The sequence below is a fragment of the Pyrus communis genome, chromosome 16 (assembly GCF_963583255.1).
Source record: "Pyrus communis chromosome 16, drPyrComm1.1, whole genome shotgun sequence".
Lineage (NCBI taxonomy): Eukaryota > Viridiplantae > Streptophyta > Magnoliopsida > Rosales > Rosaceae > Pyrus > Pyrus communis.
This window is the reverse complement of record NC_084818.1, coordinates 4,099,878-4,150,755: the sequence shown is the minus strand read 5'-3', so window position 1 is coordinate 4,150,755 and position 50,878 is coordinate 4,099,878. Positions and strand designations below refer to the sequence as shown.

The 50,878-nt window shown below is 37.0% G+C and overlaps 7 protein-coding genes, 5 non-coding genes and 1 pseudogene across 13 annotated transcripts; 8 read left to right on the top strand and 5 right to left on the bottom strand.

The window, feature by feature from the left end:
- Positions 1 to 1,906: 1,906 nt before the first annotated feature.
- LOC137720466 (protein ORANGE, chloroplastic-like) lies at positions 1,907 to 4,910 on the bottom strand. The gene is made up of 8 exons (XM_068459534.1): positions 4,460 to 4,910; positions 4,037 to 4,151; positions 3,786 to 3,896; positions 3,553 to 3,639; positions 3,248 to 3,324; positions 2,826 to 2,953; positions 2,439 to 2,575; positions 1,907 to 2,169 (listed from the first exon to the last, which is right to left on the bottom strand). Exons 1-8 carry the CDS (start codon positions 4,684 to 4,686, stop codon positions 2,092 to 2,094), a joined length of 960 nt encoding a protein of 319 aa, XP_068315635.1. The 5' UTR covers positions 4,687 to 4,910; the 3' UTR covers positions 1,907 to 2,091.
- A 2,880-nt stretch (positions 4,911 to 7,790) lies between these two features.
- On the top strand, positions 7,791 to 7,886 carry LOC137721616 (small nucleolar RNA SNORD34). The gene has a single exon (XR_011066686.1). It is a non-coding gene; the product is annotated as a small nucleolar RNA SNORD34 (small nucleolar RNA).
- A 3,175-nt stretch (positions 7,887 to 11,061) lies between these two features.
- On the top strand, positions 11,062 to 12,811 carry LOC137719542 (cytochrome P450 77A1-like). Of its 2 annotated transcripts, XM_068458581.1 has the most exons (2): positions 11,070 to 12,133; positions 12,170 to 12,811. In XM_068458581.1, the coding sequence occupies exons 1-2, from the start codon at positions 11,074 to 11,076 to the stop codon at positions 12,676 to 12,678; spliced, it is 1,569 nt and encodes a 522-aa protein (XP_068314682.1). In that variant the 5' UTR covers positions 11,070 to 11,073; the 3' UTR covers positions 12,679 to 12,811. The 2 variants fall into 2 exon arrangements, with proteins under 2 accessions (XP_068314681.1, XP_068314682.1); XM_068458580.1 differs by having other exon boundaries at positions 11,062 to 12,811.
- A 1,529-nt stretch (positions 12,812 to 14,340) lies between these two features.
- Positions 14,341 to 14,448, top strand: LOC137721621 (small nucleolar RNA Z107/R87). The gene has a single exon (XR_011066691.1). It is a non-coding gene; the product is annotated as a small nucleolar RNA Z107/R87 (small nucleolar RNA).
- A 134-nt stretch (positions 14,449 to 14,582) lies between these two features.
- On the top strand, positions 14,583 to 14,681 carry LOC137721593 (small nucleolar RNA R30/Z108). Its single transcript, XR_011066665.1, has one exon. It is a non-coding gene; the product is annotated as a small nucleolar RNA R30/Z108 (small nucleolar RNA).
- A 106-nt stretch (positions 14,682 to 14,787) lies between these two features.
- LOC137721622 (small nucleolar RNA snoR31) lies at positions 14,788 to 14,876 on the top strand. The gene has a single exon (XR_011066692.1). It is a non-coding gene; the product is annotated as a small nucleolar RNA snoR31 (small nucleolar RNA).
- A 62-nt stretch (positions 14,877 to 14,938) lies between these two features.
- On the top strand, positions 14,939 to 15,035 carry LOC137721620 (small nucleolar RNA snoR31/Z110/Z27). Its single transcript, XR_011066690.1, has one exon. It is a non-coding gene; the product is annotated as a small nucleolar RNA snoR31/Z110/Z27 (small nucleolar RNA).
- A 4,684-nt stretch (positions 15,036 to 19,719) lies between these two features.
- On the bottom strand, positions 19,720 to 21,851 carry LOC137721575 (cyclin-U4-1-like). The gene is made up of 2 exons (XM_068460668.1): positions 21,469 to 21,851; positions 19,720 to 20,273 (listed from the first exon to the last, which is right to left on the bottom strand). Exons 1-2 carry the CDS (start codon positions 21,819 to 21,821, stop codon positions 20,003 to 20,005), a joined length of 624 nt encoding a protein of 207 aa, XP_068316769.1. The 5' UTR covers positions 21,822 to 21,851; the 3' UTR covers positions 19,720 to 20,002.
- A 2,961-nt stretch (positions 21,852 to 24,812) lies between these two features.
- On the bottom strand, positions 24,813 to 27,828 carry LOC137720904 (peptide methionine sulfoxide reductase A1-like). Its single transcript, XM_068460025.1, has 2 exons — positions 27,248 to 27,828; positions 24,813 to 25,367 (listed from the first exon to the last, which is right to left on the bottom strand). Exons 1-2 carry the CDS (start codon positions 27,782 to 27,784, stop codon positions 25,116 to 25,118), a joined length of 789 nt encoding a protein of 262 aa, XP_068316126.1. The 5' UTR covers positions 27,785 to 27,828; the 3' UTR covers positions 24,813 to 25,115.
- A 1,571-nt stretch (positions 27,829 to 29,399) lies between these two features.
- On the bottom strand, positions 29,400 to 30,371 carry LOC137720903 (mavicyanin-like). The gene is made up of 2 exons (XM_068460024.1): positions 30,206 to 30,371; positions 29,400 to 29,891 (listed from the first exon to the last, which is right to left on the bottom strand). Exons 1-2 carry the CDS (start codon positions 30,369 to 30,371, stop codon positions 29,503 to 29,505), a joined length of 555 nt encoding a protein of 184 aa, XP_068316125.1. The 3' UTR covers positions 29,400 to 29,502.
- A 7,899-nt stretch (positions 30,372 to 38,270) lies between these two features.
- LOC137721172 (flavanone 3-dioxygenase 3-like) lies at positions 38,271 to 41,244 on the top strand (annotated as a pseudogene).
- Positions 41,245 to 44,060: 2,816 nt separating this feature from the next.
- On the top strand, positions 44,061 to 47,312 carry LOC137720594 (GTP-binding protein YPTM2-like). The gene is made up of 8 exons (XM_068459684.1): positions 44,061 to 44,251; positions 44,865 to 44,937; positions 45,540 to 45,587; positions 45,666 to 45,713; positions 46,227 to 46,298; positions 46,406 to 46,561; positions 46,650 to 46,753; positions 46,913 to 47,312. Exons 1-8 carry the CDS (start codon positions 44,238 to 44,240, stop codon positions 47,004 to 47,006), a joined length of 609 nt encoding a protein of 202 aa, XP_068315785.1. The 5' UTR covers positions 44,061 to 44,237; the 3' UTR covers positions 47,007 to 47,312.
- Positions 47,313 to 48,196: 884 nt separating this feature from the next.
- On the bottom strand, positions 48,197 to 50,433 carry LOC137719567 (probable transcription factor At5g61620). Its single transcript, XM_068458605.1, has 4 exons — positions 50,142 to 50,433; positions 49,568 to 49,782; positions 49,058 to 49,297; positions 48,197 to 48,641 (listed from the first exon to the last, which is right to left on the bottom strand). Exons 1-4 carry the CDS (start codon positions 50,431 to 50,433, stop codon positions 48,339 to 48,341), a joined length of 1,050 nt encoding a protein of 349 aa, XP_068314706.1. The 3' UTR covers positions 48,197 to 48,338.
- Positions 50,434 to 50,878: the final 445 nt, after the last annotated feature.

Sequence of the window (50,878 nt, the reverse complement as noted above, 5' to 3'; positions counted from 1 at the left end):
CTGAGGTGAATGAGGCAGTATGTGACAGTTAGGAGGGGCAGATGGAACCCCATTGGAATGTGACCAACCAGGAGAGCCAATGTAGTTAGGTCCTTTATCATTGTAGAAACAAAACCAGGTCACATGATTCATTTTGCCACAGATTTGACAGCCAAGCCTTTCGGAAGTCTTTGCACCACAAAATGGAGCAGTGTAACCATCAATGTTACATAACTAACAGGTAGGAAACATAGAGGTAGATGAGGACCCCACTGAAGATATTAGAGAGTGACCAAGAATTCCTGATGCAGAGGTAGGTGCCTGAGTTGAGCACACTGGTCTGGGATCGAAGAATCTGTGTCCCTGATACTTTCCTTTACCCTTATGTTTATTCTCTTTGTAAGCTTTGTAACCACCAGAGGTAAATTGGGATTGACCATGAATATTGCCAAATGACTGCGAGGATGATACATTTTTAGGCTGAGAATTAGCAACCATTGCAGTCATAAAAGAAGCATTCGAATGATTCTCAACAATGATTTCTTCAACAAGTAACTATGCCCTAAAGTCTTTTAGGGTAATGACACTTTCACGACCTCGGATCACACAACGAAAAGTATTGTATTCAGAAGGCAAGCCATTAAGAGCAAGTATTACAATATCCTCATCTTGAAAGAACACCCTAGCAGCTGACAAATAATCCCTAGCTTCTTTAATGCGTTGCAGATAAACTGAAATGGAATCAGACCCCTTTTTGATTGTCTGCAAGTTCGACTTCATCTGAAAGATACTGGTTTTGGATACAGTGGAGAATTGCTCCTTTAAACGAGTCCAAAGATCTCTCGAACTTTGACTCCCAATAGCACAGGACATAGCCACAGGTGATAAAGTCGTAGTAATCAATTGCATTATAGCCCTATCATGCATTCTCCAAATCAAAACATCATCATTCTCAATAGACATAGAAGAATTAATACCAGATTCACCAGTTTGTGAGGGACAGGAGGTCGATCCGTCCACAAATCCCATAAGCCCATTGCTTTCCAGTAAGAGTTGCATCTGAAAATGCCAATTAAGATAATTGGAGTCATCAAGCTTGACGTTAACAGAGATCGAAATCGACGAAATAAGGTTCGTAACCAGAGATTGAAGTAACTGTAGCTGAGACGCAGTCACCATGTTTCACACAAGATTGCAGATTCTTGAAACACAATCCCAATTTCAGTCAGAAATTTTCACAAACACGTAATGTGCAAAGATCACAGACAACAAATCGAACCAAAAACTGATCCAGAAACTAAACCAGTAATCAATCTCAATGAATAATCACCAACAAAACCCTAAAGCAAAACAGAGAAGATGAGTCCGATCAGAAAAAGAAACCGAGAACACCAAAGAGGAAGAGGCGGAAGCAGAAGCAAGAAGGATCGAAGATCACGCGTCAGCAACAATGGCGAGTGATACCATGTTAATCTTCATGAATTGAAGTATATATCTGTCTATAATCTTTCTATAATATGCAAGAACTAGAGAGAGAGAGAGAGAGAGAGGGAAGAAGAGGAGATATTATTTCTGTAAAGTATTTCTTACGTACTAAGTAATCCAACAATCTTGCCTTATATAGGCAGTTACAAAACTAGTTACTAATGAACCAAAACACCAAGATTGTGACAAGTGTCACAATCATGGACCATTGACTATATATTCTAACAGCCATCACTACTTCGAACTTTGCGGAATGGCTCCCGGCCTGCGCTCCGGTGAATTTGAGAAACCCCTGGAGCTGGCAGGCCATCCAAATCTCCATCGTCTGTGTAGCGCAAGTATTTGCTGTTTAGGTAGGCTTGATTTCACCACCACAAATCCTGGCGAAATTGGCATTTTCACTCTCTTCGAGCAACAAAAGGAAAAAGGGGAAGATGTTGCGCAAAGGAAGAAACCTTTCAATTTATTAAGATGTCTAGCCTTTTTCCTGAACAATTGATGTATATACAAGTTCTTGGTTACATAACGACTCAGAAGACGATGTATGTATTGCATTGCATCAAAAGAGAGGAGAAAAATAAAAAGTTTCTAAGTGGTAGGGCAACAACAAATTATGGCGTTGCAGTTCTAATCGAAGGGATCAATCCGAGGGTCGTGTTCACTTGCCATCGCCATTCCAGTGCAAAGGCATGTAGGACACATTACCTGCCAAATTACAGACACAATGTAAGAAATAGTCGACATTTGGAAATCACCCCTCAAAAATTTGCTACCAAATTATCCTAAACTTCATTTCCGGTGCGCTTTTTTTCTTCCAAAATGTTTTTCGCGTGCCCAACAAACACAAGTATCATTCACCAAACATGCGAGTCAGCAATTCCAAGTTATACGATGAGCCAAGTACAACTAAGTGGCAGGCAAGAAGAGAAATTTAGTATGCAATAAACATTCAATGACATTTTTATATGTCTAACCTTTCCCGCTCCTGAGCAGTTCGAACATCTTTCGGTTTTAGGCAGTGAGAGGGGCTGACTTCTGCCATCAACTGTTGATACTGGTTCAGTAAGAACAAGGGTTCCAGTGCTTGAGCAGCGAGCACAAGCAAGATATCCTGCATAAGTATCGAATACACTGATCAAGAATATAGAGAAGGTAGACCAGACAATAACAGGTAGCGAATTCAAAGCAATTAACCGTAATGGACATATTCTGGCTCAAGAGGCAACCCTAGATTTAGTAGATTCATTTGGTCCAACCCAAGTAGTTGACATACGAAGCCAATACAAACATCTCCATCTTATATATTTAAAGGTATTGCAAAACATATAACTAAAAGTGAGAAATATAGGACAATATCATACCAGTTCCAACACAATATTTACATCTTTTTTGCTCCTGCTGTTTCACATTGTTTATTTCAACTACCATCAATGCTGAGATCACTCCGACTGCTCCTCCTGAGAACGACGCCACAATGGGATCAACTTGGCTGCAGTTTGAAAGCATAGCAGGTCAATAAGCGAAACTGGTAACAGCATAGTATCAACATCATTTAGCTGCTTCATGTCAAGATAGATGACATCCTACATTTTTCCAATGTGTAAAACTTGAGGATTCTCATAAAATTTGACTATATCGGTTCCCAAAAGTAAAATTTACTACTTTTGGTTCCTACATAGGAACTATTGAATTAAAAGATTCATATCAAGATAGATTATACAAAATTTCAAAACAATAATTACTAGAGAACGGGAGGGTTAAAAGCCTGAAACACAAGCCATACCTCAACTGCAACGGCAGATGCATATTTACTATAAAATCTTTGTATGATGTGCCTCCTATCCCCAGCTTCAACTCCAGCTGGAAGATGTAAAGATAATTGTAGGCAAAGAGTTAGAAACATAACCAAATCCAAACTATACTTATTTGATATGTTTCCTTATTTTTTGACTTGCAAATTCAGAAACATATTGTCAAACCAGTAAAAGAAAATCAGAAAACGTTGGCCAACATACTCTTCGAGACAAAATGTAATGTTTATGAATAACTGTTAAAACTAATTACAAAGTTAAAGCGTAAAGAACTTACAGAGGGTGATATGAGGCCACCGAAAAGTATAAACCCCGCAATAATTGAATAACAGATAGCATAGTACTGCTTAAGGTTGTCTGAACTCTGCAAGCAATACATTCACAATTTTCATACGAATCAACAAAAGGCTATATAAAAATGTCGGGGAAATGAAATAGCCAAGGTTACTGAAACGGTGAAACCTTTATTAACCATGAACATAAATGTCTTCATAGGAGCAAGCAGCTTACCAGGGGAGGCAAAAATGGAATGAAAGACGGAAAACTAGGAAGTTCGTTTTCTTGGTCTAACGTTCCAAGCTCTGCGCTTTTAATCCTTTGTTGTATCCGCAGCCTGCGAACCTACACAGATTGAAGCTTATAAGGCAACCAACATACTTACAATTTGACAAAGCACATTTCTGGCAAGAAAAATTATAACGAGTCTGTCTGAAATGGCAATCATATGCAACAACATGCTAAGACGAAGAAAGTGGGCTCACCTCTTCCATATGCAAGAAAATCTTGTTTCGTCGGCTTCGAATATTCTCTTTGATCTCCTGCAACTCCATTTTGGCAAAGTCCTGCACCATTTCAGGCCCCTCTATGATACAAAATCTGCATAATTAAGCATGTAAAATAAGATTGAATAATTACAAGCTTTTGACCAAAAAAAATACTAAAAAATAAATAAAAATTACAGGCTACAAAGCAATCCGTATCATTGTTGGGGTTAATTAACATCAACAGCAAATCAATCACATGGGTTTTTCACAGAAAGTTACAAACTTTTGAGGACCAGTAAACTGTCTGCAATCAGATAAATTTCAAAGTGCAAGTAACAAACCAAATCTTGGAACTTTGAATTTCCACTTTCTGTTAATTTCCTAGAGAGAGAGAGAGAGAGAGGGAGGGAATCAGAGTACCCGGCTGGGTTGGTATCGGCGGCGGGATTAGGATCAGAGTCGACAGAGGGACCGAAAGAGGAGGAGTCGGGGTCGGACGCCATCGCCATGGATCTCCATTTGGAGCTGCTTGTTGATTTGGGGCTTCTTGCGTAGCTGAATCCGGAGCAGCTAGAGCTATGCAATTTGTACGGGCAGTACCGATTTAGCGGGAAGGAAACGGCCAAAAGTCGGCCGGAACAGAGCATCTCTCTCTGTCTCTGTAAAACACCAGATAGCAGAGCTCTCTGTTTATCTGAAAAATTGCGATCGTACAAATGGAGACGATCACGAAAGCAAATCTTGAAACACTGTTAATGTGCAGAACACTTGTCAATTACCTAAGACTATGGGAGAGAGATGGCGCGATCGGCAAAAGAATAAATAATGGAGGGAAGTGGGTGATTCTTGTTTCTCTCAGCTTTTTTAATTTATTACTATTTTTTATAGAAAACATAATTTTTAGTGGATCTGGTGTCGTTAGATTCGAGTTAGTGTTCATGCGTGTAGTACGCATCGGTGCATATTAAAACATTATATGTTATTGATCAATCCGATAATCCCACTAATAACGTTATTTGAGACATTGTTCAAAGTCTTGTGCCGTTTAGATTCCGCTTAAGTGCTAAGTTGCTGGTCACTACTCGAATTATTTCTTAAGTGTTTGAAGATTAAAAAATGATGCTTAGACTTACTTAAACATCTGCCTAGACCGGTCTAGACATTTGCTTCGATCGCCTAGACACCCACCTAGGTCGTCTAGACTCACGACTCTCACTTACATTCTTTTTTTTTTTTGCATTTTATTTTTGTTCAATAAATTGTAGGAGGTTTATTAAATACTTGGATAAACACTCATTATATGTTTGTTCCCCATATTTTCAAAATATTCATTTTATTTTACAATTTTATGTATCCACAAACAATTATGTATTTTTAAGTATAAATAGACACTTATTAATACGATATATAATAAATTTAATTAAATCAGTCTAGTCCGCCTAGAAACCTGCCTAGCCATCTAGGTACTAGATTCCAGCTCACCGCCTAATTACCGTCTAACGTTTTTTAAATACTTGATTTGAGAGTTTTACTTGTCTCATGCAAACAATTGTACGTTCTACGTAAATTATAAATCGTGAATCGAAATGATACGTGGTCATTCATGTATGGTGTGACTCAATTTTAATGGGTGACTCAATTAATTTTTTACATTTTTTATCATGCGTCCAAAATTATACAAATTCTTTGCATTTTTTCTCTGTTCTCCTGAGTGAACATAACATGCTATAAATTTCGTTAAATTCCAAGAGATTTCCCAACGGGGCAATTTCCTATTTATTTTTAGAGAAATACTTAGAAGACTCTTTTAAAAGTGAAACTCTTTGTATATTCTCTGTCATTTCATATTTTTTGCACAATATTTTATAACGCTGTATAGAATCTTATTTTAAGAGAGTCCCTCGAACCTTTCTCTTATTCTAAACAAGAAAGGAAATGACAAAACATGAGTCATTTTCGTTATCTAATAGTGTCTCTATTTTTCTCTGGTGTTGTGTGTTTCGTGTAACAAAATGAAAACGACTATCATCAATCATCATGGATTCATGGTTTTATTCTCATATCCATTTTATGTGGATAAATAGAAAAAAGAGATAATTGTAATTTTCATTTTTGTTCTTTTTTTATTTATTTTATAGATATTTGTAATTAAATTTGTCCAATATTTCATGACCATGGAATATTGTTTGGTCTAAAATGCAATTCCATAAATGTTGTCTTCATCCTAGTCTTTTTCTGACTTTTGAGACCTTGGATTCGACATGGAATTAATATAAATCGGTTACAAACGCCAAAAAGTCTCATCAACATTTGAAACAGCGACGAAAGCATTTAAAAAACCAAAAGATATGCCAATTTTTCAACAAACGATATTATGTACTCAGAAGGGGAATTGACTTAATCTCATAATAAGTTAGCAGTAATGTGGTTCAAATCTGTTTTTAGTGAAAATCGAACTTAAGACACCTCTCACCAAATTATTGCCATTTTGAGACTATGGCAATAACTTGGTGGTGTTTGGTGCTTGGATTTGAAATCAAACTTTGGGTAAGGTACCATGTTTTGTGTTTTAAGTTTCGAGTCTCTAGTTAATCATTTATGGTGTCCAAACAATCACCACATATGTTGAGAGCATTCACTAATTCGGAACTTAATTTGAAATTTATGTTTTAATTTAGAGATGACTCTAACAATCAACTATTGACAATTAGTTCTCTTTGTATGAATCTTATTTTAATGGGAACTTGATGAGTTAATCCGCTGGCTATCATGGTGCGCACATAAACAATGTTTTACTAGATGTCTAAACAATTGATGTGCCTCATCGCATTTTACAAAGAATCATCTAGCTCTAGGTCAAACTTTCGAGTCGATTACACTTTTTTGGTCTAGGGTTCGACTCTTGGATTCGAGTCATGGGCATGAGTAGCAATTCTATAGTCTTAGGTTTGAGGGGAAGAGAATCTCTTCCACCAAAGTCACTCAATCCATTAATTCGGTCCCTTGAAATTTGATTAAACGGTTACAAATATGAAGTTCTTTTAAAAATTATAATAATTATAGTCTTTGGTTCAACTTTCAAAGGTCTTAATTAATAGATTCGATGGCTTTAGTGGGAGAGATCCGGAAAGTATCTCTTCCCAGGTTTAAGTACCAATCAAGTTCATCTTACCTACTTAATGAATGTACATTACATTTTTTATTTTGTATCACGACGCAATTAGTCACACAAAAAGACAGATAGAAAGAACTAACGGATACCAAAGTCTTGAGTACATCGCTCATGTCTTCGGATTCAACATATCGGGTCGGGTTCAGCCGTTCGAGCTCACTAATACATATCACGGGCCTCACATTTGATAATCAAATTCATCATATTTTATCCAACGGCGGCAGCTGACGACCCCAAAACTGCGGCTACGCTCCCTTTTGTTTTACAAACCCTAGCAAAACCTCCCACTATAAATACCATCACATCCGCCGCAGGAGCCACCAAATGCTCCTTTCTCTTCACTTTCACACACTAATCCTCTCACAGAGACGGTAGGGAATCCAGTTGCTTCTCCATTCCAGAAAGCTTTCCTTGTCCATATTTTTACACCATCGCCTCTGTTTTTTTATTTATTTACTTAATAATTTGAGCAATTTCATTTATCCCTGCTATGCATATTTCAGATATTCAGCTTGTATTTTATCAAAAAAAATCAAAGTCTATGGGGGTTTTTTTTTAGAAAAAAAAAAATTTGTTAGATGAGGCCGGTGATGATTTATACATATTTTGCCTACATTGCTTGATTATCTCATATTGTTGAGATAGTGATAAAACTCAAATGTATCTGAGGCCCGCCTTCCTCTCCCTGGGAAGAAGAACAACCTTTTATTTTTTTGTTATTTTAATTTTGGGTTAAATGTGATAAACTTGTATTAAAATATACAAAATCCAATTATTTTCATAAAATAAATAAATAAATGTTTAAGAAGAACTGCAATGAGCTACACCTGATGGATTGTTAAAGTTGAGAAAATAAAATTGTTTAAAAACTCTTTGTGTTGAGCACATATTGGATAATGATGGTGATGTTGTTCACACTTTTTTTTTTTTAACTTTTCATATACCCTTTTTAATTTTTGTCCATCTAATTAAATGAATTAAAAAATATTAAAGAATAAAAATTAATAAAGAGGGTATAGAAAGTAAAAATAAGAGCGTGGATAATCACCCATTGGACAGATAAACAATGGGTGAACTACGAACATATAGAGAATAATTTTTTACAAGATTTTTTACTGTGCTTCAATTAAAAAGTCTTCAATATCATATAGAAAGGAAAATGGATAAAGATCTCATCTATATAATAAAAGTTGGATAGATGAAGTGGGGGAGTGCATTGGATGTATAGTGCGACCTACGGATACCATTAAAATTCAAAGAAATTTTTTGTAGAACGGCAATAAGGCCAACAATACTTATGGCACACAATGTTGGGTCAAGCATCAATACATGCAAAAAATAAAGTGTAGTAAATATGAGAATGTTTTGTTAGATGTGTGGGCCCACAAGAAAGGACATGAAAAGAACTAGAATATCCAAAATAAAGTAGGAGTAGCCGCAGTTGATGATAAGATAAGAGAAAATTGGTTAAGTTGATTTGGACACGTGAACCGAATACTATAAATGCTTGGTTAGAATATGCGATTATGAGACAGAGAATTAGGCAAAAGTGGTAGAGGGAAACCTATGAGTACTTTGAAAGATATTTTAAAAATAGACATGGAATATTTGGAGCTAACGAATGAGAGATTTTTCAGTGTGACTAGTACACAGGATGATACATCATTTGTCACTATACAAATGATGAGATATGTGTGCTAAAAAGTTAATAACTTAAAAAATAAAATCTAACACGATGGCGCTCTAAAATTCATAAAAACAACCCTACTTAATGAAGTAATGCTTTGTTATTGTCGTATACTGAATATAACTTGAAATTGCCTCAAAAGAATTGTAATGTGTTTTAAAAACATGCAATCACCATCTTCGTTACCAACTTGAATATCCCATCGTTTCGTCTCTATCATTCACAGATTTGATGCTTCTCCTGGTTCAAACCACAATTCTCTTATACATGATTGTACTTTTTTTTTTTTTTTTAATAAATGAATGATTATTTTAAAAGAAAACCAAAAGAAGCAACAAACAACAAGAAGGCAGTAAAGGCCAAGTTAAAAACACATAATGCTGTAAACAACAGCAGCAACCTAACAACAACCAGTAACAAAGGGAGAACAACTACATAGGAATTCTCCATTCTTAAAAAATAGGCACATTTGCAGTAGAGAACGGAATCTGCAAAGAACATAACCGCAAACGTATAGAGTTCACAATAATTTTAAGACAACAATGGAGTTGAGGTGCCCATTTTTGAATCTCCGGTTGGTTAGCTCTCTTATGCACATTTGAATTATTATGTCAGATGTAGGGCGTTAAGACCATTAATTTTTTTTCAGAGCAGGCATGATCGCAGTTGTTGCACTTCTTACCAACTCAACATTTACACAAACTAATAGCAAGAATTTTAAAGTACTAGGACTAGTGCAGCGGTGGTTGATGAAAATATATAAATATATACAGGATTAAAGATATGGTGACACACACTTTTATCACAATTTCGCACACATTTTATAAGATTCACTTCGTAATGTATTTTAACGATTCGGATTAGTCTATATTTTAGTGCATTTTAAGGTCTCATTTGCGTGGATAACTAATATGTTACAAGGCTACACCCATATGAATGTTTAACAAATGAACACACTTATCTTAAACACACTAACAAATTGATTGATATCATTGTATCCCATAAATATGTTTGTCCAATAATGATGAAGCTTTGTTTATTTTCTGAGATTACCATTTCGTTTACTTTGCATTTTTGGATAGTCTTTTACTTCATTCTTTTTTTATTTCCTACAATTGTCATCACAACCAACAAACAAGTCAGAGGTAAATAATATTAGGACTAGACTATAAAGGGGCAGTCTATCCTATGCATTGCAGTTACCTATCTAACGGATTTTATCAAGTAGTTGAAGGGCGCATATATGAAGAGCAACTCCAACCTTCAAAGGGATAGCACCCAAGTCATTCATAGAAACTCACTGGAGTTCAAAAGGTCAGCTAACCCCCTTCCCCTAAGTTGGTCCACCCCTGCCTAGGCTATATATGTTTTGATGAAAGATTTTCAAGTCCCAAAGAATTGAACTCAAATTATTAAAGAATAAATTACTAAAATTAGATAAGAGAAATTAAAAATATCTTTCAAGCATGACAAAGAGATATGAGAGAAATTTACAAATTCCTTACTCGTGACTTGTAATCCCTCACTCAAACATAACCATAGTGTTTTAGGGAATTAACAGGTTATCCACGCAAGAAGTTGACTGGACTCTGAACTAAGAGAAACTTTTTATTATGTTCGGAATACAGATGATATACCATATGTTATTATGTAATTGATAGAAAGTTTCATTTTCTAAGTTGTTAAATTGTTAATACAAATATATCACTAATTGTATAATAACATGTAATATACTATCTTATTTCTGACGCATTAAAAAGTCACTCCCGAACCAAAGTTAAATTAGCACATTACCAAGTTATGATTGTTTCACCAGCCCACAGCTAATCAAATTCATTGCTCTGTCAGTAAAACAAGCCATTTGCAGAAGAAAACGTGACTCTGTTTTGACCAGTTGAAGCGCAAGCAGGTAGCAAAAGATGAGTAGGTGAATAAATAAATATTCCAACATTAATGCTTTTATGGTGTAAAATTAAATTACCCATATATTAGGGTTAACAAGATGGATCATATCCATAGCTTTCAAGTCCACGCATCTCTCTATATATAGTACTCAGCCAGCAACTTCATCACCTTAATCATTCCTCTCTCTTTTTGCTTTTAAATTTGTATTGGTTACAGAGAGAGAAGTTGGTAATCTAAGCTAAGGTTATAATATTATCCATGGAGGAGGTGATGATGGACGTCGTTCTGGTGTCTTTGGGGCTTATCTTTTTCCTGCTATGGTGGCGCTACTGCAGGTCAGTTGTTGGTGGCGGGCCTAAGAACCTGCCGCCTGGGCCGCCAGGGTGGCCGATAGTGGGAAACCTAATCCAAGTCATCCTCCAACGTCGGCACTTCATCTACGTCGTCCGCGACCTGCGTGCAAAGTACGGACCAATCTTCACCATGCAGATGGGGCAGCGGACTCTCATAATCGTCACCAGCTCCGACCTCATCCACGAGGCCCTCGTCCAGAGAGGTCCCGAGTTCGCGTCCCGCCCTGCTGACTCCCCCATCCGCCTCCTGTTCAGCGTCGGAAAGTGTGCAATCAACTCTGCAGAGTACGGTCCTTTCTGGCGTACCTTGCGGAGAAACTTCGTCACCGAGCTGATCAACCCGGCGAGGATAAGGCAGTGTAGCTGGATCAGAAACTGGGCTATCAAATCCCACATGGACAGGCTGATAAAATCCGACGATGGCATCGTCAATGTGATGAGCGAGTGCCGGCTCACCATCTGTAGTATCCTCATATGCTTGTGCTTTGGGGCGAAGATCTCCGATGAGAAGATAAAGACGATCGAGAGCGTGTTGAAAGACGTTATGATGATGACAACTCCAAAGCTCCCCGATTTCCTGCCGGTGCTGACTCCTTTGTTTCGCCGGCAGGTCAGGGAAGCGAAGGAGCTGAGGAGGAGGCAGTTGGAGTGTTTGGTTCCACTCGTTAGAGACAGAAAAGCATTTGTTCTTCAAAGTGATAATGTTGAGGATGAAAAAGTTAATAAGATAATGGTGAGTCCAAAGGGTGCTGCTTACATTGACTCCTTGTTTGAGCTGGAGGTGCCTGTAAGAGGGAAAGACCGCGGACGCAGGCGGTTGGAAGAGGAGGAGCTCGTGACGCTAGTCTCCGAAGTCATCAATGCTGGTACGGATACGAGTGCTACGGCGATAGAGTGGGCTTTGCTTCATTTGGTGACGGACCAAAAAATTCAAGAGAAGCTCTACAAGGAAATCGTTGATTGTGTAGGGACAGATCGCAGTCCCTACACAAATGAACAAAAGCCGCACGAAGAGGTGATCACTGAGAGTGACGTGGAAAAAATGAGCTACCTTTCCGCGGTGGTGAAAGAAACATTCCGGCGGCACCCCCCGAGCCACTTCGTCCTGTCACACGCAGCCTTGGAGAACACGGAGCTCGGCGGATACTCTGTGCCCGCAGATGCGAGCGTGGAGTTTTACACTGCATGGGTGACTGAAGATCCCGATATGTGGGAAGACCCGGGTGAGTTCCGACCGGAGAGGTTCTTAGAGGGAGGAGACGGGGTTGACGTGGATGTGACCGGGACCAAAGGGGTGAAGATGGTGCCGTTTGGCGCTGGCAGGCGGATCTGCCCCGCGTGGACGTTAGGGACTTTGCATATCAACTTGCTGCTTGCTCGGATGGTGCATGCTTTTAAATGGTTGCCGGTTCCAGATGCGCCGCCGGACCCGACTGAGACATTTGCTTTTACAGTTGTCATGAAGAACCCTCTCAAGGCCATCATTGTGCCTAGGTCGTTCATGTCATCCACCAAGATCTAATGTTTCAAGACCAGGATTAATTAGCTTGGTTTATATTAATTAATTATAGTTATTATAAGGCAGGGTTGTTTACTTTAGTTTATTCATAATTATGCTCTAAATTTATGAGGAAAAACTGTACAAGTTGGAATTATAAGGACTGTAAGACGGATGTGATACGATGAATTTGTATTCTTATTAATATTTAAATCGTATGTTTTCTTGTTTCTGATAAAAATTAAACAAAATCCTATGTTTTCTTTTGCTCTTGCAGGCTAAAAGTGAGGAGAAAATCTCAGTAGATTCAGAGCACTTTTAAGTTTGTAGCAGTGTTGTCTGTCGATCACTTGCTTTGTCTTTTAGAAACTAGGGTAAACGAAATGATATAGAAGTTGATGATTGAAGTATGACTTAAGCTTTGATATACTTGTGCTTATTCATATTGATGACATATCATTTAATTTGTAAATTTAGTCTCCCTAACATTATCCTTAGAAACTATAGTTGCTTAGCATTTACTCGTAATAAAGTTACTTTGTGAATTTGGTAGTGCAATGAAATAGGAATATTGAGAGGAATGAATCGAACGCGGAACTTTGAATGCATGAGTTTATGTGTTTAATTAACAAAGTTACATGTTATTTCAGTAAAGAAATAGAAAGTATAAAAAAGGGGTAAAGTATGAATACCAACCAAATATATATATATATACTTTTTTTTTTGGACAAACTAAGTTTCTTTTTCATTAAACAAAGAGACTGGTACAAGTAAAATAGAGCCCAAGGGGCATCACACAACCGAAATACAAGCCTAGCAAAAAAAAGTAAACACAACACAAAGCCCAAAGGGCATAGCTGAAAAACAACAGAAACCCTAAAATTAAAGAGGAAACCAACAGCCACCACCAAATCTGACGTGCCTCCATCGGAAGGCCATCACCACCAAAAAACGAACCACAGAGAACAACTGGATCAACGAAAAATAGGGGTGAGCGAGCCACCAGCGCAGTGAGTGTCGTTGATCCAGTTGCTCTTGTGGTTCGTTTTTTGGTGGTGGTGGCCTTCCGATGGAGGCGCATCAAATTTGGTGATGGTTGCTGGTTTCCTCTTTAATTTTAGCCTTTATGTTGTTTTTCAGCCATGCCTTTTGGGCTTTGTGTTGTATTTACTTTTTCTTGTTGGGCTTGTATTTCCAACCAAATAGTTTGAGTGATTGTAAATCAGACTCGACCTTTTAGTAATCAAGTGCAAGGAGCCAAACTGGAAAAAGATTGAGGTCACACTATAAAACTGTGCCAATCCAAGAGGTTTAAAAGTTCTTAAAAGGGATGCAAACATTATATTCAGCACATTACGTAATTTTTGACATTATTTGGAAACAAATCTATTAAATTTTTTTACTTGATCAAAAAGTTGGAAAAACATATTACCGAAACATAAAAGTCTGGGAAAGAAATAGTGGCCCATTAAAGCCCATTTGTTTTTCAAAACGATAACTGTTCGATTAGGCTGATAATATAGGCCCGTTGAAATCCCCGTGTTTCCCTCAAAACCCTAGCCCTCTCTTTCCCTATAAAACGATGGCGAACGCCCGCTTTCCAGTCAACCCAGCAACGCCTCCAGCGCCATTTTTTTTAGCAGAAATCCAATTTATGGTAGCAAAAGTTTATGAGAGAGAGAAAGAGATTGGCGGTGATGACCCAATGAAATTCAAGCTCAACAGACCGGATTGTAGGCCTTCTCTTTTCAAGAGAAGGTTTGCGTGTCGACAACCCCGCTGAACTGAGCCTTCTCTTTCTCATTTTTTTTTTTTTTCTCTATTTTATTTACCAGAAATTTTATGATTTGGTTGGTTTTTATTTGTATTTAATTTGTTTTCAATTGTTTTTTAATTTAATTTAATTCTGGTGGGAAAGTGAAGGAAAGGGGGACTGCTATGAGGATACCAAGCTCCCTCTTCTGATTAATGTTGAGGAAACTTGCCGGCAGAATCGAACCTAATAATTATCAGCCACCACTGAGTATTTCTCCCCTTTTTCCCACCTTAATTATTATTTTTTCTTTTTTTTTTAATCAAAGTTTTGATCTTTTTATTTATTTATAATAATTTTGAATTTAGTTGTGGGAATGATGGATTGGGATGAAGCAATCAAATTATCCAACACTTGATCTGAGATATTTGTTATCGAGTGATGCTAGCTGATATACTTCTGAATCTGAATTATTAATTTAGATTGGTTTATATTATATTTGTGATTGTTTTGATGGTTTATAAATAAAAATTCGTCAGGTGATGAAAAATGGAATAATCTTAGGACACCTTCCTACACAGCAATGATCTTGCTGTGGATGAGAACAGCTTTCCATTCTGATGATGATTTGTTATTTAAAACTTGAAGAAAATTTTATAAGAAAACTTATCATTTGGAAATTTTAGGTTTTAACGATAAGGATAAAATTAAATGTGAAGTGAATAGTATTAGGATTAAGTTTTTAGTGTAAAAATGTGGTTTTTCGTTAAAATAAACAGTATTGTAGGCTTTTCATTAACTTCCAATTTTAAATTCTTTCGTTTGTTTGTTTGTTTGTTTACGATTTAAACTTATATGACAAGCTTAATCAATTTTAAAACAAAATACAAAATATTTGACATTTATTTCCTTTTTTTTACCATACTAATGCAGAAGGCTATCTCCAAATAATTGGATATTGTTTTGATTTTGAATTTTGTGTATTGTGGACCGTTAGATGTCAGGGTCGCATCTTATGACAGTGAAATCTATCCGTTAGTTTGATTGCTGCAAAAATTGATGGAATAATAAAATTTTTGAAACTGGCCACTTAGTACGGTATTCTTTTTTATTTATAAGTGATAAATTCTAAGTTTGTTTTTGTTAAATACGAATTTGAATTATATTATTATTAATCTGAGATTAAGTTTATCTTCTTATTTTAGTGTAGATAATATGATTTGTTCAAATAAAAAAATAAAAATTTTGAAACTGAGACTTACATGCTTTAGTTAGAAATTGCGACGGAAGATATGAAAGGAGATTTTAAGAAAAGATGTAGAGTGCTTGGAACTAACGAAAAACTTGATATAAAATCAGGTTCAATTGTGTTTGAAGATTCATAGAACCGACTTTATTTGCTTTTTTGTAGAGACTTTCATGCTGGAATTGGATCCTAGGATCTTCTTGACCAATGATCTTGGACCGTTGGATTTTCTTCTAACGACTATAATTATTATAACTTTAAAAGAATTCTCTTTTTATAACTTTAAAGTTGTAATCATTATAATCGTTGGATAAAAATTCATCGATCTAAGATCCTTGATCAAGAGGATCCTCTCCTTGGACTCAAGAGAGGATCCAATTCCTTTCATGCTAATGGTTTACCGAAGGCATGAATGCAAGGAAGAAAATTTATTACATAGTTAAACAACTAATGTGACGTCACTTATTAGTGGCACTGTAACATGCGTGCATGTGTCTCGTAAAAAAATGTTAGAGAGATTAAATTTGAAAATTAAATGTGTCATGAATAAAAATGAGTACGTAATAAATCAATCATTAACTTTCATATGTTTATAAATTTATTTTCCCTAGCATTACCTGTCTCATGAAATTGCTGGATTTCTTATTGGATTGAGAGTCTGGGACGACACCCGTTTCACCCAAGCCCTTCTCTTGGACTGGGCTTCGAGGCCATCAACTTCTCAATGATTCTTCTTTTGGGCTACTATCAATTGTGTCTTCTCTTGAAGTGGGAATGTGCATCAGAGAAAAATTGCTCAATCTCCACTATGTTTTGAATTAAAAATGCTACTTTTATCATATATTTGTACCATCATTCTGGAGATACTTGCACTTATGGATGTGTCCGTTTTACGGTGGCCCAAAGTTGACAGTCGCTTAAGCTATTTGTTGAAACTTGCCATATTGTTCTACTAATTCACATTCAATGATGTAACATAAGTGGATGAAATTAATGTTTAATATTTCAGTGAAATAGAGTTATGAAATTGATATTTATGTATACAAGACAAATGTTCAGTAACATCACGTCACGGTGTATCTGTAGTGCAAAGAAATGAAAAGTATTAACTGTGCTTATGGTGCGGTATGTGGATCACTAGGCCCATTTGGTCCTTGACGAATGCGGCACAGTGGGGACGTCCCCACAGTAACCTGTATAGCCAACTAAACCCTAATACGAGCTTTAGCATGCGCAGATTTCTGGCGCATGCACTAGCATTGCTCTCTACATTCCAGACAAATCCAACCTATCGGGTAACACATTTTTTCCGATTGTCTATATATATATATATAATTATGATAGTCTAAAGTATGAGATATTTTGAACTTTTAACCATCTGATCTTAAATTTTGTGTTTATTTTGATCAAAGATCGAATGAATAAAAAACCTGAAGTATTTGATATTCTGAAACATCCAGGAAAATCTCATACTTCCAATTATATATCTAATTTCCTCATTGAGTTTAACATTTGCTGCAATCCTTTTTTCCCAGATTCTCCAAACAAAGTTGAATGTGGTCCAATAATTGTACGCGTTACTGTATAGCCTAAGGATATTTTCAGTGTAGTGCACCCTCAGATTCTCATTAGAACCATTGATCTGACGTGCACGTGTCATGATTAAGACACTCTCTTTGAGAAGGATCCGGACGAGTTGAATCTTTAACTTCATCCAAATGACTCAAACCTCAGAAGGTGGAGGTTAGATAGAGTTAGATGTGGCATGGGAGCCACTACTCCACCATAAATAAGAAGAGAGGCCAAATGTCCCTTTAGCTTCTCTCAACTTAAAGCAAATTGCAATAATTGTTATAAAGGTTCTAAAAAACGTTAAACGCTAGTCAGATTGCGAGCAAGGATCTACCTAGTCCCTAGGGGTTTAGGTGAAGGCTTAGGTGAGCTAGGCATGCACCTAGGCAGATCTAGGCAAACACCTAGACATGTCTATGAGTTCTTTCTTAATTTTCAAACACATAGGGATTAATCCGGATAATGATCAGCCGCTTAACGCCTAGGCAAGGCCTAAGTGGCGCTAGACGAAATTTTTTAAAGAGTAATGCTATTCATACCATGTTTTTGTACCACATTCTTATACCACCTTAGGTGGCATTTGATGTGAACAGCCACATCATTTGAATTAATCAGATTTTGAAATTTAGTTCATTATTTAATAAACTAATAATTAAGAAAAACTAGTTAATTAAATGATAATTATGGTATACGAGGAGTCTTTCTCCTTCATTTCGTTAGGCTTTGCAAATTTTCAAATGATGTGGCTGTCCACATCAGATGTCATCTAAGGTGGTATAGAAATGTGATATAAAAATATGGTATGAATATCAATGGTGTTGTTGGTTTGCAAGCTTACGTAGCCAGGTATACCCATTTTCCAACATAAAACTGATATACTCATTGAACTTAATATATTCTCTAATACATATGAGCATAACATACAATAATACAGATACACTTATGAAAGAATGTGTCAACAAGTCAATTTTATGTGTCGAAATATTTTTATTATCTCTACTCTTACATTTTTCTATTTCACGAGAAACCGAAAGGGTACTCCACTATGATGATCATCACACATGTTGTCTTTGTAACATGATAGTGCATGATCAACTTGAACAACAGCTACCGAATTATTTCTGCCTCCTTGAATCAGTTGTAGGGTTATTCATTGGAAATGCGGTGGTGGGAATTATAATCTGTCCTTGTAGTGCTTTTTTGATGGGTAAAATTATCCCATATGCCGACCTTGGAGCCACATAATTGTCTGACTTATTTGAAATCGAGTGTTAAATAATGTCACGGGAGTGCAAGTGCGTGCCATTGTGCACATCACATCAAACTCCATTATAAATACCCACTTATCTGCATGCAGAAAAACCTATCTCACATAATACACCAGAATTCACACAACCTAACCTAAAATGCAGCTCAACTTTTTTCACTTCACGCTCTTCCTTTTTCTTTTGATCGCTGCTGCTTCTTGTTCTAGGGAAATGTCCTCAAGGAAGAACGAGGAGACCCCAAGTAGCGGTAGCGGTTCGGCACACGGGCCGAACTGGGGATATAATTGGGGGTGGAGTGCGACCCCGAGTGGGGGATCGGGTTATGGGTCGGGATCCGGGAGGTCACCAACTGGATTTGGTAGGGGGTACGGTTATGGGTTTGGTTCTGGGGGTGGACATGGCTCTGGGTCAGGCTATGGGTCCGGGGGTGGTGGAGCTCATGGCGGAGGCTATGGGTCTGGGGGTGGCGGAGCTCATGGTGGCAGCTATGGGTCAGGGGGTGGTTATGGAAGTTCGGGCGGTGGTGGTGGGGCTGGTGGCGGTGGAGGGACAAACAACCACGGCTGATGAGATAATTGGCTGAGAGTTAGGGTTTCATGAACCCCAGGCCAGTTTGAAGTGTGTACTATATGATAAGCATATTATGTAACTTGCTAGAGATACATGCATATAAGCTTTTAATAAATTTTACGCGACTTTGACAAATAATATTAGCATTGCTTGTATATTTATTATTTCGTGTAGTAGTTTATCGTTTGATGTGTTGCCATCTCTCTCTGGCTTATGGTTTTAATTTAGCAGATAACAACGTGAGTTTGTAAAACGTTTGCATCACAACCCTAATCATCGTTATTTCAATATATTGATATTTCTCTTCTCAATATTGAAAGAACGTTTCAAGTTTGACTCATTTATTTTTCATATACTTCGTGTTAAATCTTCTTTTACATAACAGTGCTTGTTAGGATCAGGGTGGTGGGTGGGAAAAAAACGTAGATGACTTGTATGAGATTGAAGCCTGTTAGGTTATCTAAAGATGGCCCCTGTCACTCATATGTGCAGATGGATTGATCCTCTTTTTTTAAGCTTCTATGGATCTAGAACAATGAGCAATTTTATGAGAAATCAAATCATCTTAAAAGAGATCATGTCGTCTTATGTCACAAAAATCTCCACAATTAGTACTTGTACAAGTTAACAAGAGCATAAATAATAATAGAAAGATTAAAAACGAAAGAATTATCAAACAGATTCTAAACGAGCATGAGTTGGGCACCTTACACAAATTTAGAAGAGCATGAATTGGGCTCTAAGTAAGAAAAGCTTTTAACTTGTTGCTTCTGCTGACACCATATAGGCCATTCAAGTATACACACCCAAAAACTCCAATGGGGCTTTGAGCCCATATGGCCCAAAACTTCAAAAAACAACCTATATATGTTGCATTAAACCAAATGCAGAAGAAACCCACATACATTGTCCCGAAACTTTTCCAACACCAAAAAGTGCTTAAACAGCAAGCTGCTTTTGATGGGTGGATTCATCTTCATCAAAGGAGCAGTGAAGCTTCAAACGTCTTGCCAAATCCACAGGAGAATCTGCAAATTGTAGAGGATATTGCAGCAGCATTTCTCTCTGAAGGTAAGTGCAGTAGGTGTAATACGTCGCCGGCATCACGTTCATTTTGAACCTTAATCCGAACAAGAAGTCCACCTCAAGAAGGTTCATCTCTTGCGTGCTGATCCCTCCAACTCTGGCATAAAATGCATTGTTGTAGTAACTGCAAGAAGCAAATGTAGATAAGATTAATTAGTTATATTTTCTAAGTTCTAACCAAATATTTTGAATAATTGTAGTGATTAATTAGAGCTAGGGAGACTCAATCTGGAGACTAAATTTTGGAAATCAAATGATATAGAAGTTGATAATTGGTTTATTACTTAAACGTTGAAAGATGTGCTCATTTCTATTGGTGACACATTATTTGGTTTATTACTTGAACGTTGAAAGACGTGCTCATCTTCAAATTTAATCTCCCTAGCATTACTCTTATTACTGTTATATTGGACCACTATCTGGGTTTGTATAGGACCAAAGATTACCTTATAACTTAAGGCATCATATATGGCTCTGATGAGAAGCAAAAACAGGTGGATTTTGTTAACTTTTGGCAAACTATACAAACATCAACATGGCCTTTGATTGAGATGTCGTTAGCATCGATAATGATGCCAGCTGACGCTTTTTCTCGTGAGTTTTGCGATGAGAAAACATGCACACCGTCGGATAATCTTACTAATTCACGTGTAATACTAGAACGACGACGTAACCGAAAAATTACAGGCATGGACAGCAACACCACATAAAAGACGGGAGGCATTCACATGGCCATTGCTGTCCTCCTTTTTGAAGGTGGTTGCTTCCAAACGGCGATGCCATTACTAATTATGAACCTAATTTTGTAATTATGTGACAGAATTAAGAAGAACAAGAGAATACAGAACTGTGATCACAAACTTACCCAATTTTCCACCAAAATACACTTTAATTTTCTACTTAAAATATTGAGATGCAATTTCCTAAAGAACCATATCTAGAAGAAAAAAATTATGTAAAAACAGAGAGATCATAAGAGTATTAATTCAACAAATTTCAGGTTTAAAAAGTTTGAATCTTGAAACACAAATAACAAAACCCAGTTCAACAAGTAAAGAAATTAGTAAAAACTTGATTAATTTGAGCTAGATGAACTAGCCCTTGTTAAGTAAATAAAACCCAGTTCAACAAGTAAACAAATTAGCATTGCCCACAAAAAATTGAGCTAGTTTATTTAACCCATCTGATTAACTAGACAAAACCCAGAATTAGAAATCTGAAAAGCTCACCAAAAAGACAATCTTTGAACGAATCAGAGCAAAAGAAAACAACCCAAATCTAGAAATCGAAAAAAAAAGGAAAAAGAAAAGAAAGCTTACATGTCGTCCATGAACTTTGCAGAGACCAAGACGCTGGTGATGAGCAAGCGGTGAACGCTGAAAGAATCAATGGGCAGCAATGGCTGCATCTGGGTGAAACGGTCAAGATATACGTAGGCGACGACGAAGCAAGATGGGCTGCAGTCGGCGTACTTGAAGATCCTCTGCAGGTAGCTGTGGATTGAAATGGTGGGCGTGGTCAGGGAGTGGAAGACCGACAGCTTCTGCGTCGGCTCTAACCGCCGGTTCAGGTCATTGGAGTTGGAAACCCGCTCGAGGACGGAGGACATGAAGGCTATTATTCTTGGCATGGATTCTGGGCTCGTCGTCGACGTCTCGAGCTGCTCAGCCATTGATGCGTTTAATTTGCTCTGTTTTTGTTTTTTTTTTGTTTCTGTTGGTTTCTTTTCTTTTCTGTTTTTTTTTTTCTGTTGGCTGCTTCGTATATATAGGCTTTCCTTACTGATATTATTTTATTTTTTATTTTGCTATGTGTTACTTGTATGAAGGGCTACATTTTCCTAATTAACTTTGGTTTAGAGAAAGATTCAAGGAATAACAATTCTATTAGGAAAAATAAAACCGAATCCTTAGAGAAAAAGGACAATATGAAACTAAACAAATTTTAAATAGAAAGAAAATACACAAATTTTAAAAAGGAAAAATGTTTGTTCCAAAATCAAGTTTTAGAGAAAATGAAAATTGTTAGCTCACAAAATCATTAATGTACCTAATGATCCTTTTGCAGTATTTTTTAGAATATCAAGCCGTGTTTTCGGTATACTGAAAAATTTCTTCGTAAGTGAGTGTAAAACTATATATAGTAATCCCTTTATTTCTGAACCAAATCCAAGAAGTAAAGGTGAAGACACAGACCAACTTCCTATGAAATTCCTGCTGCAATAATTTCAGAATAGGACTTTCTTTTCCACTGTTGTTAATTGGTATGAACTTTTAATCATCACGTCACCCACATTGCCAGCTTTCCTTGCCAAGCAAACAATATATATACATATATATATATACACACATATATACATATACACTATATATATATATATTATATTACAAAATTAATCTTGTCCCTCATATAATTAAAAGTGTGATTTGCAGTAAGTAAAATCCTAGCTAACTTATTCACCTTTTGGCTATTTGCAACATATCAGATCGGAGTATCAGACCGTGAGTCGCCTCTCTCTCTCTCTGCTGGTTTTTTCTTGCTTGACAGCTTTGTTTCTTGTATGAATTACGGTTCCCTTTTCTAATAGAATTAAAATTTTAAAACAGCTATTTATTTCCTTGGTTGACAGCTTTGTTTCTTGAATTGGCACTTGGCAGTACACAAAAGTCTCTATGGCCTCTCTGATGGCAGTATATGTCATGGCATGATTCGCGTCTGAAATATAGTACCGAATAAGTTTTAAAAAAATGACAGTCGTCTGAAGTTTTCTGTACATATTGAACTTTAAAAATTCAACCAAAATAAAAAACTTTAAGAAAAAATAGTCCTAATATTGTTCACAATCATTAAACCGGCTACAGGATGACTGAAATGTTGGTTTTGTTGGTTAGGGTTAATAAATCGGGGTAATAATAAGTAATAATTAACCGGCAAACTACTGATTATTGCAGCTAATTAATCAGCTTGTTGCTTTCTCTGTAGACCCAGTCCAACTATATGCACGATGGAGCATGATCTGATGATTTAGTGATGTGAAATATTAGTTTGTTGAATAAAGAAGAAAGTGTAGGTGATATTACAGCAAATATTTTGGTCAAATATGCTCTCGTGCTCCTAAGCATACTGCTGGCACTTGCTTGCTAGCTCACTCATCTGTGTTATCCTATCTGCATTGACCGTGCTCTCACGTTTCCTTATTCTAAATGTTTGATTCTCAGTTTTGATTTTTATCTCATCTTTACAGCCGATTCTGAGGGTATGCAAGTGGTGGTGCTACCACACAGAGCTCCTAGTTCGAGAGGAGCCTTCGATTTATGGTTTTATTTTATCTGTATATAAATTATATATATTTAAAGGTGCACTAATTAACTATATTAAGCTCTTAGCGATAGCGCAAGTGTTCTCGTACTTCTTATTTCTGTACCTAGCCACCACACCATGCTTTATTTTATGTATATTCTTTTGTGCTATATCAATTTATACACAATAAAAAATATATAAAAATATAATAGCAACAAAAAATTTCGACCTTATAAGAGCCTCCATTTGAGTCTCGCACAAGGCTCTCAAAATCTCAGGACCGTCCTATGTTTACTTATCTAGAATAGGTATTGGAAGGAACTATTTTATTTTTTGATTTTTGATTTTGGTATTGACGATCACATGCAGAATAAAAAAGTATATGAGCTTTACACAATGTTCTATCATTTATTAAATGAAAAATCATGAACTAGATTGACTAGGAAAGAGAGAGATTTTCATGTAACAGTTTCACCACCATCGTGGCATTACAAATCACTACTAAAATGTCATGTGGAGAGAGTTTATGCATGACTTTTTACTAATAGTTCAGAATGCCATAAAACGATGAACTTGTTCTAGGTAAATCTTTCGCATTGGGGACTCATAAATGGGCAAACTGTAGATATACATGGGACGCAAGGCAAGCATATGTCCCCTTCAGTCTTCACCTCCCATGTGTTGGTTGTGTTCTCATGTGTGATCCAGAGCCAACCACCTAATCCAAATACAAAACACACATAATCTAATACCTACTTAATACACAATTAATTGAGATTTAACATCTGATTAATTACTGTTCTAGCTAATTACTTAATTACTGAACTGACACCTATTTCTCTCTCTAGATTTACAACTTTGCTTCTGTATCTCTGTTTATGGCAAGGGAGTGGAAGTCACGTAGCTTATAATACGACACCGTACTTACCCAACTTATATATGCCCTCCCACTCCCTGACTTCCAGCATTTCGGTTTGCTCATGCTCACCTGTAAAGTATATAGGTATGTAATGCATGTTACTACTTACCAACTCTCTCCGTTTACCCTAAGGAACTTTTATATTCTAGGGTAATTCCTTACCCATATATTCCATGCATACTCTATCAAAGCGGGGACATCGGTAATGAGCTTTTCGAACAAAAAGAACTTGCATACTCCGCGTTTCTGCAACACTCATCACGTGAGGTCACTTGATGAGTGCTACTGAGACCTAGCTCACGTGATGAGTGCTAGAGAGGCACCGGGGGTATGAAGGCCATCAAAATCAAGTTTTACTCATTTGCGTAGAAGCTGCATGTATTGGGAACTCAAGCTTGAATTAGTGCGACTCCCGAGAAAAGATTGCATAGGATTGGTTTCTAATAAGAAAAAGAAGCTTACCTGGAACAGGTAAGAGTGCCAATAACATATATCAACGAAACCAATTGCCAGACAGAAACCTTAACACAAAAGTGAAGACACCAGCTCTTCACTTCCAAATTTAGCCAATAGTAGATGAGGCAACACACGCAAAAGTACAAATTACTTATAGATCCAGGCTCACTCATACCATACTTTACCCGACAAAGTACGCGGAAGCTGGTTACACGTCAAATATATGGACAAAAGCATCTATCTATGAACAATAACGGGTACGGTTTGCCTTTAGAGACATTACCAAATAGATTAGCCGTAGCATCGGATTGGATCATTGCATCCTTTCTCAGCAGATTGACCAAAACCAAAACGTCCCCCTTTTGCAAGGTACTGCTGATGGTACTCCTCCGCTCTGTAGAACTTCTTGGCAGGAAGGATCTCTGTGACAATCTTTCGGTTCAATTTCTTCTGGTGTTGTTCCAGAGATTCTCGTGCTGCCTTCTCTTGCTCAGGTGTGTAGAAGTATATTCCGGATCTGTATTGTGTCCCGACATCGCCCCCCTGCCCATTATAGATGGATAACTGTTATGGTTCCTCGAGTCATAAGACAGATATAATATTTTGGATCACACTCAAATAAGAACAATCAAATATCACATAGTAGCCACTTAGTACGGTCTAGTGGTATTCCTCTTCACTTGTAAGTGAAAGGTCTTAGGTTCGATTCTCACCAAAGGCGAATTTGAACCACATTATTGCTAGCCCATTGTGAGGCTAAGCCCACCCCTTCTCCCTTAGTGTAGATAATATCGTTTATTAAAAAAATAAAAAATTATCACATAGTAGAATTTTTATTTACGAGAATAACTAGGACGAATATATGAATATAACATTCGCTTAAGGATGTGAATAAGAGAGACGACAAAAGATATTGACATGCAATAAGACAAAGACGAATTTTGGGTTTAATTGAATAAGAGTTTGATAACGTGAAACAAGGAATCATAAACAAGCCAAGTCCTGCAAATAATAATGTCCAGTCAATCCTAGCTTATACAATGATCTTCAATAATGAAACTGAGATCTCATTGACCAACGCTGCTATATGCAACTCATTGAAGTCCTGTTCAAGAACTTGTTCTGCTAATTTTATCATTCCCTTCTTTGGTAACTTGAACCCTCATGCAAAGTACTGGAACTGGCCACGTATTTTGGTAACTTACTATTACAAAGAAAGTAGTTAAGAGAATTAATAGCAAAAGAGCATCTTTTTTTCAATATTTTGATAGGGGAAACTGAACTTAGAGACCAACAGGACTATGCCTTAAGCCCTTAACCAAGTCGGATATCCACTCATACTATGTCATGTACGTTCTTAATAAAATCCAAAATAAACCTATTTACTATTCCTTTGTGTTCCCCGATGCTTTCTTTAACAGAAGAGGACTATACCATTAGCAGAAATCTTGTAAGCAGTTAAAACTTGAAAGATAATAGTTCAGGAGAATTCTATCAACAGGTCAAGATCACCTCATCGATTGCCCGAAATGGAAATTGTGCACCCTACTTCCTAATTTCATCCTCTAACAGGCTTCCAATTTAACACCAGTCTATGCCATCTATTCTCAATAATCTAAACGACCTCAAGTAACTGTATGAACTCAAAGCAAAATTCCAGCAATCGAACAGAAACCATACCGAACTGAACATAACATAAACATAAAAATTGTATTTGCTCATCGATTTTTTAATAAACATGATTTTTACTCATGCTACTAACTTACCATGAATTCAAAAGGAAAGAAGCCAAATTCCTAAAGTGAAAGCTTTTAACAATCAACAATGGGACATCGACTGAAGTAACTGCAAGAGAGCTTCTTAGACAAAGTTCCAATCATATTCTTCACTACAGTATTCAGAGAGTCGACATTCTTATGAAAACATTCACTCCTATTTCACAATAGAAGAAAGCCTAAACGTAAAGCAGTACTCATAACAGGAACATCTAGACAGCGACGTTCAAACATTTGAATTCTCAGTAGTCACTTGCTTAAAAAGATATAGCTTCTCAACTATGATAACAAATTGACAACAGTTAAACAAATGACCAAAGTAGGACTAACTATAGCAATACAAGAAGTTGAATAGTCAATCAAAATCTCCTTTTGTTTGATGTGCTGATTGGAATGCGATTGATAAGTAACTTACAGAGAGCCAAACCTCAATTTCTTCAAAAACCTCAGTAAATCAGGTAGCAAAACAAATCAATCTCAAACTGATACACAATCTTATTAGTTGCGGAAAAAGAAAACCCAAAATTTATCAATCAAAGTTTATCCAAAATTCATCAATAAACACAGACGATTATCAACCCAAAGCAATCAAATTTCACAAAAACTGGTCCAACCCACACGAAATTATCAAAATTTGGAGCAACCCACCTGGCGATTGAGCGTGGTTGGGTCGTGCCTGGACCAGAAAAGATCGAGCAGGCTCTCAAAGCTGCACTCTTTAGGGTCGTACTGCACTCTCACGACCTCCGAGTGCTGGGTGGTGCCGGTACACACGTCCTCATAACTCGGATTGTGCAGAAACCCCTGGCTGTACCCAACCTCCGTCTTCGTCACGCCGGGCACTCGCTGAAACGCCAGCTCGACACCCCAGAAGCACCCAGCTCCGAACTGGGCGAACTGCTGACCCGGAGCCGGAACGTCATCGTCGGGGCCCTGGGCGATGGCGGAGGATTCGGAGTTGGAGTCGGCGGTCTTGGGGCCGAAGCCGAGCTTGTTGAGGATGTTCATTTGGGGGGTCCGGAAGGAGATGGTCCGGTGGGTTTGCGGGAAATTGGAGGCGGGTTTGGGTCGGAGCTTAGAGAGAGAAAGAAAGGGGTTACAGAGAGAGAATTTGGGGGCGGTTGCCGTGGTGGCGGTGGAGATGAGTGGTGACGCGGTGGAGATGGTGGCTAAGGTTTTGAGCATTTTTGGGTGTGACGTGTCGCTGCTGGACTAAAATGGGAGTTTCGTCTTTCGTGACGTTTCTTCTGTTTATTATATTATTATAGTATTTCTTTATTTTTATTTTTTTTGTTGAATATCTTTTTTATTTCTTCATAATTTTATTTTCATCCAAAAATTAAAAAAAAACAAAAAGAAAAGAAAAGAATATGCCCATACGCTGATACACACACCATGCTCTTGGATAATGAATATTATTTTATTTTCCAGGAAAATAAATAACAAGATTTCTTCAATTTATATGTATTTTTTTAATTAATTTGGTTTAATTTGGTATGTTATTTTCTAGGAATTGTGTCGCGCCTTCTGGGAGCTTGGCGGGTAGTTTAACTTTATCTTGAGAAGAGATCCTCTCTCGGGATCTCTTTCACCAATGTCATTGTATTAAGTGATCAGGATCTTTTAAATTTTATTCAAAAGCCCAATTATTTTGTTTTCTTAAAAATTATAATAATTATAAACCGTTGGATGAAATTTAAAACATACAGATCACTTGATCCGATAATCATGATAAAATACTCATTTACCCATATCAGGTGGGACCACGGGAGGATAAGAATCGAAAATGACCACCCTTTGTGAGCATTACTTTCACATTTTTAAATTAATTGATCTATATTAAAGGTCTAAACTTTGATTAATAGAAGCTAATTAATTGCTGATTTTTTTGGGGTGTGAACTACACAATACTTACAAAGATATTGCTACAATTAAAAACTATTTCAACTACTACGACTCATTTGGAACTACCTTTAAAATAATTGAAAATACTTTTAGTAAAATTGATTGGGTTTCAAAAGTATTTGCACTTAAAGTACTTTTTAGAATTGCAGGAAGCACTTGAAGTACATTTTAATAATCTACTTATATTTTTATTAAGAATTTGTGTAAAAAAAATATTTTCACAAAAAACGCTTGCATTTTAAAAGCATTTTCAAACGAGCTCATAAAAAAATTAAAATTTAATACTCAAGTATGTATCTATGTCATTGTATTAGCGTAAATCGAATCTATATAAAATCTGCTCCAAGTAAATAAAAATTGAGTGACGCAGAGCTGATTATACTTTTTTTATTCTACCATTTATCAATAGATTACTTACATGTTGGAACATTAAAAGTCAAAGCTTTTCCTTGATCATTTGATGTAACCGAAGTTGGTTTAAGCAAAATGACAGGTTGTTGTGGTGGTTAATACAGCTACAGCCACATACAAGATGATAATAAAACAATTACTGTTAATTTTGACCCGTTTCTTTTGCGTAGACTGTAAGAAATGAAAGTTACTTTAATATCTCAATTGCCTCTCAAAATTCTTCTTTTCCTGATATGGAAATGAACAAGCAGAAATTGGCTTTGTGCATGTCGACTTTCATCAGCAGCGAGACCTTATAAGTTATATGTACTCTTATTTTATGAATAATCATGATTTGTACGTAATAAATTTAGATTTAGCTATAATCTCCCTTAGTTATTTTTCATTATTTAGCTGTAAATCATAATCTAATCGTAAACAAATTTTAAACTTTGAGAAATTAAGAGGAAACTTAAGAATGTATCGAAACCTGTAGCTGCTAGCCTGCTATATATTCATATGTAATATACTAATATGTATATCATTTCATCACAAATACAAATACAAAACTCAAATTGTCAATATAATTTCATCACAAATACAAAATCTCAAATTGTCACTTCCATATATAGCGTGACAGCAATAAGACCAAAGATGGCCAGCACAAAGGCATTAGGTCCACAGTTGATGAAAGCAGATGAGGTGGGACTGTTGCTCTTAGTAGTAGGGTTTGGAAGATCCCCTTGGCCGGAACCAGTTCCTGCCTCTGGCGCACCGGCCGGCTCATAAGCCTGGTTGTTTTCTACTTCTGCTACGAGCTTCATCCCTCCCAAACAATACAGCTTGCTCCCACTCACAAAGTACCAGTCACCAGGTTTTGTCAATGTAACAGTTGTGTTTCCTCCCGTATATGTCTTTATAACTTTTGTTGTGTTGCAAACATCAAAACTTTCTTTGGTCACTTGACTCACACTGTTAGATGATGAGTACTGAAAAGCTGTAAAAATAAACAAAAAATTAAAAAGAAATTAAACGGAAGTAAGTTACCTAATGAATTTTTATATTATTTGCTTGAAATCGGTTCGTTATTCATCAAAGTTTTGTTTTCTCAAAACCACAAAAGTAAACAAGAGTTTTCCCAATGACCAAAAGTAAACGAGAGTTTATATAGCTAGAAGACGTAGAACAAAAAATCGTGTATTTGCATTAACCTTTTGGGGAGGTTATTCAAGAATTGCTCGTATTGTTATTCAACAGAAAATAAGCTCTTTGGTTTCGATCTGAGTCATGGGATAATGTATGTATACTTACATAGCGCATCGCCAACTTTGAATGTCTTGTTGTTGGACCATGAATTGAGGTCAGTGCTTATGTCCCAGCCGGAGGTGTCCCCAACTGTGTAAACTGTGGCGGAGCTTGTCAATGCAAATCCAAGAACAAGAAGAACACAAACTAGAATTTGAGGCAGCTTTGCCATTTTTAATTTGTGAGATGAGACATAATAAGAAAGAAGTTTCATTTATAGGTATATTGTGTACGAGGATTGGTGAATAATTAGATGACCTAACTTCAACTGTGAGAAGTGAATTGCATTTCTTGCTTAATTCCTTGATTATCTATTAAAATATTATAGATACTATTTCGATCTTATTATTTTTATTTGATTGTAGGAGAACAATAATCTGCCTTTAACTAATCATCAAGTACTTAATTAAACTTTGTCATAGGGTCTTGATTGGTAGATGATGATTTAACCAACTTTTGTGCTCAAATTTGGGTTTAAAAATCAATATATCTTCCCCACGAGGAAGTTGGTGAGCAGTTCAAGACCTCCATCTCCAAATCCTCTTTTTGGTGACCTTGGCAAAAGACTTCGAGACACATATGTAGGCATGTTTGTGCTACAAGAAATTGAGATGGGAAATAAAATTGCTTGTATAACAAACACTCAAACAAGTCTTGCAGCTTTCATATTTCATATGACTATGAGAGAAAGTGTTCTTCATAAACCCTAGTTTTTTTCTCTGCCCCATTGACAATTTGATACTTTTATTTTTTTTTTTTTTTTCACCAGTCCATGAATGTGGGGATGTACGTATCAACTAGGGACCCTCAATTATTTGATTTGAAACAGAAGCAGCAACCAAATGACAAATTATATGATGATCCTCAAGCTGAATTCCCAATTCTCACGATGATGCAAAAGTGGGAAACTGTCTTTTATTGAGGACGATCTTCTGCCATCAATAAAATATATTCTATCCCATCTCTGTCCAAGGTCCAACTAAAAGCACACTATTGTCTCTTTTTGAGATAAGTATTTAAACATATGGCCACCAGGGGCGGATCCATCTTGGGGGTAAGGTGGGTCAGCTGATCCTTCAAACTCAGAAATATTTTATAAAAGGGTTAGGTGTTGTCTTTTGAAAATCGGAGATGTTCTTGAAAGCTATCTTCTAATTGCTCAACGAATTGCCTCTATGGGTACTGAGTAGGGTAGCTGCTAGCCTCATGTCTTTATATTTGTATGTGTTGCTATGGCCATATGTCGATAAACCGACTCGGTATATGTTGGCATTGGTCGGCATGCTTGCTTAAAAGTTATCGGTATATGTTGACATCAGTCAACATCCTTACCCTCGAATGTTATTGGTGTAAGAAGTAATTGAAAAACAAGTTACTAGGATCACAAATAAAACATAAATAGTTACAATAAACCAATCAAACAATTAAGGGGAAATAAACTTATCTTCCAAAGCGGAGGAAGAAGAAGCCATGGCTGCTAGGGTTTCAAAAGGAGTCCTCTACACTCAAGCAGCTGAGAGTCTGAGAGTCCTTGCTATCAAATAGGGTTTTTAGCACAAGATAGGATAATGTTGTGAGTGCAGGGACCTCCTAATATGTCCTAATATATAGACACTTATCTCTTTAATCTGGCCTATTAATTGATTAAAGGGATATGCCAAATCAATTAGGATTTCATTATAGTCCTAAATTTTAACAAATTCTTTGTCAACTAATTAAGGTTTTCATAATTAATTGCACTAAATAAGGACTCCTAAATCTAACCAAATAAGGCTCCATAATTTTGTCAACTATTAACTCGGATTGACCAAGTTACTTGTATGTCAAGAAATAGTGAGCACATGTTCTTTGATACTCACAACTTACAACTGACATCTATCGACATCGACAGTGTGCAATATGACTTGGGATACACAAACAGTGTAGAAAGTGTTTGTTTGCGTAGAAAGAGTAAAACCCATAGCTATATGTCATTCATACTATCATTATTTTTTTTTATAAACTTCATACTATCATTATTTATGTTCTATTCATTAGTGTTATCATTAGGTATATTTATTTTTGGATGAGGATCCTCCAGAATTTGAGCCCTATAATACACCAGTTTTTTTCAACAATTCAAAAATGTAAGAATGCATATATCAACTTGGTGGTGTTTTGAAACAGAAGCAGCACCAAAATGACAAATTGCTGATTCCCATATTCCAGTATATGGGGCAACAGGATGGGTAAAAGTTAGGATCCACGCGAGTTCAGTTTTGAGTTTCAAATTTCCCATGATATTGCAAAAGTGAGAAACTGTATTTTAGTGAAGCGGTTCAATCGTTTGGTATGCAGACAGGACGGGACGGAACGGAATGGGATGGGACGAGACGGGACAAGACGGAACGGAACGGAGCGGGAGCAAAGATGCCCTCGGATGGAAACAAGGAGGAAGAAGAAGGAGACGGAGAGGTTATAATTTTGTGTTCCACGGATGTGGAACGAGTCGTTCCAGGGGGGTGAGGTGGAACGAAAATTCACCAAAAACTCGTCCCGTGGAACAGCTCGTTCCACCCGTTTTAGGCACACCAAACGTGGGACGGAACGCCTTGTCCCACTCTGTTCCGTCCCGTCCCACGTACCAAACGGTACCTAAATTGCATCCTATCCTTGTCCAAATTCCAAGAAAAGCACGATGTTGTCTCTTTGTAAAAGTAGTACCAAAATTTAGGGATTTGAATGCATAAGGTGCAATTGTGCAGGATTCCTGATCTGCTTGGATGAAAAACAAAAATATATATATATGAAGAAGCTATGGCTATCTAGCTAAGGTGTAAAGCCTAGCTAGAGTCAAGGAATAAAACATAAATTCCATAAAAGAAACTAAAAGGCTACTACATATCCAACAACAAATCCACAAGATTCATCGTATCAAGTTGGATCCATGTGCCCTTCGGTGCGTTTTTGTTGGATTTGCCCCCCAACAGAAAGGGTATAAGTGCTGTCACCCTGAAACTTAACATATGTATGTGACTATGGATGTTACTTTTTTTTTTAATCAGAGTATTTTTATTCTTCGATCCCATCACCTTCAGATCACCAGGGGGAGAACACTAGTGGTGATCATAGTTATCTTGGGTGGTTAGAAGTACCAGAGGATGTGACATGTAGTTCAGGCGGAGCATGTGTTAACGACAAGGATGAAAAATGAGACACCAGTCTCTCGGCAAGGAACTGCCGAGAGTGATACAGGACTTCAACTGCTGCCTGCTGAGACAGGTGTGGGCCATCGGCAAGGTCCTGCTAAGGAAGCTACAACAATCCAGCATCTAGTTGCTGCCGAACTAAGTACATCAGGGGAAGAAGTACCATCTGCTGAACCCACATCATCATCTCTCTATCTAGCTCGATAGTGCCATTCAATGTGTCTTCTTTGAATATCCCTAAGGTAAGTACTACAGATGCTCATGTAACTAATCCAAATAATGTTGCAAGTACATATAAGTTGCCACCAAGGCAAAATCGTGGTGTTCCTCCTGAAAGGTTTTCTACCGAAGGAAAAGTAAAGTATCCAATAACAAATTATGTGTCATGCAAGAACCTTGCGCCTAAATGCCAAGCATGGGTGAATAATGTGCAAGCAATCCAAGTACCAACCCGAGTTGAGGAGGCCTTGAAAGATCCTAAATGGGCCGCTGCAATGGATGAAGAGATGATGACACTACATAAGAATGATACATGGGAAGTGATGGAACTACTGAAAGGAAAAAAAACAGTTGGGTGTAAATGGGTCTTTACAATTAAATATCAGGCCGACAGATCAATAGACATGTATAAAGCAAGGTTAGTAGCAAAAGGTTATAGTCAAACGTATGATATTGATTACCAGGAAACTTTTTCCCCAGTAGCCAAGATGAATATAGTACGTGTTCTTATTTCATTAGCTGCAAATTTGAATTGGCCACTGAAACAGTTTGATGTAAAAAATGCTTTCTTTCATGGGCATTTGGAAGAAGAAGTACATATGGATTTTCTTCCGGGATATAATGTTGGAGGGAAAACCAGAATGTGTAGGTTGCAAAAGTCGCTTTATGGGCTTAAGCAATCGCCTCATGTATGGTTTGGTAGATTTACTCAAGTCATGAGAAGGAATGGATATTACCAGAGTCACTCCAACCACACGTTGTTTGTAAAACAGAGAAGTGGCAAAGTGACAGTTTTAATTATTTATGTGGAGGACATGATGATAACAGGTGATGATTCGGAATTGATGGTAAAACTGGAAAAGAGTTTTGCCGCTGAATTTGAGATGAAAATTTTGGGAGATTTAAAATATTTCCTTGGAGTAAAAGTGGCTCATTCGTCTAAAGGTATTTTCTTGTCTCAACATAAATTTGTTCTGGATTTATTGAAGGAGACATGTATGCTTAGATGTAAACCCGTAGACACTCCTGTTGTTGAGAAACCTTATTTATGGATTTATCCAGATCAGAAACCAGTTGACAAAGGCAGATATCAGAGACTGGTAGGGAGACTAATTTATTTGTCCCACACTCGTCCAGATATTGCCTATGCAGTGAGTGTGGTGATTCAGGTTATGCACTCACCAAGTGTGGATCACATGACTGCAGTTATGCGAATTTTGGGGTATTTGAAGTCTACTCTGAGGAAGGGAATTTTGTATGAACATCATAGCCATATGAGGATTGAGGGACTTACTGATGTCGATTGGGCAAGAGATATGACTGATAGGCGATCTACGTCCGGGTATTTTACATTTGTTGGAGGTAATTTAGTTAATTGGCAAAGTAAGAAACAAAAGGTGGTGTCACGGTCTTCCGCGGAAGCCGAATTCAGAGGCATGGTGCATGGAGTGTGTGAGATCCCTTGGCTATGAAAGTTGCTATGGGGTCTCGGCTTTAAGCAAAAAGAGGCATTGAATTTGTATTGTGACAATAAGTTAGCAAGAGAAATAGCACAGAATCCAATACAGCATGATATGACTAAGCATGTTAAGGTTGATCGACATTTTATTAAAGAGAAGCTTGAGAATAATGTGGTGTCAATACCGTTCGTTAGCTCAGGAGAACAACTTGCAAATATTCTTACTCATGTTGTGTGTAGTAGGAGCTTCAATGACTCACTTATCAAGTTGGGCATATGTGATATCTATGCACCAACTTGAGGGGGAGTATTGGTGTGAGTCAATATTTAAGGAAGAGGAATGTAAATATTGTGTAAATATTAGTCATGTTTTAGGAAGGATATATTTGTGTCCTTTATTGTTTCCTTATGTAACAAGGATTGTATGTACTTATATTGAGAATTATGGAATACATGAAAATTAAGCCATAAAATTCTACATGGTATCAGAGTCAGGGAGCGGACCCATAATGTAGTGCCACGTAATGAGTGGGTCCCCTTGGCCCCCGCACGATGATTGTGGGTCCTTTAGTCCCGCATGTAAGGTGAGATTCCTTGGCTCCACGTGGTTGACAATGTGTGGATCTCCCATGTGTGGCCCACTAATTGGGTCCCACGTGATGGGGCGTGTTGAATCCTATATCGGTCGTATAAGAATGAGAAGTAATAGTTTAAATACCATAACCCCACTCTAACTAATACCGAGGCTTTTGGTGATAAAACCCGACACCTGACAGATTGTGTAGGTGGTAATTACCAAGTTGGGGAAAATATAGGTGTTGTTGGAAGTAGGCATTCAGCATGTCTTTCTAATAATTCAACACTTTTTAGGTACGCGGGAAAATGCCTTGACAAAATAACTCAAAAGGAATGATGCATAGTCGGTAGCCAAAGTGATGTGTGAAATTTCATATTGTCTAGTGTATGCATTGCTCCCACTATTTGTTACGTACCTGAAAACTTTTAATGTTCCGTTGATGTTCTTATTAAGCATGGTTGCTACGAGACAAACTTAACTCGAAAAATTAACCCAACCTTTCTTTCTCTCACGCAAGAAACCCCCCAAAATCCCAGCCTTCGTCGCCGACTCCTTCCTCTGGTTAGGGTTGGCAGACATCCCCTTGTTGTTACCCTTTTTCTTTCTCCTTTCTAGCCAGCTACCCACACCTTCAAGTTTTCCTCCTTCCCCCTCCGCCTCTTTCTCTCTTGCTGCATCCCAGCCCGCTACCCACACCCTCAAGTCTTCCCCTTTCAAGCCTTCATTTCCATTTCCTTTTTCTCCTCCTCTTTTGTTTTTATTTTTTTTTCCTGTAGTGCTTTATTTCTAATTTACTTTTGGCTTTCTTTGAGTTTTGTCTCAATTTTCTTGGGCTTTGTCTCAATTCCCTGAGCTTGTCTCAGATCGGAACCTTCAAACACCTATCCTGCTCCGATGCTTCTTTCCATCGCTTGTCATCAACTACCAACCACTGCTATTTGGCCTCGGGTGCTTCTCCTCGGCAACGTGCTTGGATTTTGGGTGGCTGTTACAGTGCATTTTGCACCATTTGGTAGGATTATGGGAGCTTTCACTGCACTGGTGACTTGCTCACCCCCATTTTTCGTTGATCCAGTTGCTTTATTTGGTTTGTTTTCTTGGTGGTGGTGGCCTTGCGATAGAGGTGTGTCAGATTTAGTGGTGGCTGCTAGCTTCCTCTTTAATTTTAGGGTTTTCGTTATTTTTCAGTTAGGCCTTTTTGGGCTTTTATGTTATATTTGCTTTTTCTTGCTGGGCTTGTATTTAAGTTGTGGGATACCTTTTGAGCTTTCTTGTCCTTGTACTAGTCTTTTTATTTAATGGAATGAAAGTAACTTACCTTGACCCCAAAAAAAAAAAAAAAAAAAAAAACTGGGAAAATTAACTCAAAGAGGCTGATGAATAGTTACTAGCTAAGGCAACTAGCCAAATGATGTGTAAACTTTCATCTTGTCTTCAACAAGAAATTTTTTTAGATCCAACGACTCAAGATATCATTACATAGGAAGATGGGACCTTGATAATTGAGAAATGCTAAAGAGACTCTCAAATTGGGACACTTAATTTATGAACTTTCTACCACCTCATAGTTTTAGCACATTGTTCTATAATGTTGGCACGGTAATGGTGCCACAAAGATGAGGTTACAGAAAGTCTGTAAAGATACCCACTTTTGAAAAAAATTTCTTGGCATTATCGTTGTGTCTCTCTTTTATCTTCTCATCCGGAGTCAAGCTCGAAGACTACCGGAATTTAATGAGAAAATGCCAGTGACATTAAAATTTATGTTTTTTAATCAAAACAGCTGCAACAAAAAACCACAACCCTTTCAAGAACCGGTGAAATTAAAATTTGTGTTTTTAAATCAAAACAGCTGCAACAAAAAAGCACAACCCTTTCAAGAAACTATGAGCCCGAAATTGAGGGACAAGTGTATCTCATCCAATAACTAATAACACGTGTGACCTATCTGCATGCATGGCCAAGTACATGGTGGATCTGCTTTCCATATATGACAAATTCCTACTTTCCCACAGTTTTACGACTTTCCCAATCTCCTCAACATTCATACCTCACAAATGAACAAATACCTAGTTTATTTCTTTTGTTTTGTAGGCCCAGGAAATCTCTGGATAGACACGAGAAACCAATTAACCAAACATTGAGAAAGTGCTTTTGGACCTGCTTTTGATAAATAAAATACTATCACCCACGTCAAAATGCAACTGATTTGATAGTTTTGTGTCTCAAATATCTCGCTTGTTAGATTGGGTATAGGATGATATGAGAGAGATCGTCTACTAAATCATATTTGGTAGAGTCCATAATACTATAATTGATTGTTAAATCTTTTGTTTATTTGAAAAATTATCCAACCACTAATCACATTATGGGATTTATAAAACATAATTTAAAAATATAAAAATACAGTCTACCTGATATTTTTCCTTGGTACAAGCAAAAGGGTCCAATTAGTCTGTCTTTATATAAATGTACAGCCAATGGAAACTTAATAGTGACACAATCTTTTTCTGTATAAACCCTAGCTATTCTTGCATCTTGCACCAAACCATCATCTCACAATTATCTTCTTCTCTTTGCATTCTGTACTTTTCTAGCTGAGGAAAGTTAGGGTTCCGCAGAAAGAAGATGGACGACGAAAAAAGTTCAAGCTCATTTTCAAAGGGGAAGAGTGCACAAGAGAGAGGCTTGCCATATGTGCTTGGGTGCTATGTGATTCCAACATCACATCGTCCAACTTTGACCCCAGATGTTGCCACTGTTCCGACCATTGATTTTGGAAGACTGAAACAAGGCCCTGATGAACGAGAACTTGTTATTGAAGAAATTAGAAATGTTTGTCGTCAGTTAGGGTTCTTCCAAGTAAGTGTACTAAACACGCTCTTACAAATTTTTTTCATGCAAAATTAAAATATGGGTTAGTCTATTCTACCCATTAAAAATAAAAGGATTACAAAAATTTTGTAATGCAGTCACGTACTATGCATAACAATCTATTCTAGCAATATAATAATACATCTACAATGCGAACATCAACTTTGTTACAGTAATAATAGTTGATGATCTTCATGTTCATCTCATTAGGTCGTGAACCATGGCATCTGTCAAACTGTGTTGGATGAGGCTCTTCGGTCGGCATCGGCGTTTTTCAATTTGCCGGGTTCAGAGAAGGCAAAGTTCATGTCTAATGATGTTCACAACCCAGTGAGGTACGGGACGAGCTTGAAGGATGGACTTGATAAGATTCAGTTTTGGAGGGCTTTTCTCAAACATTATGCTCACCCGTTGGCAGATTGGATCAATTACTGGCCTAACAATCCTTCTAATTACAGGTACGTCTCTACAAGGTTCATTCTCTTAATTATTTGCTCTCACGCATGTCCCTCTTATCTATTGCTTTGCTATTTCGGAAAAGTATAAAAGAACAAGGTAGAGAAAAAACATCTGTTGCCGACTATATTTATAACCACAGATACATCTTTTTTAATAAGACCATGCATGGTATTCAGCTAAATTGTAGTCTTGTCCAATTTTGTCAACCTTTGATAAATCCTTAATTTGGGCAGTTGTCGCTCTTCATTTTTTGGCAAATCACATCAAGGGTTGGTTTGGTAATATTGTTGTGCTTTAAAAAAAAAACTGTTTCTATTGTGCTGTGAGAATAAGCAGCTGTGAAATAAAGCAACATAATGTACGGTTAACTTTTTTATAAAAGTGCTTTTGGAAAAAAAAAAAAGTAATATTATAGTGTTTGGTAAACTTTTATGTAAAACAGCTGTGACTGTGTAAAATGACCAAAAAGGATATAATACTAAATGTGCAATTAATTTAATTTTCTTAACAAATAAAGGTGAATTACTAAATATACTTTATTTTAAAAAGAAAAATATGTATAAACTTTATCTTAAACATATAATCCAATGTTTAACAAGAAATCATAATCCAACATTCAACATATAATCCAACATTTATAATATCTATTTACTATACAACTATTACTCTTTATCTTTTCTTTTATTATGGAATCATAATTTTTTATAATATATTCTTCTCCAAGGTTCGGTTCTCCTCTTTTGCAAAACCTGTATTTTCTTTCCTCTTCCGCCGCTCACTCCTTCTCTCATCCTTCTCTCTCTGTCTTTCTCTGCCATATCCTAAGGAAGGCTAGGTCGTCGACAAATTCCACTCCTTTATCGAAGACCACCACCGCAGCAACACCAATCGCAATCCCTCGAACACAATCCTTGCTCTCTCGACAGAGATTTGGGATAAGTCGTGGGAGAGTTCCCTCCGTGTTAGTGGCTTCGTCGTCAACAATATTGCCCACAACTACCACCACTTGGTCATCTTCCACTCGCCGCCCTCGTTTTGGAGCTTTCAACATGTCTTCAACTCCTTCTGGGTCCAACCCAAGTGGCCCTTCGTCTTCACTCGTGGAAGATGGATGAACTTCGATTTCAAGACTTACCGTTGGTGTTAACGGTGAAGGCGTCGAGGCTTTCCCGTTGAGATTTTGGGTGTCAAGAAGAAGGGTGAAAATCTAGCATTCTTTGTTTAACCTAGATTTTGACAAAGCCCAGAAATCCGACGAAGAGGCCTCGAATTTAGACAAAACCCAGAAATCCGACGAACCTCCCGCCACTTCTGTCCCAGAAATTCGAAGAAACTCAGAGTCAGAGAAGACGAAAAAGAGACGTGGCAAGGTCGGCGATGAAGTCGATGAGTATAATGTATAATTTATTTAATTGCTAAAGATCATTTTGGGTATTGGAAAATTTCATTAAAGGCATCAGCGCTTCTTGCGAAATCGGTTTGCCCTAAAGATGGGCAAGCAAGCAATGGGCCGCAATCACCTGAACTTGCATGTTGTATATGTGTTAATCGTGGCACTTTTTTTTCTGGAACATAGTTTATTACTTTTTATTTGTTTTATCATTATTAATTATTAGTTATATGATTGCAATATTGTTGTAGGGAAACAATGGGCAAGTATAGCTCAGAAGTGAAGAAACTGAGCATGGAGATAACAGAAGCAATCACTGAGAGTCTAGGGATAGGTCCAAACTACATAAGCAAGAAAATGGAAGATGGAATGCAAGTCATTACAGTCAACTGCTACCCACCGTGCCCTAATCCTGAAATTGCACTAGGGTTGCCACCCCATTCAGATTACAGCTGCTTAACCATTGTTCTTCAGAGCTGCCCAGGGCTTGAAATCATGCACACCGGAGACAGCAAATGAAAGCAAGTCCCACAGCTTCATGGTGCTCTCCAAGTCCATGTGGGTGACCATTTTGAAGTACTAAGCAATGGATTGTACAAGAGTGTTGTGCACCGGGCCACGTTGAACCGTGACAGGACAAGAATCTCCATTGCTAGCCTGCATAGTTTGGGATTGGAGAAGAAGATGGGCACTGCCAAAGAGCTTGTGAGTGAAGAGAATCCTGGGAGGTACAGCGAAAGCAGCTTCAAAGATTTTCTGAATTTTCTTGCCAACAATGATCTAGCAGAAGGGAAGAGCTTCATTAACACACTCAAAGTTGATGAAAACAATAATTATCTTAAGCTAGCTAGTGCTCTTTTTTTGTCTGTTAATTACTAGTTTAAATTTTCTTCTCTGTTTTTGGACAAGAGTACTTCAGTAATTTTAGAACAAATTGTAAGTCTCTTAAAATATAGAAGGGAACTGGATAGCAGATTCAAGGGCTCAGCTGGTTTGTGATGTGGCTGGCTAGAAGTACCACTCCTAGCATAGTTTGTTGGCTCTAATATTATGGTTATTTCTTTTCTTTGCATGTAGCCCGGCAAGGCATGTCCTAGCTAGGAATGACATTGTAATTTTTAAAATATGAGGTATGAAATTATGGTTCGGCTTATGGTTGAAGTAGTTTTATGTAATTTTCCCAATAAACAATATTGATCTAACTTTTGCAACAGGTGATCAATTTTTTTAAGGGTTAATCAAGCTTATTATAACTTTTCTTTTGTCGAAGAGCTTATGAATAAAGATTATTAAATGGAGTTGTAATTTTGTTTTGCTTTGACAAAACGAATTATGTTTTAGATGAATGTCTATGGTTAAGAAGGTTTCTTAAATCTCCAGTATAAAAATTCCCAATACGTGTAAGAGTGCACAACAACTTTTTTTTCAAAATGTCAATAACAATTTTCTTAATATATAAGTATAAAACAACTAGTCATCAGATTTGTGAGCATCACTATTTGACATAGATAATAATTAATTAATAACCCTACTTCCTAAATTGGGTATAAAGACAACCTCAAATTCAGGAAGTAGAGATCAAATAGAGAACATTTTAGTCTTTGAATTCCTTACTATACTACTAGGTCCATTTGTATATATATATATATATATAAAGATAGAGAGACTAGTGGATGCATGTGCACGTGAAACAAAATAAAATAATGACATAATATTTCAGTCAAAATATCCAACAAACTAGTTCTGATCCCAAAACTTAGCCGACTGTCTTGACCTAACCTTTTGTTTGCTCTCTCGTGTCTCACACTTGATAATTAGTGAAATAATTTCGACAAAAAAAAAAGCTAATTAGTGAAAGAAACTAGTACGTACACACGGTTTCAAGAGAATAATTAAGATGCATAGATCGGCAAGCTGGAGCCGGGTAGCGGATGAGTACTTCATGCACTCAACTTCGTCGTGAGCCGGCCGGGAAGGGGCCGTCAGGGCTGCGAGTGTCGGTGTCATTTGATCAAGGCGGAGATCAGTTGCCCATACACGATCCTGTAGCTGAGTTGGCCAAGAAGGAGAGGCCTCGCGTTAAGTTTTCGGAGAATGCATGCATGTCAATATCCCCTTTGTGCTTCTTCTATGTGGCCGTTTTGTTATTTGGTTTTTCTCTAATCCAGGTAATTAATTACAAATAAATAAATATATCGTAAATGTTTATCATTCTAGAGTAACATTTGTCACTTGTCTCTAAGAGGAGTCACATTTTTATTTGGGTGATTTTGTATAAAATTGGTAAAAAGTTACAGTAACAATATTTATGTTAATTATATGTAGGTCAATCATGTTTTGTAATACTTAAATATACTTAAATATATTTAAGATAAACAAAAACTGCCATTACAGCTGATACCCACTTCAATTGACACCCCATTTCTCATATTTTATTTTATTTTATTTATATTTTGAAATAGATCAATACAGATTCAGAGCAATGTCTTGTTCTAGTTCTAGTTTTATTGAATTCAAACACTGCGGTGTCTATTTCCTAGTTTCGTATTTCACTCACACACTTCCTATGCTTCACACCTTGCGCAATTCCTATTTTAACATTTAGATTCAGACACTGCAATGCAGTGTCATTTCCTAATTCTGTTTTTTACATTCTGGTTCAGACACTGTGTTGTAGACACATACTCTTTCTCATCTTCTTCCTGCATCAGAGAGAGCTAGACAGCCTCGATTTCTCCCTCTCCTCAGATTCAAATTTACCGAATTCAACTCAGATTCTGGGATTGAAATTTCGGCTAAATTCTTTCCGATCTTACAATGGCAGGACCTTCGAGACCATTCGATCAGACCCAGATTTCTTCCTCTCCGTCCTCCGAGCATCATCACTGCATGTCAGAATTCAAAACTCTCTATTACTCTTGTACAACAGAACTAATGATATCGGATGATAATAATTTACGACTCAGAAGAGTAAACCATACGATTTAAGGAGACGTCTCTTGAGTCGAGAAGCAATATAGCCAGCTAGAAAAGTCAACAAGAAGCGTGTTCAAAACCTTGAAAATTAGGCAGCTTTTGTTTGTTTGTTTGTTTTTTTTTTTCTTCTTTTCATCATCTTGTCAATCTTCTATGCAAATTAATTTACTCATTATTCTTTACACGCTTAAAATGACAAAGCAAAATAACACGAATTGACTTAAATGGTAAAATTGTGTCGAACGAGCTTTTCTTACATATCAAGCAAAACTTAATAACTGAAAATAATTAGTGGTAGAATCTTGTGTTACTTTCATTCTAATTTTATTCTCGACATATTGACCATTGAGATACAAAATTTCATTTTAAAAGTTATGATTTATAAGTTTAGCTATCAAGTTTTGACGGAGTGATCAATCATCCAGATGAAAAAATATTCAATAACACTCTTTTGAGTCTTTTCGATTACAAATTATAATCAAAAGTCAAATTTTGAGATAAAGCATCTGACTACATCATTTATAGAAATACTTATCATAAAAGTATAAGATTTCATGTATTTTAATCAAATCCGATTTTAAACTAATCTCATCTGATATGAAAACCATCATAATTAAATAATTCATAACGGGTCGAAGAGTATATTCAAACTAAAGAGACAATAGAATATCTGGCCCACGGGACATGCCCAACACAGAGTTGACAGCGTCTTTGGCTCCAAATTTACGTGTTTAGTATAAACCGAACTTTTCGGTTTCATCATCGCTTCGTCATTTTTTCCAGTTCTATTTTCCTCCTCTCGCTCCGTCAATCTTTTCCTTCCTAAAATCTGACCTGGTCCAGATTCTGTTCTTCCTGGACCGGTCGAGTTTTAAGCAGATCAACGACTCACAGTCATGAATCCTGAATAGTAAGCTCCCGATCTCTTTCCCCTTTCACTTTTGTTTCCAATTAGGCAAACTTTTGCCCCTCTTTGCATCTGAGTATTTTTGTACCATTCAAATGTTTGGAAATGAAAGTGGGTCTTTTTTTTTACTACTTTTCTTTGATTTCGGCGAAAGCAGATTGAAGGTTTGATCTTTTCTTTAGATCCGTGATGATTTGATGCTGAATTGTAATGGGTTTGTGGTCAATTTTGAAACCTTTTTGAAAAATTGTTAATTTTGTTGGAATTCTGTTTGTTTGCTTGTGAAAATTAAGAAACTGAAAACCCAAAATATCGGATTTGTAGTTGATTTCATTTTTGTTTGTCTCAGCTTTTAATTTTGATTACTGAATAAAAAAAGAAGCATTGAATTATCTTAAGATCATAAATTGTAGCTTGGATCATGGTGTGGAGGTTAATCGGTCAACTAAGATCTTGATGGTCAGCTAGTTTTTGGGCTCAGTGAATGCATATTTACTAAATATAAATTACTGTGGTTAAACCAACAGGGTTAATTGTTAGTTTGCGACTGAACCTGTTGAATTCAGATTTGAAGTATTGCTAATGAATGATTATGTTGGAATGTTATTTACTGCAGTGATTACTTGTTTAAACTTTTGCTGATTGGAGACTCTGGGGTTGGAAAATCATGTCTTCTTCTGAGGTTTGCAGTAAGTTGTTCATACTTTTTGATTAAATTTATACGGATGTTTTTGCATGATTCATTGTTTGCATTACTGCCTCTCCTGTTATAGCGAACTGCTTAATTTATACCTCTTTGTTTTGATCAAATGAAATAAATACTTACTCCCGTGGAAATTATAATACCCATTGTCGAAAGCAAATAAAATGTATGCTTTGTTTCTTGAATCAAGCTGTTGGGGTTAGCTCAAGCGGTGAGGGAGGGTAGGTAGTGGGTTACGATTAGGATAGGTCCAGGGTTTAAATCCCTCCAATGTAAGTTGTAACCATAGAACTAATACTATGAATCGTATTGATTTACTCAAAATATTCAGTTAGTATAATAACATATTCATGGTTTTCTCTATCATATAATACCTATTGTTGAATGTGACATTCTGTGCAGGTGTGTATACTTACTCCCATGGAAATTATTATTTGTTTTGATCAACTTTGAGAATCCCAACTGACTTTTCAATTTAGATTTTCTTGTTCCTGAGCTTCTGAAGCATAGTGTAATATGGCTAATCATTTCTGGAGCTGACTTCATCAATATCAGTGCTGACCTTTTATCTCTATCTATATGATGCAGGACGATTCATATCTGGACAGCTACATTAGCACAATAGGAGTTGATTTTGTAAGCTTCATGTTCGGGATCTAAATAATGTTATAGAAGATATGACTGTTGATTATTTTTCTTGTCCTTTCTCTGTAGAAAATTCGCACAGTGGAGCAGGATGAGAAGACCATTAAACTTCAAATTGTGAGACTCTCTCTCTCTCTCTCTCTCTCTCTGAAATATGGTACTGCATGGGCATTTAAGCCATTTAGCAGTTAAAGAATACCTTTACTCACATATCTGAACGTTGATGTCAAAGTCTTGTGGCTGGTTGTTTTAATCATTTAGTCTTTTAAGAGTGGGCACTATTTTCCTTCTTTATTCGTTTCCTTTTTCTCGGATCATATGTGTGTTTTCTTGTTAAAGAGTTGTGTTACTGGTTTGTTGTGCCTTTTCAATTGTTTGTTCAATTACATTCAACTACTTTAGTAGAACTTCTTGTTGCATGAGATTGTTTATGTGTTTACGCTTTGTTGATTGTATTATGAACAAATATGTATCGTGGGAATGGAACACTTATTCTGGCATTATTATTGAGCTGAAACTTAGTTCTGGTGCATATTTCATAATGTTCTTGTCGTATGAAACACTGTTGTTTAGTCAATCTAGCTATAAGACTTATCTGTCATATTTGTCTTTGCCTCCCTGGACATTTAGTGGGACACTGCTGGACAAGAACGTTTTAGGACAATTACTAGTAGCTACTACCGTGGGGCACATGGAATTATAGTAAGTTTGCTGTTCTTCATTTGTTTTATGTTTCATTGTTGCGGTCATGGTTTTCCTTGAGGTTGTGTACTGTGGATTCTGTTTATTAATGTTGGTGTATGTTGCAGATAGTTTATGATGTGACAGACCAAGAGAGCTTCAACAATGTTAAGCAATGGTTAAATGAAATTGACCGTTATGCTAGCGAGAATGTAAACAAGCTTCTTGTAGGCAACAAGGCCGATCTCACTGCTAACAAAGTTGTGTCTTATGAAACAGCTAAGGTGAAAATTTTGTGAACCTCCCCTTGGTTTCTGTTTCCATATTTTTGTTTAATGGATTCTCCTTATTGACTCATTGGTAGTTTAACAGGCATTTGCGGATGAGATTGGGATCCCTTTCATGGAGACCAGTGCAAAAAATGCTACCAATGTGGAGCAGGCTTTCATGGCAATGGCTGCTGAAATCAAGAATAGGTACTTTTCCATATGTCTGTGTGTGTTTTCCTTGCTCCGTATTTTATAAGATAAAAGGTTCAATTGGGCACAAGTCGTGCACAGTTTCTGCGTCTTTGAGTTCAAAGATTTATCACTGGCCTATCGGTATTCACTCATTTCTTTCACGACATAATGCAGGATGGCAAGTCAGCCAATGAACAATGCAAGGCCGCCAACAGTGCAGATCCGCGGACAACCCGTCAACCAGAAATCTGGCTGCTGCTCATCTTAGTTCGATTCTGTTGCTGATCTTATGTGGCAGGAGTGCGCGTAGGAGAAGGCTTCTCGTCATTCTTATGTAAACCGTAGGGGACTGTTTGTGCATTCTTAAACAATATATCGTGACTTTGCTCGTCAGTAATTCCATTCTTTATAGTCTTTTAACTGGTATGTACAAATGATGTCTGCTGCTCAGCTACATTTCAAATTTATCTGGTTTCTTCTGTTTAAAGTGACTCGTTGAATTGTTCATGTGGATGCTTAGAGGAAATTTGTACGTTTCTGATGTTATTATATGGCAACTAGCCAAGTTATACAATCTTGAAATAGACCACTCCATGAGACCATATTTTTTCTTCAAATGTCCCTTAATTATAAAGTGTAGATTTATCCCAATTATTTTTGTCAATTTACTGGGCAAATGATAAGGCATACGAGACAGAAGTAGTGCTCAAGCGCTAATTAGTTAGTAAGATAGTACGGTGCTAATTTCTTGTTTATACTCACTCTACAAACTTGTTTTACAATTCAAATCGTTAAATTTGAGGTTTTCATTCAAACATCATCCTTGAAAGTTTGGGAATCATATCACATTTTGATCAATATCGTGAGCATTTTATTAGTCAACAATATTGTATGTTAATGGTTTGGTCATAATTGAATAACTAAACACCTATTTGAGTGTGCTTTTGCCGGGATAATATTTCAGTATTTGAATTTAAATAATGATCTTTTCATATCATGAAACTTACACCCCAAACTAAAAGTCAGTGCCCTAAACTAAGAAAGATTATCTTATTTAAGTTCATGTCATCTGAGTTGAGAAGGAAAAGTTGCAAAAAATAAAATAAAATTCGTTTGGCCAAAATTACTCCAAACAATATAAATTCTGCAGAATTATGACTGACTTAATGCGATGAAGGAGGCATAGGCCCTTTTCGAATCTCACAGTTTGGAGCTCAAGGACCAGACAATTCGGACCATTCAAATTGAATCTGACAGTTCCGTTTAACTCAATTTGTTGGTCCACCTCACATAAACTAGGGGCTACGATTTCTCTTCAACACAAATCAAGGATCCGGATTTCCTGATCTTTAGGCTTCGGACAGTAAGGCCTGAAGAGATCCAAATTCTAATGAAGGCATTTCATTTCATCATAAACATAGTATAAAAAAGTGGGACTCAAAAAAACCCTTTCCGCATTTTACAATTGTGAACCTCCCTCCATGAGTGATTCGACTGAATCAACTTAATTCATTATTCTCGTAATTCTTCTATCTTAAGCTTGCTGTGAATCAAAATTGTTAAAAAATAAAAAAAATTATAAGATGTAAAAAGTAATTTTCTATGTGACTCTGATGGCACCAGAAGAAGAAGAAGGAGACAAGTTTGCTCCCTGAGAGGGCTGAGGCTGCCCAATTTTAAGCTCTAAAGCATCTTTCTCAGCTGCTGACGTCATGCTGCTGATCCGGCCGGCTGCCATGGATGGACCGCTTGGGAGGGACCTTGGTGATGATGGGATTCCAGAAGGGTGAGAAATGACAGGTGCACTAGTTGGAGAGTTACCATGGTTTTTGATCATGTGGTGGTAACTTGGTCTGTAAAAGTGCATCATTGGGGCGTATGAGACATTTCCTGGAATTCCCATCTGTTCAAACATGAGCAAAATCATCATCCATAAGTTTGGCACTTTGTTTTAGAAAAATTAACTTCAAATGGAAACAAACACATTTCACTTCATATTTTTTCTAATTCTCCTTCTCATAGGTTAGAGTAGTTTCAAATATATAGTCTTGTAATATTGTGAGAAAACTTCATTTCATGGTGAAAGTACTTTAAAATATCATTTTAAAGAAACAAACTCATAGATCAAACTGTAATTGCAACCGACTATTGCACCTGACATTAACAATTGATTGGTGAGTGATTTTTGTTCTTTCTATTGTGCGGTTCTTGAAGTATTTCTCGCTAACAGTAACAGTTGTCACGGGGATTACACTGATAGAGTAACACTCAAAACTAGGTTCGCATACAATCATGGGGAAAAGGCAAAAGGGTTCTTACCATAAATGGCATGGCAGGGTAATTTGGAAGAGTGCAAATTGGAGACAATGGAGGAGCTGGGGGGCTATCCAAGCACAGATGTGGGAATCTGTCAAGAATCTGAGTTGGAACGTTGCTAGCCGGTGGCGAGTTATTGCCTGTATTGATTTTCAGTTGCCTAGTTTTAGAGCTGCTAGCCTGTGGTGAAGTTTCAGCAGCTGACTTTGTAGGTGTAACTGAGGAATCTTGAGGACCCTGATCCTGCAAATCCCATCAAAATCCAGTCATTGTTATGAATTAATAAGAACTGCCTCGACCATATTGCAAAAGAAATTTGCATAAACAGGACCGGTCACAACCTTTTAATCAAAAGACGTATATAAGTTAATTAGGGTTTAGTGCTTCTCTATTGTTAGACAGTGCCATCTCAATTTTACTTCCGATAGAAATTCATAATATGTTCCATCCGTGCAATGCATATTTTCTCGGAAACTGTGCAGTACTTGTTTGAAGTGGGGGAGGCAGAATTACATAGAGTTCTTTAAGGTGCATGTCAAAGAGGCTTGATCTGCGTTTCCTCTTATCATTTGTAGCTTGCCTGAGGAAATACTTCTGTGCATGACTAGCAACCTGGGTTGGGGTTCTTGTGGTCACAAAGTTTCTTGCTATTCCTCTCCAATCACCTTTCCCAAGCTTCTTCAAACCAGCTAGAAATACTCTATGCTCTTCCTCAGTCCATGGCCTCCCTGAAAATATTCATTTCAAATTCAGTCAAAACCAAACCTGAAGAATCTAGATGCAATTACGCTAATTTACAGAAAAGGAATTTGAACTTGAGTGCAAAACTAGCAGACATACTGTCTTGGCCAACTGATTTAACCTAAACTAGGTCTCCAGAAATAAAAGGGTAATTTTGGAGATGCCACAGATCTACGTATACAAATAATCAACGTAATACAAAGAAGAAAAACACCAATGAAGAACAATGCAGTCACACATGCATTCCTTTAACATCACAAAAGGCAATTAAATCAAAGAGCAAACAGAAAACCTAGACACATAAAATCAGTTGGAATTGATGAAATTATCTACAATAAAAATAGACCTTTTTTTCTCTCATGGGCGGCCTTGTGTCTCTTGTTATGAATGAGGCCATCGGAGAGGTAGCCAGCATCGTGATCAGCCCCAATAGCGTTGTTGTTGTGGTCTCCGTTGCCGTCTGTATGCAGATTCCCCATGCTGTAACTCTTCTTCATAGAATCCTCCTGGTTTTCCAAAATGTTCACGCCGAAAAGCTTCAAGCAAAACCCTTTATTTACATGGCTGTGGTTGCACGTCCTCGAGTTGTGGCCATTGTGACCACAATGCGAACACTTTCGTGCCGATTCCTTCACCATAATTTGCAACCCTTTTCTCGTGGAGATCAATCCGCAAATCTTCTAGTAAAAATAACAAAGAAGATGATGGATTTGATTGCTTAGATATTGATTTGTTTTGGGTGAAAAGAAAAAAGAATATTAGTTTTTCTCTCTTACGTGCAAAGGAAGGTCTATACGAGTATTTATGGGGCTTTTGGTTTCCTTTTCTATAATAAGTCTATAACAATCAAACACACGTAATTTTACTTTTTCCTTCACCACTAAGCTCACTTAATCCCTTTACTAATTTTCCCTACAAAAACTACGAAAAAACAGATGTGAAAGTTGAATCAAGGGTTGTGATTGTTTCGGTGGCCGGTGAACTATAACCGAAGCCGTTGGATTTATGGTTTGAAATTGGTTGATTTTTTTTACTTTAATGGGTAACTGGCACGTGGAAGTGCACTTCCAGTCCTATGTGAAG

Coding starts and splice junctions, on each gene's coding strand:
- LOC137721575 (XM_068460668.1), bottom strand. CDS start 21,821: ATGGCTGAGCAGCTCGAGACGTCGACGACGAGCCCAGAATCCATGCCA. Junction 20,274..21,468: donor GCAAAGTTCATGGACGACAT/GTAAGCTTTCTT, acceptor TGCTTCTTGCAG/TTACTACAACAATGCATTTT.
- LOC137719567 (XM_068458605.1), bottom strand. CDS start 50,433: ATGGTGAAGGAATCGGCACGAAAGTGTTCGCATTGTGGTCACAATGGC. Junction 49,783..50,141: donor CGCCCATGAGAGAAAAAAAG/GTCTATTTTTAT, acceptor GAATATTTTCAG/GGAGGCCATGGACTGAGGAA. Junction 49,298..49,567: donor TGCACCTTAAAGAACTCTAT/GTAATTCTGCCT, acceptor TGGGATTTGCAG/GATCAGGGTCCTCAAGATTC.
- LOC137719542 (XM_068458580.1), top strand. CDS start 11,062: ATGGAGGAGGTGATGATGGACGTCGTTCTGGTGTCTTTGGGGCTTATC.
- LOC137720904 (XM_068460025.1), bottom strand. CDS start 27,784: ATGCTCAAAACCTTAGCCACCATCTCCACCGCGTCACCACTCATCTCC. Junction 25,368..27,247: donor CAACCACGCTCAATCGCCAG/GTGGGTTGCTCC, acceptor TATAATGGGCAG/GGGGGCGATGTCGGGACACA.
- LOC137720903 (XM_068460024.1), bottom strand. CDS start 30,371: ATGGCAAAGCTGCCTCAAATTCTAGTTTGTGTTCTTCTTGTTCTTGGA. Junction 29,892..30,205: donor CAAAGTTGGCGATGCGCTAT/GTAAGTATACAT, acceptor TTATTTTTACAG/CTTTTCAGTACTCATCATCT.
- LOC137720594 (XM_068459684.1), top strand. Junction 44,938..45,539: donor GTCTTCTTCTGAGGTTTGCA/GTAAGTTGTTCA, acceptor TATATGATGCAG/GACGATTCATATCTGGACAG. Junction 46,299..46,405: donor GTGGGGCACATGGAATTATA/GTAAGTTTGCTG, acceptor TGTATGTTGCAG/ATAGTTTATGATGTGACAGA.
- LOC137720466 (XM_068459534.1), bottom strand. CDS start 4,686: ATGCTCTGTTCCGGCCGACTTTTGGCCGTTTCCTTCCCGCTAAATCGG. Junction 3,897..4,036: donor TTTTCTTGCATATGGAAGAG/GTGAGCCCACTT, acceptor CAATCTGTGTAG/GTTCGCAGGCTGCGGATACA. Junction 3,640..3,785: donor TTCCATTTTTGCCTCCCCTG/GTAAGCTGCTTG, acceptor TATTGCTTGCAG/AGTTCAGACAACCTTAAGCA.